General features: G+C 42.2%; 1 pseudogene; it reads left to right on the top strand.

The window, feature by feature from the left end:
• Positions 1–20,134: 20,134 nt before the first annotated feature.
• Positions 20,135–59,102, top strand: LOC115390901 (furin-like; annotated as a pseudogene).
• Positions 59,103–59,760: the final 658 nt, after the last annotated feature.

The raw sequence follows: 59,760 nt of genomic DNA, 5'->3' as shown, positions 1-59,760 counted from the left end.
GAAGCAACTTCCGTGAGAAGTTCTTTTTAATCTAGCTCATAGATTGCTTCGTTCAAAAGATACGGGCGTACTTTAAATTCCTTCCCGACACATTCTTTGGTTTCCTTTCATCGATTTTCAGGCTAATTGTAATTAGACCGTCTCCCCCTGTGGCAGATAAACCAATATCTATAACCAGATACTTCAGTAGATATTAAATGTATAAGTGAAAGACAAATTGACAAGTAATTCTAGAATTTGTAGATCTAAGATATAGCCAAGCTCAAGCTTAAATTAAATTGTCGAAAAAAAGATGAAAGAAAATTCAAATTAGTGTGTAATCTCATTTCTGTAGTTAATGAGATTATGATTGTGCCAGTGATGGCTAAAGCAAATGTAAACAAGCTAAGTCATTACCCTTAGGTTTACGATCATCATAGAAAGGATTTTTTTTAATAACATCAGTAAAATTCATTTTAATCAACAGTCCCCAGTTTTCACTCCCTGCTGAATTAAAAATGTGAAGAGTCACAAAGACGCACAGTGGACGATGCTCATTTTCAAGTCAGGTGCCATCAAATAGTTCTTACATCTTCATTTGAGGGTTTTCTATGCTTTGTTACAATTGTCCAATACTACATTTTGCTCAGAATCTATTGTCCCCTTCTTGCTCTTCGACAGTATTTGGCACATTTGATGGAAACACCTTGAAGCAGCAGCACAGAGAGACATTAGGTAGTGTTCTGCGAAGCGAATCTCATTTGTTGACACAGATTATCTAGATCACTGCAAAACAAACTAAAATTGAACTAAGTCCAGTGATTGAACTGTTACTGCAGAAGCATGTCAACCTAACCCACTTACAATTTAGTCATTTTTATGGCTTCTTTGCAAAAGATGCGTTTTCCCATGTTGGATATTCACAGAGACAATTCTCTCCAAAACAGGATGGTCTTTAAATATTCACTTGTTTTTTTCTCCTCTCCCTTGATCTTTGCGTTCTTTCATTTTTCTCATCATAGTTCCAGACGTCACACCCCTTGGACATGAGTGATTTTTCAAGGTTTTTTTATAACTTGTTATTCTGTGTTGTGAACACTGGATGGTTTTATTGAATTTGTTCAGGTAAATCATGCAGTCTGCATGTGGCGTGTAGAAGCATCTAAATTCGGCTTTGAGTGTCACCGTGCTATTCCACGCTGACTTTTAATATACTCGAGTATTTGAAGGTGTTGCTGTTGAATTTAAGCTGTCAGTGCTTGAAAAACCCAAGTTCATTAATCGCTGTTCTCTGTGCTTTGTCAAAACGTACTAATTGTCGAGGGCCTCACTTTATCTTTGTCGCAATCAGAATGCCATGAAGATTATTCTCTAAACTAAAATACATCAAGTCAAATACTGCTAGATTGTTGCTGTTGCACTCCCTGATCGGGGCTAAGTTATTTATGACCCATCTCTCTGTTACCACTTTACTGCAAGGTACAACTACTCCAAATGAGAAAACATTAGAAATGAAGGACTGCAGGTATGGAGGCTGTAATTGGACTCTGGAGACTTGAAGCAATTAACTGTGAAGAAATTGCGTGCCAGAAAAAAAAGAAAAACTTACTGGAGAGTCCTCTGACGGGATGTGATTGGCTCAGAGATGATGGGAGAAGTTACCCGCTGAGTGTTGAAGATGCTCCTTTGTTTGATATCCTACTAGCCCAGCCAGTGGCGTCATTTTATTTTGGCCCAAAAAAAAAGGAGCGTTTGGACCAAACCCTTTGAGAGAGTTCATTTCACATCTTTGATCTTCAGTAATGTTATGCAATACCCAAACTTCTTATGTAGTCTGGGTAATACTTTCAAAACATGCAATAGCTACTTTTTTATTTTAACCAAATATTTGAGTTTTGCAGGGTGAACTCTGACTTACTCGGAATCCTTCAAAAAGAAATCTGATGAACATTTGGCTTGGGGCTGCGTTTCAGTCCACCAATCTTTTGTTTTATACAACACTCTATCTTAAAATTGTGCATTGTGTTTAATTTTTCATTCTGTTTTGATTTTTTTGAATTATGCATAGATGCTTCTAACTTTCTTTTGCTTTTTCCTATTGTCTTTGTTATTCTACATTTGTTGCTGCTCGTGTTTGCTGATGTGGAGCATTTTGTCTTACTGAAATGTCCCACGCAAGTAAAGTTGCGTTGCCTTTATAGGATCATGGCGTTTCCCCTGATAACCACTACGCTTCAGGGATTTTCATTATTTGCACTTACACTTTCAGTGCGAATGCTGTTGTGGCACCAGGAAGTCAATTGAGGTATCAGAGTGTCACAATTAACCACAGCAAGCGGCAGGATGCTGTTATGAAAGATGTATGTGTTTCACTCCCTTGGTCGCATATTCAATAACCGTGAGAATTTAATCTGGGAATTTGTTATATTTCTGGACTAATCATTTAGGCGTTTTAAAGAAGGAGAGTTTGGGCTGCATTGATCGACATGTAGTCGTTCACAGATGAGTCCTTTTGTATTGATGAAGTTACGACCCTGAAGAAGGAAATGAATAAAAGTCCTTCCAAACTTTGCTCAAAGAAATATGAATCCTTTTATTTCCTGTAGTTGACAAAAATTGAGTTACTGGATAAAATCTGTTCACCTGCCTTTGAATAACGCTCACCAACACCTCTGTAAAGTCCTGTTAGAATGAACTTTGGCCTCTGAGCTCGACTCCTAATCATGATCCTCACACAGTTTATCTCATGCTAAACTGATGCAGTTGTTTGTCAGACCAAGCCTGCTTTCAGATGATTAATAGGGTTTCCTAAACTAAAATGCTGCCATGTCGCGAATATATATATACAGATGACAAATAGAAATGACCTTTCAGGAGTTAATTGATAGTTGGATGGTTTCCATCATTATTAGTAAATTCCTCTGCTGGGAAGGTTAGAATGCTTTGCAACATTCTAATGTAAACACAAAAAGCTAATGCATTTTGAAACATAGCCCATTTAATATCTCTGGCATGTGGTCGACAGATAATTTAAAGTTGGCCTTTGGTGCCGACATCCCTTCCTCATTATGAATATGTCAAATGCGTTTTTCCCATGACAAAATGCACACTTCCTTTATAGAAGAAGACTGGAGCGAGTGAGCTCAAGAGTAGAATATTAATGCTTTTTGGCTTCCTACGTTGACTGTAGTGTTCATATATGCTCTGATGTACAGTCTACACTCAGCACAGGCCTGGGTGGACATCAGCCATTGAAACTGCATCGCTGTTTCTGTTATCTTCGGGATTCTGATTTACCCAGAGGGCTATTTCAAGGTCTTTGAGTCAAACGTGTGGCTCCAACACACCAACTATATAGATTGCCAGTTGTAAATATTTTATTATACTTAAGCATGTTTTGTAAGCTGGTTTACTTGTGCTATATCTTCATTAATCTTTAACACGCCACTTTGTGAACTGTGGCTCTGGCCTACTTTAGCCAGTGTGAGCTGATGGCTCTAATGGAGTGTGCATGCCTATACAGTCAGTGTAGAATGTCCCTTAGAGACGGGCACTGCTTTGAAGTTCAGTAATGAAGGCTGCAAACAGAGTTCATAGTCAGAACTGTTGGATTTGGGCCCTTGTTTCATATGGACCCATTAAGAGGCCAGGCTTTTTATCCAGAGAGGAATGTATGAGTTCTCATCTTGGGACGGTTGATCAGCTGCAGAGTGGTGCATCTCTGCTGTGTCTTTGGTCCCTTTGCCTTTGGTGCTCGTGCGGCTGTCAATGAGAGAGCCTCCCTTTATCCAGGCTCCAGCCTCCCTCTCACTGAGCAGAGCCAGATCTCACTTCATCTCAGAGCAACTACTCTTCTTTGAAATATATTGAACTGCAGAGATGGACATCTTCTCTTTGCTCTTTTGGAGACCTCTGAATCAGAAAGAAGAAACTTGGAGCCAATATACCTTTACAAGTATTGCTTTTTGCTTCTCAAACAATTACGGTCTCCTCACAGCATGAGGATGAGAGTTTGACTCCAGACTGTGGCCTATCTGTGCAAAGTTTTCATGCCCCCCTCGTGCCTGGTTTTCTTAAAATGCTTTGGCTTGTCGGGTTAATTGGTGACTCCAAGCAGTGCGTGAGCGTGCGAGCGTGGGCCCCTTGGTGACAGCACTTTTCATGTGAACTTGGCTGAGTTTTACTCCAGCTCCTCACAAGCCTATCTTGTACCATGATTGGCTGGGTCTTGATCAAGACAAAAAAAATGAACCTGTATTCGATTTTAATTTGGCTGCCATACACTTTGAAGTTTTCTTTTTGTCAAGTTACATCGTGCTCCCAATGATGCCGCTACACCTGGAGTGAGTCGTTCTTCAAGCATGTCGAGCACCATCTGGGATGTGCGCTCGCTCCTCCGCTGTATCGGAATGGCACCTCAGCTTGAACTTCATCTCAGGAGTGAAGTTTCAGCACGCGAGTGTCGGACACTGATTATGTATGTGTGTTGAATCGCTCCCTGTTGGACCACTGTAGGCCGCACATATTCATGATGCCTGCCAAGCATCCTCCATCAGGTATGTTAGAACCTCACTTTAGGGCTTGTGCTCTGGACGGTGAATAAAATGAACATGGTTTTACTTTATACTCTTGGCCTGTGTTTGTCTTGTGTTGTTTTTGGGAGCACAGCCTCAGCCTTTCTAAAGGCTGCTGGTTGTTCTTTGGCTCATATCCATAGACCTCAGTCTACACTGGTGTTCCCATTGGAGATGAAGCCGAGGTTATTTCCTTGTCTTTTCATACCTTGAAATGCGGTAATATAATTTGTACTGGACAGCGAAGACTTTAAGTGAATAAAAAAAATTAACGTGCATTGCAGAAACCTATAACTGCACAGTGTGAGCATATTAACACGCTGCGGTATTTTCAATCACTTACGTTGCTCTCGAAGCACAGGTCATATTTTGGTCATAATCTCCAGAGGTCAAGAGGCTTTTTTGTTAATGGCTTATTTGAAAATGGTTCTAATCACTAAGGAGTTACAGCTTTCAGTGTGGCTAGAAGATAATATATCCAAAGCTGTTGAAAGCAGATATTAATGTGTTCCTAAAAAGTGTCAAATTTTTAAAAGGCATGACTGGATGTGGCTTTTGCAGCCCTTAAAAATATAACCTCCCAAAAAAAAGTGCTCGGTGATCTGTACTTAGTTCACTGTTGAAACTTAATTGATGAGTTCTTGAGACAGAATGTGAGACAGAATGTGATCTGAGAAAAAACATCAAAAAAAGCAACAGGTAACGTTATAAAAGTGTGTGTAAGCAGAGTTTGCGCCAGACTTTTTTGTCCTGCATTGTGACTGAAATGTGTATTACTGTCTACTACATTCGAAAATCAAATATTGAAGTGGATTGACGCATATTATCATGGATATTCTCACTCTGTGTATGTAATGTAATGTATAAACTATTTAATACATCTATAGATCTATTTTAAATTGTCTTCCTCAGATAGTGTAATCTATCAAAATGACATTAGTATTATTTTTCTGTCAGTCTTTTTCCCCCCCCCCCCCATTTGTGACTACGACACCCAGCCGTGATACCATATTATAAAGTCACATTTATCTGTTATTATGCAGATGAGACAAAGTATATTCTTCATATCTCTCTGGTAGCATATTTTTGTATTCATGACACCAATACTATTGCTTATTTGTGCAAATAATTGTCACATTTGAAAAATGTAGTGTTATCCGCAGACATCGCTGTTTTCAGCATTAAGATTCTGTTGCGACTGTGAACGCTGTCTCTTGCCTGGAATAACGGCAACATGAATAGGTCGAGAGATTTTGTGATCCAAGTTGTGTGTGTGTGTGTGTGTGTCGGTGTTTGCTTTATAGCCCAACCACTGATAAGTCTCTGTGGCCTTGTCTGGTTTTATCCTTCTCAGATTAGTTTTTAATGGAAAAGACACTGCGTCGAGTCAAACTCGTAATTGCTGTATTGTCTAAAATTGCCAGTGTTGCGGCCTGTTTTTGGCAGCAGCCGAGGCCGACTGCGGGACGAAAACAGCACATGGATCAGTCTGCAGAAACATACCCTGGGGATGACGTAAAAGACCGGGTGAAACAGCCACTGGCTTTACTCCCACTTTGAAGAAAGTCATCCTGAAGACAAAGATGGGGAAAAAAAAATAACAACCTGGTCAGCAGGAGACCATCTCCAGCCCAGACGGAAAAAAAAAACGAACCACCCATATTGCCGGAGTTCCTGGGAACTGCAGCAGCAAAGGCCCAGCAGCACTCAGTCATTACCGAGCTCTCCCACAGCGGAGCGATGGGGGCTGGGATGCAGCGAAAACCACACACAGGTCACAGAGGCTGTAACAAGACCCAGATGTGCTCAGGGGACATGAAAATATATGGACAGGCACCTCTGTATAGCCTTTAAATAGGAGTATGCCTGCATGTATGCACACCACACACAAACTAACAAGAGGTATTTGAGGAATGTCGGTACTGAAGGGGGAAAAAAAGAATTTTCTTTCATTTATTTTATTCATATGTGATAATAATAGAGGGAATAATAGCAGCAGCCTGTTGTTTTTGTTCCATGTATTTTGCTTCAATTTTTCTTTAAAAAAAAAAAAGTAGGGATACAAAAATTAATTCTTGGTGAAAAACATTGAACAATGCCTTTGCAAACTTCCATTCTCAAACCCTGAAGAGATGTTTGCTCTATTGATCACGATGCTTAGACAAAATGATTAGCAGTTTTTAGGTTTATACTTCTTGCTTTTCTAACTTCTGTTACAAAACAAGACAGATGGAGACGTTCCCTTTGTCTCTGGAAAGCCATAACGGGCAGCGTTTCACAGAAATTAATTTAAAAACGATGAATAATGAGGAATAACGAATAGAAATGTATCAGTCGTGGTCTAAAAGCAGTGACATATGAATTATAAATCGGGTTTTTTTTTTAATCACAGTTGATTATATGTGGTGACGAATGAATCATGACAGTTTACTCATTAAATTCTTATTTCCCACTCAATTACATAAAAATATGTCAACAAAAATTCCTTTTAAACTGACATCTTAAATGTGTTTTTTTTTTGCAAATAGTGTTTGGATGTTTAAACTTTGAGGGATTAAAAGAAGTCTGGAAATCTTTTCTTAGATTGGGAGGCTTTCATAATTTTTATCTAATACCGTCCTTTTCTGTGAATGCACACTAACTACGAGGTGCAGTGCTGGCCCGGACAGATTGTCGTATGTTATTTCCATAACTATCCTCATTTTTTTTTTCCAGTTATATTACTTTCATTAGAGAATTCTAATCATTTAATGTCACAATAACTAGGAAGTGCTGTAAATGTAATTCGAATGACAAGTATGTAGGGAATTCACCAAAATCAATGCCTTTGGTCACTTCTTATTCCCTCCATTAGGATGATATTGATCATCCTACAGAAACAAAGAAGCAGTCCTTTCAATAAAAGGTCACAAGTTTGATCCTTGGGCCATAGATCTCAGTGAGGAAATGAACACGTCACGTTCACACAGGAAGCTAATTCATGGGGCTGTTAAACCATGTACTTACCCATCTGCTCCAGTGACCACAAGATAAGACTGGGAGCGCCGGGCACTAGTGCGAATGTGCTGTTTGTCACTAAAAATCAGTATCCTTGCCAAATGAATTCATGCAGGATTTATTGAGATGAAAAGCAATAAAATGCACTAGGCCCCGGCGGATTCTCGTTATGAAGCACTAACAGATATTCCTCTATTTTTCCCAGTCGAGCACTCAACCAGGACAGTTAAATTAAGTTGCTGGCAGCCGGTATAAGCCACATTGTTCTGCACTTGTGCGAGAGGTAAGCGATACGTCCGTGGAAGCCGTCGGCTTTGGCTCATATCTCATGTCACAGAGGCCACAGCGAGGACGGAGCGCTCCTCAGCAAACAGGCCGGCGCAACCCAGCCTGTCCTCCTCATGTTGAACACATGCAAGCTGACCCGGGAGGTGGGGCAGTCGTTAGGCGCAGCGTAAAGAGGGGGAAGGCTCGATCTGATAAGGCCTTTACAATAAAAACATTGAGGTGACTGTTAAAAACCCCTCTAACAAGGCTGATGGAGGCAGCTGAGTGAGAGGAATGCAGAATTTGGGTGGAGCTTTATTATGACGGCTGTACCAGTTGGTTGTTTTTTTTTTTTTTTCTTCTTCTTTTTCTTTCGCAACCGGAATCCTGCTTAGTTGTTACAGTTCTGAAGTGGTGTTGTGCTGCAGTGTTGCAGAGATGCTGGAGTTAGATTTCAGATCAGGTGTCGCTTTCGCTGATAGAATTAGTGTCGCTTCGCAGGCCAGCCAGCAGCGAAGAAACAGGTTTCTATTGGAAAGGATTTATGTCACAGATAACTGTGGAAAATAATGCGTGAAAGTTGCACTGTTGCCTTTTAGTGATATGCATGCACAGTATATCCTCTCTATCCTCCAGCACAGATAGGCTCTTTTTTTTTTTCTTTTTTTTTTTTTGCAGTGAAATAAGAATAGGGAGCATTTTGTTTGAGGTCGTTTTCATTTTCCGAGCCTAAAAGACCTCAGTATGGTTACTTTCAGTCATGAGCGCAGTCCACCTTGGAAGAAATCTTGTCAAAATACGGCTTGACACAAAACAACAAACACTTCTCTTTTGTTGCACATCATATTCATTTTTCAAAGCTTTTCAGAGCCTCCAATCATGCACCGGGCTGTTCCCCCCCGCGCAGCACCTCTCTCTGAGTAGGCGCTTATTTGTTTTTGAGTGTTTCCAGTAATGTTTTGGTAAGCTGCCAACTTGGCAGGAATCATTTCTAAATGCGCTAGAGGTAGAGTTTATTTTTTCTGATATCCTTTGAAAAAGGAATGTTTGTCCTTCGAGCATGTTATACCTTCCGCTTTATTGAAGTGACAAGCTCGTCAGGTCTCTGCGTTCTCCTCTTCCCATGAAACTCCTTAAAGTTGTCTAGTTTGAGCTCGACAGACGAGTGACACGCGAGCGCGCTCTGAAGCGGGGGACTTCTTTCTAGGTCATCTATCCGCGTTGCAAAGGAAGAAGAATTCACCACATCTGTGTACAGTATCAGTTGTTGGTGTGTGTGTTCAAGTGTCCATGAATATTTTATTGCTGATGTAAGTTATGCATCAGTAAGTTACAGCCCTCCCCCCTACCTCATCAGATGTTTGTGAAATTGAATCCCTGGATGCCTACTATCGAAGACGGCGCTCATCATTTTTATTGTGCATGATGGTTTTGCTGACTGGAGCCACACTCGGAGAATTGGATGTTTTATATGGTTGATATTTAACTGTCGCAGTTGTTTGGTGCTGAGTTGTTTGCTTGGGATAATACTTTAATATCTGTTTTTTGGCCTCTGCGCAGTACGCTGGGGTTTTCTGTCTCACTTGGCACTCAGAGAGCGGCTAAGTAATAATCACTTCCATTTAGATTTAGACCACAATGTCATCGAGTAAGTTTTCCCTGATACTGATTAAGTTTGTGAAATCTGAATAGCTGTTAACAATAATTGTTTTCACTGCTCATCTGTTCAAAGTTTTACATGGCTTTGTTTTAGTCACACAAGGACACAAGGACTAATTCACGTCTTTGTCTTACTTTTTGCCTACAGTGGGCTTGTTGAACGTCTTTAAATGTCATTCTTAACTTCATATAACTCACTTAATTAATGTTGTTCTGAAGGGAGTTTGCATGATTACTGCCCCAATTATTGCGTGTTGCCACCTGAGTTGCCACACTTGTCCAAAAGTGTTCATTCACATACATTTCTTCCAAGGTGAAAAATGACAATTGAAGACAAGATGAAGAAGGTCTATTATCTTGCATTAGGTATTGAGATGGTATTTAGTTTATATAGCATTAGTTGGTAATAGTGATCACCGGCAGATTTAATTACTAATTGTTGCAGAGTCACATCTTAATTTCACAATGAAGCCAGTGCAGTAACAGGGATTCACAATGTAAATATGAAGGTGATCTATAGCAACTGATGTTTGTCTGTCTGTGGATCTCCTAAAATCCCAAGAATGTTCACATGCCTTTCAAATTTACTGCAATATGCAGAAAACCAGCTGCCAAGGGAACACTGAAGATGTTTTTTGTGTGAGAGGTCTACAGCTGTTTGGAAGGGTTTCTTGGACGTCTGCTTCAATTTGGGGAATGTTACCAATGTTTTGGGCAGGATGCTGTGGTGGTTTTAGCCGGCCAGCATCAGTGGTTCGAGGGCAGCAGCCCAGAATGGTCCAGCACTTGTTCCCTTTTGTCTGCGCATACGCTGCCTTCTAAAGTGCAGCGGAGATGCTCCCAGGTTTCCCTGAGAGTCGAGGGGAGAGTCTTACTGATACACAGAACTAAACCAGAAACCGCAATTATGTTGCTTTGGAAATAGAGTCCTACGCCGAGCTTAGCTGTGAGGGAGCTTTCCCAACAAGTGGGTTTACTGTTTAGTCCACAGAAAACTGTCAGCCTCCCCTGCTTTCCAAACCCATAATACTCGCATCATAACCCCCACCTCCACACACACACTTAAACACAGAAGCACCAGCCTTGTACACTGACGTTTCTGCACTGGTTTCATTTATTTTTAACTGCTTGTTTCATCGTCCTGGCTTTACTTTGAGGTTACAGGTCTCATGAATTGTTTTAGCATCTTGGTAAATACAGACACAGTTGATAGTACTGTGAGCTAATTTTTTTTTTTTTTATGTTGCCAACATAACATTTGTTCAGCAGTACACATGAAAACAAGCTACCAACATCTCCTCGTGTGCTAAAGTGAAGTAAAACCGGTCGCATGAGCACATAGATAACACATTGAAGCTACGGCCACGCTGACAGTGTTGTTAAGCTGAAGGAAATGTTTGTGGTCAGCCTTCCTGCCATTGTCCCCGCCGCCATGTAGCACTGTGGTTTGGCGATCCAGAATATCCAGAGAGCTGAATCTCGCGGTTGTGGCTGTCAGCTGGATGGAGTTGGTGAGTTCAGAGTTTATGGCTGCACTGGACTCTCTGAGAAAGGAATGTTCCCCTTTGTGGAGTGCTGTGACCTGACATGCCACCACAGGACACACACACACACACACACACACACCACACACCACACACACACACACACTCCGGACACACGAACACGCACCCAGAGTGCCTGGTAAATAAAATACTTGAGACCTGTTCCGTAGCTGTCAGGTTCCCGCTCTCTTTCCTTTATGTATGACACATTTTAGCACAGTTAGGCGAAGCTTGATAAGGTTACTCTGGCTGGTTGCACCCCGTCGTCCTTAGACTTCGATGGTGCAATGCTATTCTGGAAATCAAACTCATAAACTGAACGGTGATGATGTAAAAAGACCAGTTCTAATAATACCGACAGGAGAGTGAAAGATCCGCTGGTTCTGCACAACTCGTACCCGCGAACATCTACCTGTGAGGAGGAGGTCTTCTCAGGCAACAAATAAAAGCATGTGTGAGTTCGATGTATTATGAGTGTGGAGGGATATTTAAGAGGAGCCCTGACATAGATACCTGCATTGTAAATTTGGATTTCACCCACTGGTATTTCCACAGCGATGCTAAACACAAGCACATGCCGGGAACCACAGTCTGTAATTAAAGCCCCCCACCAGCTTGTGTTCTTTCATTTTTGACGTGGACTGATTTTCAGCTACATCTGGATAGCCTCTCCTGTTAACTAAATGGGAGACATCTGCTGTGAAGTATTTATAACTGTTCATTTACTGTAATGTGATTTATCCCCCTTTTCATTTTACTTTATGTTGTTTTAATTTCACAATATTCTCAGAAAGCTTTGGAGAAAACACAGGTGGAATTCAAATGGCCGTTTCCGTAAGCTCCAGTCGGTGACTCTGCCAGCAATGTAACTCACGTAATTACATGTTTTGAGGGTTTGTTTGCCAACTCCATGCAGGCTAAAGCGTCAACTACAGCAACTGCCTCTGTCACAATTTTATTTTCAGAATGCATGCCATGAAATTTTCAGTTCTGGAAGATATACCATGAATTGCAAAAAAAAGTGAAGTTTTGATCTCGATTTACTTCATTTTATTGATCATTATCTGTGCCTTAACAAGCAAAAAAAATCCCTCAGGGATGAGTAGAACGTCCACACTGTGAATCCATGCCTCTGTAAGGTCACTGCCGGTATCCAGCCATTGTGTTATGCTCGGCTCTGTTGTTTTCACTCTCGCCTGCTGTGAGTGAGATTGAGGAGGAGGTGGAGCCGGGGGAAGAGAATGGCTCGGCGTCTGTGTACTCTGACGACGTGGAGCACATCCTGTTTCCACGAGGGCCCATCCAACAGCACTGTAGTCTGCCATGCTGTTTAATGGCCATCTTTACCAGTGTCCCATTTACACCAGTGCCAAACACGTTCAAAGCCTTTTTCATTCAGTTTTTTTTTTGGAAAAGACTTTTGTCCTTCAAGCCTTACTAGTTCGCAAACAGCCAAGTGACGAGTACAGAAGAAAAAAAGAACATGAGGATGGATAAAGTTGCCAGAACTTCGCCGTGGCAGCATGCTGTTTGAAACTGTCCCAGTCATGCTTTAATTTACAGAACAAAGTCTGTGTAAAGCGCTGAGAGACTGAACATCTGTACGCTTTAATTGATCACGGTAAGTCAAGCTTGCAGCCTCTCCCAAACTGTAATATTTCATTGTTTTTGCAGTTTTATGAGAAATTGAATACTTCGAAACAGCTGGCCGTAGAGTGTTTGACTGAAATACGTATAAATAAGTCACTATTGCTTCATAAAAAGCCAGTTTCCAAAGTGCACACTTATCATGTCCTGTTGAGAGGGCATTTTGTCTGACATTGAAGTTATTCAGTGAGCCAGCAAGATGTGCTCGTAATTAGTTTTGGTCATTCATCTTGTGCAAACACAGCTTTCCCCCCTCATGTTGCGTTACTTAAGTTGTATTGATGTCGGTCTTGATTGTGATGTTTTCGTTGCCAGGATCACATATAATATGCAAAGCAACGCACTGCTTAATGTCTCCACACTCGCCACTTTCTGGAACGAGGCTGTGATTGATATTATTTTTATGCCGGGCCAAGTGCAGCTTTACTTGACAGGGTGCTGAAATAAAGGCAGCCATGTCATATCAGTTTAATGTTCCTCGACAAGGCAGTGACTGCTCTTCATTCTCATAATGTAGATGAGACCCGAGTTGTTTTGCGCTGCGCTGCTGCCTCCTGAGAATAATTGTATATAGAAACTGCATTCAACATGTCTTCCCCCGGTTGCTGCTGAATTACTTGGTTGGAAGAGCTTATTTCGACGAGGGAATGGGAATTATGAATAATTTTGTTGATCGACATTCTTTCTCATAAATGAACAAATCAATTTCATATCAGGAGATGCAGCAGCCATCACGAGACGGCAGCAGTGGACACAGTAATAATGTGACTTATATGTCGTTATCCCATCAGATTAAAGAGCGATGAAGCAAAGTGAACTGCAGCGGGGCAATTTATCAGACGGAGTCGGTGCCTGTCACTAATTGTCTTTCTAAATAAATGCTAATGACTGTACATTAACTGAGCATTACTGTAAATAAGAGACATAAGGATCACCATCGGCTCATTTTTCTTAAGATCTTGATATTCATCGCACACCACAGAGTTTTAGTTCAAACTGTGAAGACAAACCATTTTTCATAATTAGTTGTAATGCTGCGTCCTAATTGCAGACGATAACATGAAAGTGCCCTGTGTTTTGCTTTGACTTGCAATAATTTTTTTTTCCCTAAACAGTTATAATGTTCCCTCACATTAGTACACTGCACCAGTTGTTTTCCCTGCCTAGGAGCAGGTTTTTACTGGCAGCGGATTTGTTTACACACTGAAAGCCATGGATCAGTGGGCAACGCATCGCAACTCCTGCATACATTAAAGAAACACTATGGTGTGGAAACCCATACTGAAGCGCAGCATGTGTGTCCTTCTACTTGTAGCTCTTTTCTTTTTCTCTTTTGTTACTTTGTCTTATTACTGTATCTGGTCACTTCCATGGGCAAACTACTAAAATCATATGTGACTAATAGCGTTGAGTACTTTTCAGGAATTTAATAAAAAATCATGTTTCTTGATATTTCCCTTACTTACTTTTATGTCTCTTGATTAGAAGTGGTCATATTGGAACCAGTACTGACAGTATAAAAAATATAATAAGTCAAAATGAAAAATGTGTCGGAGTTTGTAACTGAATGCATCGGCCTGTCATAATTCATACATATATGGAGTTATCTCACTGTCTTCAGCTGTGGTCGTTAATCTTGATTTGACTGTGACTCTGGCAGGAATTGCACAAACTCCTGATCAGATTCAGCCAGCCATTTTGCTCTGTGAATTTACACAAGACTTGGGTGTGACATGCTTTGCTTGTAAAAATCGACTTGAAAGATGGCGGAGATATTCAAGGAAATGATCCTTTACTTGCAGGATGTTCTTTGGTTTATTCCAGCAGATAAATATCAAAAGTGCTCTCAGAAACGTCCAGGGTAGTTTCCTGGTACTGTTCAGTTGCATATACAGTAATTTATGGGAAACTTTGATGTCGGTGCGCCATAAAGCTGGGAAACGGGTGTACTCATTATGTGCACTTATGCTTCACTGATGCTGTGTCTATCTGTGCAGCTAACATTATGTACACTTTTGCCAGTTTTTGACAGCCTGGTATAATGAAATTGTAGGAAAATACATGAAATTCACAATCTATCTGTGGTTCCAGTCTTTTTTGAATATGAGTAGTCACAGGATCAATTTCTTGCAGTCTGCTGCATATTCATCTGTGAAATTGATGTTGAAACAGATTGAAGCAAATCAAACAAGTGTGTGTGTGTGTTTGCAGTGATCCGTAGGGCACCAGGTACCCACTGCCGGATCAAATTCAGTGTGTGTACCAAATGGCAAGAAGATTTCTTCAAAATTAGCATCTTGGTGATAACAGAGAAGCACAAAGCAGCAGCTTGTACTCTGCCCTAAGGCAAGTCAATAGCTGCCTTGATAAGCAGTGACTGATGAGATCGTCCGTTATTCAGCCCGATTATTGCAATCGAGAAGGTGTGCAGTGCACGTGATTCAGATTCTACATCAGTTATGTCTAGTGGGTGTCATGTTTTAAAAAGGCCAGTGGCACTGAACAAGAGTACGGCGCATAACAACATTTGTTTTGCATTCCAATGGAAAAATCTGATACCAGCCTCCCTCCGTATCATTCACATGCTTTGATAAATAAACCACTCGGTTGTTATGCTCACACTGAAGAAAATGCCTTAATTTTACATACTTCACATTACTCCGCCCAAAAGAAGCCCTCCTCGTTATCAAAACTGAACCGAGTTCCATGGAAACGGCCGTAACAAACAGTCTCGGAGGGCCTCCCGTCCTCGTCTGTGTGGCGGCGCTTGTGTCGAGATCTCTCACTGCCTTTCACCCCAATTCACCTGCAGAGCAGAGAGGAGCTGTAAAATGAGGCAGATGCCTTCTGTAGAGTGAGGGGGGAATCACACAAAGCCATGCTTCTAGCCTGAAGCGTTGGCAGCACCGCTCAAGGTCGCGCCTCGCTATCATGTTAGTGATGTGCAGCGTGACTCCCCGAAATAACCTCATTGGTAATATTAGGAAATTAATGGTAAATTATAGCGTTTTAGGTTGTACGAAGTTCTGAATTGGCTGTTCTGAAACACAGTGCTGTAACTGTCTCTTCTCGTAAACCCAGTGTTAATCATGATAATGTTGAGCTCAGGGATTTGTGGGTTTTCTTACCGTAACCTTCAGAACTCTGTTATGTTTAAGGAACTCCCTAATAAACACTGGCCGTGTGTTTGGGTTTGTTTTCCCCTGCTTCAGAATAAATCCAAAGCTCATCAGATACATTCCTGCCGTACATCAAATAGAGAAACCGTGATGTTGCTGTTGCAAAAAAAAAAAACGTTTTATACTCAGATAAAGTAATTCTTGGAAAGATGAAAAAATGATATGTCATGTTTTACCCTCTGAACCCTCTCCCTGCACATGTTAGTTTCTTGTAGTGTCAGAATTAGCTACCATCAAAACTATGTGTAGTGCTGAAAGCCTCTCTATGAATCTTTGGGATGCTGGAGCAGGAGACCGACTGATGCCTGGAGCTGGGGGAAGTTAAGGGTTTATGACTTATTCAGAATTAACTGTCCTGACATCCTGGCATTTTTCATTAAAAAAGCTGGAATTTGCCGCTATACAATAAATAAAACTGAAGCAAGACATCCTTTTCACCTTTTGGCCAAAGTCACTCTGAAAACTCCTCCGCCGTGCGCCTCGGGGAGACCTTCATGACAGCCTATTAAATCGAAGTGCAGGGTTTGGTTACCTGTGGTGGGTAAGCAGTCAAAAGCAGCCAGGTGGCTGCAGAGGAAGACGACAGCGATGGAAGTGCTTCAGATGGAGGGTTAGACCGAAATTAAGAGAGCGCAGGTCCTCAAATAGCCCCAGCGGCCCTCCGATGGCAGGAACCTGCTTGGTATTTCTGTCCAGCAGCAGTGCACTATCTTTGCAGTAAGACTAAAAAGGGTAGATGGAATTAGACGCCACAGTTAAATCTTATTAGCTCCTCTCCCACTGGCAGTCACCTTTCGCACTACCTTCATTGTCTGTGTGTGCGTGTGTGTACATCACGGCATGCACGTGTCAGTGCAATTAAAAGGGAAAGGCAAGGGAAAGATGCAACAGTCTATTGATGGTATTATTTTTTTAAATGAAGCCTTTTACATTTACGCGTGTCCTTGTTCCCTCGGCATTATACAGCCAGCGCACTCCTTTGCCAGTTTTGACGCACTGTTAACTTCATCATAAAAGCTTCAGATCCAGCTGTCAACCTCACTGTCAAGGACAACTCTGCATATACTTTGTAAACTGACCTTAAAATTCTCCTTAGCAAACCTTTCAAGTGCACAAGTCTTGGTTCAGAGAACAGAAATTAAATGTGACTGGAAGTTTCAGACTCATCGCTATTTGTGACTCACCGTTGTATTAATATCACTCTTCATGCTTATTCATCAGTTCGCAATGATTTTGTCCAACTCAGGATTATATGCAGCATGCTTTCATGTCTACTTATATAATGATATTAATTCCAGCGCTCCTGGCAGGGGACCTTGAGGCTAAGAGGCAAACGGCGTCTGATGAAACGCCGTTCAATTCACGACAAAACTGTTTGTCTCCATCATCGTCACATTTCACTCTGCTCGGCATTGTGTGGGGAAAATGCTTCACTTATGGTATGCGTCAGTGTGAGACACTCTCTTCTCTTTCTGGGATGCTTTTTATTGAAAGCATTATCGTTATGAGCTTGTTGTTTGTGTTTATTCCCTGCAATTTTACAGACTTGCTGTAATATTAAAATAATGCAAAATTAACTGTTGGCACCTTGTGTTACAAATGCAACACACTGGCGAATCTGGATGGATTGTGAAACTACTATCTGCTTTCTGACAGTTTAGGTTTTTTTTTTTGTAGAACAGTCTAGGAGTTGAGGTTATCAGGGGAAAAACAATACCCTGTGAAAGACAGGATATAAAAAAAACAGATTTTAAGGAATCAAGGAAGTTGCCTTGGCAACTCGTGGTGACATGGTGGTCTGACTTCTGCCAAATATTGATTGCGTCGATGGGGATATTCTTGAATCCATGGCTTGTTAAATGTGCAAACTAAGAATTTGCTGGAACAATAATGATACCACTTGTGGGAAGTACATTAAAATTAGTTGGCAGAATGAGAACCCGCTTACAATATTTTGATTTGATGAATGTGGCAAAGTAAAAAAAAAAAAAAAAAAAAATGAACCTGCAAATCCAGAGGTGCAGAAGGGCTCCTCAGTATTGTCAGTTTTGAAGTGTTTTTGATGAGCAGCTTGAATTCTTGGCACATAAAACTAGTGTCCTTGCAGTTATCATGTTGTCACTTGACACTTGAGACTTCAGTAAAATGCAGAAATATGCTGTAGACTGTGCTTCCTCGGTGAGATCCGTGGATGTTTTTAATTCTGAGTCATATAGAATGGTCAATACATACAAATATATATTTTTTAAAACAGTGTTTTTAAGCTGCTGAGTCTTGAAGGCTGATCATCTTGTTCCACCTGAAAACAAACAGCCAGATAGCTGAGTAGTTGGAGTTTACACCATATTCTTGTGAATTGAATAATGAGACCCTCATTTAAATCCCGTTTTCAGCGGTTTTGTTATCTGACACATCTTTAAAGCTCCATCGGAACAACAATTACTCACAGCTCCTGTTGGCAGCTTTCTTTTGTTGCCGCAATAAACTGCACCTTACATTTTGGTACTTTTTTTTTAAAGCTTATTTTTGCCAGTGTTTCGATCCTTTTGCACATTCACCGGTCAGTGTTACTGTAACATTTAATACAGGTTCAAAGCTCAGATTAGATTTAGTATTCCCCTACAGTGTCAGAAGCAATCATCCAGTCTCCTCACCCGGTGATAGAACTCCCTCCCTCGAGATGAAACCTGCTTCCTCCTTGTCCCTCTCCAATTTCCTCCATCTCAGTTTAGCTGTCTCTCCTTTCCCCCCTCTCCACCCCCCCCCCCACCCCCTCCTCTGTCTCTCTTTCTCTCAAGCTTGCATGCGCTCATGCTCGCACACGGTAGCCAGTGATGGATGCGGTCCTCTAATGAGGATGAACTCATCAAGGCATCTGCATGAGATTCCCCGACATGTTGGGAGAGATCACCTCTCAGCTGTTGATGTGACTCTAATGGGGCAACCTTTGATTTCCAGCAGACTGATCATGAAAAGTTGTTTGCTTCCGGCTGTCAGAAAAATCACACGAGTGCAATTAGAGATTCCTCGAGCTGGAAGTTCGGTGGCACCGGCCACACAAAGCTGAGCGTTTGGATTCTTTGTGAAAGTTCATGTGATAGAAACCTCAAAAAAAAAACCTTGTGAGAGCTCACCCGATTTGCATAAGAAAATTACTGCAGGTCTTAACTTTCTGTGCAAAGACATGTAAAGAAAACAACAGCGACTGGAGTCATCCTATAACTTGGTTTATGACTCTTTGTTGTCGGTGAAACTGGAGGCGTGTGGTTCGGATCCTTGCTGTGTGCAAGATAAGAAAATCCTTTTTGCAAACTGCACAGCCGACACATCTTTTCATCAGTTTTACCAGATGGACACACTCATGATTGTGCAGAATCGTTTGAAGAAGTTTTGAAATTTTAGTTCCAAAAAAGCATTTGCTAAAAAGTATATAAACTTAATGCTTTAATTAAAGGAACTTTTTCTTTCACCACTTGTTTAAATTGACCCGTTCTTTTTCAATTAGTTCATTAAAACCACTTTTAATATTATTTTGTTTGAATTCCATTTAATTCCTTTCCATTTAAGACAAAATTCCACTTAATTTACACTTTGACGTGTTAATGCATCTGCTCCCTCTAGAAGGCCACACAAGGTGTAATATCTGTGATTTTCTGAGCAGGTTCGGCCTGAAGACTTTTGTTGCCGAAGGAAATTGTTTTGGAATAATGCAGCGCTTCGTGTGTGTGTATACAGGCAGCGCAGCGACCTGGGAGGTGTTTACTGAAAATTAAATAAACTGAGGTAAATTATTAATAAGAATAAGATGTTGGCGGTGGAGTAATGAATGACACTATAGTTCTGCCGCTTTATTACTTTTTTTTTTTTACTGTATGCAGGAAGTGCAGTGAATGTTTAACCCTGTAGTCTTAGCTTGTTACCCCTGACTGTATCCACAGTTTTTTTTTTTTTTGTTGGCACTTTCTTCATATTTATATTTACAACTGACATGAATTTAACACCAGGATGTTCCTCAAGTAATAAACGAATCCAGTTAACCACTTCACTCAGCGTCTGACTTACTCCAACTTAGTAACGTCCAACATCTTGGGCAGACTTGAAGAGTAGATTGATTTTTATTTTTGCAGAAGCCCTGCTGGTCGCCTCTTGTTCAAAGGGGCACGCTCTGTTCCCGGAGAATATTTTCAAAAATACTTTTCAGACTGAGGTCAGAAGGACTCTGCTCGAAACCTTTTCCTGGGAGCACCTGCTGCTTGTAGCTCCGCTCTGGATGAACAAATTCTTTGAGATGACATCTGACTCCATCAAGAGGCCAAAGTTCACATCTCACACCATGAGCTCCTCCAGCTCGGTGTGGAACAAAGTATTGTGTGTCTTTGGACTGTTCTTTCCTTTCACCATGTCAATATGTTTTGGTTTTCTTTCTTGCATATAAGTATGGAGAAAAAAATATTTGATCACTGTTGAGTTTTTTCATAGCCGGAGGGTAGAATCCTTCAGTTAGCGCATCAGGATTTTTTTATTTTTGCAGTGTTGTCTTTCTGTAACACACAACACAACCATACAGACTGATTATCGCTCTGCTTCTCATGCGTATTGACTTTTCTATAATTGATTATGATGCTCCCGTGACCTCTGTACAGCTGAGGCTTTGTTGTTAGTTGTTCAACTTGTGCAAGCTAACCGCCCTGCAGCTGTTCTGCACTTTTCACGTGTTCATCTTCTCCATAAAGTCACAATATGCTGCATTGCAGAAGTTACTGCACTTCTCATTTATTAATGCAAAAATCCAGAAGAGATGGGAGTAGATAATATGCTGCAAGACATTTGTTTTTATGAGTAACTGAAAAGCCAGACATTACAGATGAACTCTTGTGTGTTTTATTATTCCTCCATCAAATTCTTATGAGCAAGTCATACATCACCGCCGTTAATGTAATTACATCGGCACATTGAGTGTTCATTTCATTCTCGATACATCTCCGACATTTACAATGTCCTTGATGGTAAATAAGTAGGAAGACTGCATCATATCAGTGTTATGTTGTCAGTGTTAGCCGCTAGTTTTTTTTTTTTTTTTAAGCAATTCAGGTGCCATTTCACTGCCGAATAACAAGAAGTGAAAGGCTCATCAGATTGGCTGACAGTGAAGAAGAACGATGAAAAAAAATGTGTTACCTTCATCTCATGACTCAGCTTCCCATGACCTGAACTTATCGATACTCTGAGAGTGCTTGCATTTGTCTTCTCCCCTGATCTTGACTGTTTTATTGCGGAATATCTGCACAAAGTGCATGAAACTGGGGGAAAAAAAAAAAAAAGTGATAAATCAGTGTTTGGAGTGACACGCCTTTGTCTTTAAAAGAACTTGGATTCTCCTTGGTATGCTTGTGTTCTTCAGCGGGCAGGCAGGTTGTTGGGAGGGTTACAGAATGGCTTCTTCTGTGGTTTTCAGTCGTCTCGGTGTCTTCGAACTCCATGTTGACAGAAGGACCCACAGTCATTCTCCAGAACACAGTTTGGCTCATCAGGCGTCCCCCTGAACTTTTAGCACCAAAGATTTTCTGTAGTGTGAGGTACAAGCATGTACCTGAAATCATTCCTTTTTAGCACAGCAGTGTGTATTTCCACATCATGAAGGGTTTTAAAGAGAGCAGTAATTTGAGTTACAACATGCAATGCATTTGTCACCAGAGGAACACCGGCTAGGTTCAAGAAAACCTGTAGCCCTCGGGTAACAAACAAATGTATCCGCCCAAGTGATTTCCCAGTCTTCCATGACTGGAGAGAACTCAGAAGGTTAATAATTCCCAGAGCTACAAATCATGTTGTTTTTTTTTTTTTTTTGTTTTTTTTGCACAGCAGCCCAGAGGCTGCCACAGAACTTGGCATCCTCTGTTTTATCAGAGCTTGAAGTCGTACTTTCTTTATGAATTTCAAACAAAACGTCATCTCTCAAAAACCCTTGTAAGTAATGGACTTATTTGTTGTCCCTGCCTGTCATCGCAACTCAGATGTCCCATATTTCATCATCCTTTTTAATCTGCTTGTTTTTGTCAACACCATTAGATGAATTAATGTAACTTTTTTAGAACAATCGAGGTGAGCGATGGACTGTGCCAAGAATGATAATCTGTATTTACTGTATAAACAGCCGAGGAATGGGACCGGGAGCTTGTTGAGAGGGAATAGCGTGTTGATAAATAGAGAAGCTTAAGTTTGCCTTTTAAGGCTTTGTAACCTAATCATATATTTCAAGTTGCGTTTCAGTATATTCTCTCGGCCAGATCACCGACGTGTGTCCATGAACGAAAAACAGACTCGGCTTGCTTCAAAGTTAAAACAATTAAATGTTGATTTAAACTCAGTTTCTATCCACTGTGACATCGATATCAGATGAAAGCACAGGTTAATGGGTGCTGTGAGACAGAATGCCTGCCAGGCCAAATAATACTGTGTAATGACTAAGTGTAGTTTAGCAGAAAGGCAGACCAGCTGAGCAAACCCATTTTCAGGTGTGTGCAAGGCGGCTCCGGCTGCTCCGCCATGTTTTAAGTGGAACTGCTTGTTATGTCCAGCTGCCACTGTGCCGCCCGCTGCCCCTGTCCTGCCCTTTCGCCACGGTGAATAATTAGACTCCTGCCTCATCACATAAACAAGTTGCCCGACTATTTCAGGAGTCTGTATCACGTCTCGTTTTTCTTCAATTAATCTAAACTCAGTGAACCAAAACAGGCGGTGTACCAGGATGCTCTATAGTCAAATCTAGTAACCCGCCACCCCCCCAGAAAAAAAAAAAAAAATCAAACTGATGTTGACATGAATTGCTCAAGTGAAATTTTTAAAGCCCAGTGGCTCACCTAACGGACGAGGCTATGTATGGAAAACAACCTCCTATCTTTGTGTTGCAGTCTTAAACCTCTTTCCCAATCTGTCTCCAGACATTGTTTGTCTCTTTGTAAAACATAATTGTGTCAACAATCACTCGAAAGGAGACACCAGACCTTTTGATAAGTGCTTCCCCACAAGGTAAATTTAGCAGGCGGACGGTGCGGGGGGGGGGGGCAACACACAAACAAACCTGCAGACAGTAATTTTCCACTGTCTGTTACCGTGCATTTTAATGAGTTTGATGGATTAATGCTTCACTTCAGTAACAGGCCACTCGGTGAGCACCGGTTAAGCCTGTTCTGCTCCAACGGCGCCCGGCTTATAATCACCTGTAATGGTCACTCGAAAGGCCCGATCCGTGCATTTCCACATCATTTTCCCACCTAAACGTCTCGTTGGCGAATGGCTTTTTTTTTTTTTCCCCCAGTGGAAAGCAGTTAAAACCCACTGAAACAATGTGGTCTTCAGATTAGATTGTGGAAAACATACGCTCTTAAGTGCCGCCGCTGATTGTGAGACGATGATTAAGCTGCAGGGTACATGTTCAGCGGGACTGAAATGGGCGTCGTTCTGTTGAGTGAAGTTAAGTGTGTGTGTTGGCGCATGTTTTCGCAACACTCGAGCAGTTTTTAGGGGAGGTGACCTGTGAGTGTATGCACACACAGATTTATTGATGTTGTGCAAGGGTGTTTTTGTCTTTTAGCGGATCTCTATTTCTATGTCTCGTCATCACTCTTTCAAAGGAGCACACCGTAACGTTTTTATCTACTTAAAACTATACCGATACACTTTTTGAGATAATATTTCTGTCTGTGCTCATCAACACAGTTTGTGAAATGTCTTGCTAATCCAAAAAAATGGAAGAAGCCTAACCGGCAGTGTGCTGTTGTAACTGTGATGGATCATCTTTAAAGCAGTGTCTGAATGGCCTCATTGACCGTCGATGCCCTGTTTTAAGTGAATCTTTTCACCTGTGCTGGTGTTATTCAATGATCCTGTCGGCCTCCTCCCATGTCTTTGATCATTGTCCAGCCTTCCAGGCTGTTATCTGGGCTGACACAATGGGCCCACGTCCCGCTTTTATACTTCTCTCATTCAGAGAAGGGTCTGTTGGTTCAGCTAATGCCTTTGGATATCGGTGTTTTATCCCCTTTTTATTTCCAGCATTTTTTTCTTCGGCCCCGTTCTTTAATGATTTTGCACACTCACTCGCACAGACACACAGAGGCTGGTGGTTTTGGTAGTACCACCTCTGAGCTCCATGTCACTGTAAAGTGTGCCCTCCTTCTTGGTTATTGCCTCCCTATTGTCGGCCGTCTGTGTGTGCAGAGGCTTTTTGTGTCAGCCCGGCTGGAGTCGTCCTGTTTACTGGGAATAAATGGGAGCAAAAGGGGTTCGCGGGGACTGAGCTGTGCCTCTTAGAGTGAAGGAATGTTGCAGTACAAACTGGAGCACCTGGGCTATTGATCAGCCTGTGTTGAGACATAAAACACTCCTGTCTGATTTTAAAAAGTGTTTAGATTCTTTCTCGTCTTTGAACATCTTCACATTAGTTTATGCAGCTGATCATTATGCCAGTTTTGTGTTGTGGTAATCTCCTTAATGACTGTCTTATTGTTTTTTTCACTATTTTCTTTTCTGTGAAATAATGAACAATTCTGAGCATCTGGAGTTGTAACAGAAATTTGAATAAGTTTGATTTCTTGTTGCATTTATTTTTTTAATCCCCAAATGAAACAAAAAATTTAGGATTTCATCTCTAAGTATGCCTTTATTCCTAAAAATCTGAGGTGAATTTGTGGAAAAAAAGTCTTAACTAGCCTGACAGTAACATGCAGAAGTCAGCCACAGTTGAAATATTAAAATATAACTGGACTCTGTCAGTCTGTTAATAGTTTTAACACCCATGTAAATTCACACCATCAAATATTAGTCGCGTCGCAACTGCTCTGCTGGGCCACGAAAGCCTCATTTTCTCAGTCAACATACTCTCTTAAGTGTGTCACTGCTTGATATTAATGGCCTCAATTATACTCTATTAAGTGACTGAGCGCTGTGGATTATGGGTCACGTATAGGATTTCCCACAGGGCGATGTGTAAGTTGAGCTGCTGGTGCCGTAAGGGAGGCAGTTGGAGGGTGAGCCGAGTTCACCGCATTAAATATGGACATGACTTTATCTTAATGAGATGCAGTGCTTCTAAATGGTTTATACTTCCCATTGGCATGACTTGACGTCACGCTGCAGAATGCAAACACTTGTAGTTTGCAGATGCAAAACTAGTTGGGACTTTTAAAATGGAATATATGTAATTTTTAAACAGAGAAAAGCAGAAGTAAAGGGGAAAATATTGATCCTGATCCCGATTAATACTGATCCTAAACGTATTTGAGTTTTTTGCATATATCTTGTTTGTTCCATTTACGCTTCATGCTTATGTTTATTCATTAATGTTTTAATAAGTGGTGTGAAGGTCAGACGTCTACATCAGTGCTCTTGTAAGGTCACGTCAGCATGATTTCCTAATCAACATGTGTTATTTGTTCCTGCAGCTGTGTCGTTCTCTGTTTCCTGCTCACCCCTCCCCTGTTACCCTATCTGCAATGCTTCAGTAATTTTGATAGAAACTGTGCTTCACTGGTAGAGAAAAGTACAACTAGCGTGACCAGAGTCATTTCACCCTTCATTGCAGCTATTATCTTATGTGGAGGTTTTACCAGATTTTTGTGAGAACACATTTTTCACAAACCTGTTGTGACGATGGATCGTATTCCTTTTCGTCTTTCTAGGTATTCGGCGACTATTATCACTTCCGGCATCGCACGGTGGCGAAGCGGTCGCTGTCTACACACAGGGGTACACACGTCCGTCTGCTCAAAGATCCCAAGGTAAGAACGTTGTTTTAGGAGCTGCATTTATCAACTGATGAAGCTGTGGATGGGCTTGTTTCTTGCAGTTTGGAAGAATGTTTGCATTGCATGTATTTACTCAAGATGGATTAAATCCTGCTTCTGAGGCTCTATGGAGTTTTTCGTTTGACGCCTTCATAAAAGAAGAAAATATCGGCTTTTAAAGACGTGCTGTGTTCAGAGATGTCAGAAACTGTTTAAACATGCTCCTGATGAGCCACAAAATACCAGCATCATTCATCCATAGCTGTTGAGAAATGCCATAAAATATAAAAGTTTATGTTTTGTTTTTAAAATACATTAAGTTGTCAAATGTTTTCTCAGTCTTTTGAACACAGCTGATAATTTCAGTTTGTTTACTCACTCAGTTTTACTCACCAACTGACCAGCGGGATAAAAGGCTATATGAAAAACAAATGAGAGCCGTGGCCGCGAGGCAGAAGGTCGAACCCTTCGCCCTCATCTGTCACCTTCTTGTAATTGCTGCATCAGACGAGCCACATTTACCGTTTTCTCATTTTTCCGAGTACTGCAAGGGTGAACTGTTGCTTCTCTGGAGATCCCCAGACACATGTTGCCCCTCTGTGGAGCTAATTCTTCCTCCTTGACTGATCTAATTTAAAATTTCACATTTTGCGACTATTTTGCAATAGAGTTTGAGGTTAGTGTGAAAATGAGTCTGTGTCCTGCCCCACTGGGAAGGACAAAGGAAAGAGTGTGAAATTAACATTCATAGCTGTGGGAATGAGAGAGAGTGCAGCGGAGGACGAGGGTGTATCAATACATTTTTTAAGAGTAGCCTCTTTCATTAAACCACTGAAAGTTTTTAAAAACACTTTTTTGAAGCCACACAAACAGAAAAACCTTGAACAAAAAGATATTATGAATGTAACATTTTTTTTGCAGTATGATTAACAAACAACCGAAAGCAGAAAAGTAGCTCTTAGCATCAAATCAGATGCTCCTGAAATATCAGTATTTTCAAATTCACAAAAACATTCTAAAGGAAAAATGTTTTTTCATATAAAAGATTTTGGAGAGTGTACCAAAACCTGCCAACGTATTTGATCTGTTTGTGTTCCCACCTAGAGCAAGATGTGTGTGTGTGTTTCCCTATAGGACTGTAAGTGCGGTGAGCGCAGTTCAGATGATGCCATCGTTTGCAAGCTCCCGTGACCGCTGGAATTCCTCCTGATTCATTGGAATATATGTAGGAGAAGGCAAAATTATGCCGCGTGTACTCTCAACGGAAGAAACGCACAAACCTCACATCCAGTCGCGCAGAAGAAAGCCAGAGCAAAGCAGCAATGTTTTAAATGCGAGGAGTTCAAATGAGCCATCCTTACCAGAAAAACATTTTTTTCTCAACAATGTTAAACATTTACAGTTTGGTTCCTCTCTTGCGTGTATACACAGACATATATGGACACACGCACGCGTGCAGACACGCAACAGGTGGCCCATGCAAAGTGCTGACCTTCCAGTCACAAGCGATTTGTTCTTCATCGTCAGGAAAAATCAGAAATGAACCGTTGAACCTGTAATTAGTGAGCAACTGGCTTCATCCCCCCTGGAGTTTCACTTAATCCTTAAAGTGACTAGTGATTACAGCTTTAAAGAATAAAAAAAAAAGCTAAAGCTGAATTATCTACTTTCCCTAAGTCCTTTTTTTTAATTTCTGTTATGATAAAAGAGTTTGAACTAAATTCAGCTGATTTATTTTTATTCACAACAAAAGTTGCATTGAGGTTTTCAGGTGACAGCAGCGTTTTAGAGCAGCCATTTGTCTGCTGAAATATCCTATAATAAATAAAAACAAATTTATTTCCTAAAAATTCAGAGCAGTCTGTTTCGTTTCCCTCCCCGACATGAGCTATCAATGTAAAAAGAATTATTTGTAAGCGTTGGCTGCGGTTTACTTGCGCTCCTCTATAGGTCACTGCCTCCCAGCGCTGTGGCGTCAGGAAGACATTCACACAAAGTGCTAAACGACTGTGCTGCGTTTGACAGGGAGCAGAGCCAGAGCTGTGAGAAACAGGTCTGAAATAACTGTGGCTTCATCGCTGCCTCTGTGGGACTCGGTCAAGCTCTTTTACTCTGCAGTGAAGTCACTTTTCTTCTCCGCACTTGGACTAAATCATTCGATGTGTTTCACACTATTCTCGGTGTTTTCTCTCTCGGTAGTTTTTGTGGATGATTTCGGCATATTCACACTGACTGTGAAACGTCTGAAGTCAAGTTAAAACAGTGACCGAGGCAGCGCACATTTCAGAATTTAGATGCATTTGCATTTAAAGTCACACACGTATTTTTGCAGAAACAGACATCAAAACTAAAAGTTGATGCCTTATCTTATCACCGGCCATGAGCACGGCACAGGTGCACACTGGGAATAGAGCAACTTCTGTGGGGTTTGTTTGCGTACATGCTAGAACGGGTCCACCTCCCACTTTGGGATTTCCTTTAACACTGCGGTTCTATTTCCTGTTGTTGAATTCCTTTTTTCCCCCAGCACCTCAGAGAAAGTGGAGCGTTACAGTTTCAGGTCCTCCTGCATGTCTGAGAAGAGTCGGGGCGGCCGGTCGGCGGTTTACCACATTTTGTTTTTGCTATTTGTCTCATCAAGGGAACGTTGTAATCTCTGCAGGAGCTTGCAGATCTCTGAAATCACCTTTTTTTTTTCCCCTCTGTCATGCTCACATCTACATATTTTTGTAACTGTTGTGCAATTACCAGCCTTATCCAAGTGTTTCCCATATAATCGGATTCACTTAAGCTATCAGTTTTCTTCTTTTTTTTTTTTAAATGAAAATATTTTGAAAAAAAAAGAGGAAATTCAAGCCATGCAAAGACTGTCCGCAGCTTTTAAACTTATTGAGATGAATCCTGAACAAAAGACTGGGCAAACCTTTTTTTGAAGCGCTTCTAATTACTTACAAAAGCCCCTGGAGCGGTGCCAGATCTCACAGACTGACGACAGAGCCCCGTTAATAGGGTCTGCTGAAGATTTAAAGCTTAGGTCTATCTGCTTCCTCCATGCCACTGTTTTGTTCCAGTTTTCAGTTTTATATGCCGTTGATGCCGTTTGTTGTTGTAGGGACTTTACTTCAGTGGTTTTGTCTGGTTAGTTGAACAGTAAAGAGAAAAAGACGCAGCACGGCACTGGGTGGCTCCAGAAATGGTGAATTTCGCAGCTCGACTGTCATCCGGTTGACAGTATCAGGTTTAATCACTGCGGGCCGTAATGGAAGCTGCTGTAACATTAAAACAAGTCTGAGGAGAAATAGAAATGGCATTGCTGTTGAACTGTGCTCAATTGGTAATGTATTCTTATATGTTAATGATCCTTTATTTGGTTTTAAAGAGAGGAGGCTATGTTTGTATATTGAAGTAGGACAAAGCAGTAGGTGGGCAAAAAAGGTGGGGTGGGAACTCAATGCTTCAAGCAGATGGGACTCTCATCTAGCTAAACTGAGCCAAAGCAGGCGGTTTTTGAACATTAGCTGTGCTGCGGTTCAGCCTGGGTGTAGGAGATAGACACACTTCTTGATTTTCAAAGCACATTTATAATTAAAAAAAAAAAAGCTGTTTGCCAACGTTTGGAATCTTCTGTACTTTTCACAGATTATTAAAGATTTTTAAAAAAAAAGACTCTTCACACAAATCTTTCAAAGCAGATATAGCAAATGTTTGTTGTTTTCACACCTACACTAAAACTGGAAATCTATTTTTCTGCTATATTATAAGTTTGGATACCACTTTCTTTGTTGTGTCTGTTTACTGTGAGCATAAAGAAGTTTCTTTTCCACATTAGCCCTGGCATGCTGTATTAAAAATGATGATGGTTGAAAAAGAAAAAGTAAGGTGCCAAGGATATTTTTTGTAACTCTGTCTTCACAACAGCTTGTTGTGTGAGTAGTTTAAAAACACACCTAGACCGTGTGATCTGTGCCATCATTTCCACTTCACTGGAGCTAAAGCAATCTTTAATACAATAATTAGTGGAAAATACCATCTTTGCTCCGTTCTGATTGACATTTCTAAGAACTGTACGTGACATTAAGATGACTGGCTGCACAAATTAGTGGGAAATAAGTAGTGTTGCTGAAACGCCTGCAGCTGAAGGCTGCTGAAGTTGTGGCTCGTGCTCTGAAGCTAATCTGTTTGCTGGATGTCGGAGCTTTGATTGAGCAGTCGTCTTATTACAGTGCAGTTAGATGGGTTTTGACTTTAATGGGCGAAGAGATGAGTGGAGAGATTTCGATTATATAAGGCAAACAGGCCTTTTAAATCCACCTGTTAGCCGCCACTTCACGGCTGCACATTAATCCAGCGATCAGCGCTCCCCTCTCCCAGACTCCAGTCTTTTCTGTCTGGAGTTTGCATGTTCCCCTCTTGCATGGGTTTTCTTCAGCTACAGCGATGAATGCAGTTGTGAGACTTGCTATTCTAGTTTGCTTTGTTAGACGTGGGAACATTTCTAGAATATACCAATCAAAGCGAGTGACAGGAAGCCATCGTGTTGTCAAAAGAGGAGCGTACATGATCATTGTCACTGGGGTTGTGTGGCTCTTTGAGCTTGGTGCAGTGCCACAAACAGCAGCTTAAAAGTTACATCATGTTCTTTGGTGATAACAAGATGGCTTAAGACGTTGATCTGATGCACGGCAAACTCCGTGCATCACGCAGGTGCAGTAACCTTTTCCCACATACACATCCTGTGTGGCTGCAAATAGAAAGATTGTGCGTGATTGTATCTCTTGAGAATTTTAACCCATCAATAGAGTTGGCATGGAAGTGAAAGAGAACATAGATTTCCCCCGACGTATGTGTGAAACCAAGATTTGCTGTGTGATTGAAAAGCAGATGAGGACGTAAGAGAGGGGAAATCACACATCATATGATGACGCTAAAGAAAACCTTTTCCTCCTGACTGAAACACGGACTGACAGGATATTTGGATAGTTTGCACAACTTTATTCGTCTTACGGCTAAAACTATAAGCTTCAGTGCCTGGGAAAGTGTCTATGCTTCAGTGTTGGGGAAAGTATCCATAATAATATTTTACTACAACATTATTTAACATCTTTTATTTATTTTTTTTCAGTGTAGCTTCCAGCAGAGTTTGGCAGAATTAAATGGGCTGGCATTGAGAAGCAGATTTCCCATATGCAGGAGATAAGATTCCCTATCTGTCTTGAAAAGTAAACAAAAACAAAAAAATGCTGCACAGAAAAAAGTTTATATTGCCACTTTTTATTCTCTTCGACATATTCCAATTTTTTTTTTTTTTTGAGCACATACACAAAGGAGACTGTCAGATTTAAAATGGCGTGAAAGTGGGTTTTTGTTTTGTTCGTCTGTGCTGCAATCTCTTGGCTGCAAATACAGATAACGTGCTTGTTATTCTGCAGCAATGACAGAATACACATGAATGTTGATGACCAGCTGAAGGCTGAAAATAATATGGGCAACTTTTTGTTGAAAAAAAAAAAAAAACAACAACAACTTTTGTTACCATATTTTCTGTTTCTTTGACAACGGCAGTTTTTGTGTGAACTGAAAGTGCCTGCCTGTGCCTTAAACTGTCTTCCTCTTTGGTCGATTGTTTTGATCAAATTTGCCTACAAACCCCATGGTTCATTCAAGCAAACTTCTTCCATTGTTATTTCTATGTTCACAAGTGTTGAACTGACTCCACTTCAGTGTATCGTGCGGCGCGTCCTTCGTTACTTGTCTTAGTCCTCTCCCCCTGTGTCTCCGGTGATCTGCAGAGGCGGGGAGAGAGGTGCACCATCATTTAGATGTCCTTCACATCAGGCGCTCCGTCCTTGCAGCAGGCAGTTCTCTATCTTCCTTCTCAAAACAGTTTTCCTGTGCTCACCTGCCTGGGCTGATTTGCTTTACACCAGGCGCAGTCCTGCAGCGGGAGGGGGACGCGTGCTTATTTTCACTCTGTGCGTTCTGCTTCTGTCGACACTTTCTGCAGTCGCTCCCACATAACGAAAGCCTGACGCAGACGCTTATTAGACGAGCGCTGAAATAATACCTCGGCGTCGTGTGTCGTTAGTTTGCATACATGTACCTGTAAGCATGAATGGATTCCCGATGCATGGCATTTTACACCGAGCAGAAATTTTAATTAGTCTCGGGCTGCTGGGGAATTCATCAGCGAGTCTCATTAGCGAGGAGTCCACCATGCCCCTGCGCCTCTAATCTCACTCTGTCTGCTGCCATCCTGCTGAGAATTGGGATCTCTATTAATGCATCTGACACGGCGACACTCACAGTCGGTTCAATTATTCCGTGTGGTAGTTTTATTGAGTTTATGTGTTAATCTTTGACATTTGAATGTACGGATGTACTCCCTTTGTTTTGGCTTAAGCACTGCTTCACTTCTTGGTCCGTGTGTTTATTCTTTGCTTTGTTTGTGCTTGTTCGTCCAGGTGAGCTGGGCAGAGCAGCAGCTGGTGAAACGGAGGAAAAAGAGGGACGTTTTCGTGGAGCCGCGGGATCCCAAGTACAGAGACCAGTGGTACCTGGTGAGTATGATCGTTATTGAGGAGGAACTTTTCGCAACAATATTCCATGCATGAAACTCAGCTGTGCAGCGTGGTAAAGCATTTCGTCTGTGTAAGTCAATACAGGCGATTAAAGCTGGAGCCACGATGTTTCAGCTAATCCTGGAAGAATTAAAACTCAGATAAACTATCTGGTTTTCATGTAACTATGAATGCACAGTGCTATTTGTTTGAACAGACCTTTCAGTCACATGTTCCAACGATAAAAAAAAAAAAAAAAAAGAGTGGATTCAGACAAAATACCGTATCTTCTGAGCTCTGTATCAGATCCAGATCTCCTGGGAATAAAAACAAAGATGCTGCGGTTTGGTCTCATATTGATTTTGTCGATGGCAAACCCAAATGTTTTTAGTCCAGAGCAAACAGAGAGGGATTGTCCTCACTGTTGCAATACTTCTGGATGGGAGCGTACGGATCACCTTTGAATGCTGAGCAGCAAGCTTGTAGAAATGGATGGTTTGCTTCACTCCATAAACAGCACAGCAACAGAGATGGAACGCAGAGGCGATTCATCTCGAAAGTGCACTTGTTTTTAGTTGATTGATTTTCACATTTGACTCAAAGAATGTCACTGATACATTGGCCTGTTAAAAGCGGCAGTAACGGCTCCGGAGGTTTTTCCACTCAGCTTTTTTCTTCCTTCAATTACGACAAGGTTGCTTCAGGCAGATGAAGATTCATGGCATTACAAAACAGATTTGCATCACGACTTGTTCAAAATGGCTGTAGTTCAAGGAGCTGCGTTCCGCCGCTGTTGGTTGGATCTTGATAAGCAAGTGAAAGGCTTTTAAACTCTCTGTGAAATGTTTTTTTGTTTTTTTTTTTAAATATATATTTTGTGGAATTCAACTTTGATATTGTTTTAATGCCAATTTTTAATTTGATAGCCAGTTTAAATATAGTTTAGAATTTACCAGTCTTTTCATGCTTTTGGCCATTGTTCAGCCTGTTTTTTTTCCTCTTCTTTGTAAGTTAGAACCGTGCTTTTTAATATTTTTTTTTTGACAAGGTGGGCTCATCAGAAGCGATTCCTTTTGGCCTGATTTTTACCTGTGCATATGCTGCAGTAGGCAAACAGGCATATTGAACATGAGGATGGGAGACTTTGTTACCAGGCAACATGCAGACACTCATTTGGGCAGAATCCTATTTGCAGAAAAGTGTCTAAAAATGTGGAAGGGAAAAAAAATCACTTGTGTAATGTTTTTGCAATGTGTTGATAATATTTCTGTTTTATGCTTTGTAAATACCACGGGGCCCTTCTGGATGAAATTGTACCGATTGTTGTCGTGCATTGTTGGATGATTGGAAATTTACCAGTTAGTTAAAGCAGCATGTGATTATAGACATGTTTATTGTGTGATATTTGGTCATTCTTATCATGGGCTGCATTGTTAATTTGTAGATTTATTTGTGATTATTTAGTCTCTAAAGTGTGGGATGGCAAAAAGAAAGCACCACGCAGATGTCCAGAGCCTCAAATGATGTCCACTTGTTCTAAATAGAATCATTAATACTAGAACACTTTCTTTTATAAAATTGTTACGTTCTGGATTTGAGCTGTTTTTACTTGACCACGCCGACCCCCTGAGGACCACGAGGATTCAGAAAAGCACAGCTTTCGTTATTGAGATGCATTTTGTGTACTAGTGGCTGCAGTAGTATATATTCATGAGTTAGGGTGAGGGTTGTGGGTTGCTGTAATATTCCGCTGCTCTTTCCCTGCACTAAATAAGTTCAAGCCTCATTAAAAACTGAACCTGGCTGGCCAGAGGAGAGTGTGGGCGGGCCTGTTGGTAGGGTGCTCTTGATGGACAGATGCTAATGGTCAGCATCTGCCGGTGCAATGAATGTTTAATGTTGATATTTATCCCATTGATGAGACGGATCTTTTCTCCATTGATAAATTATGGGCGAGTCTGAAGGAAGAGATCTTCAGCTGCACATCCTCGAGACGTCAGTGTGCCTGACATTAAAGGGGAAGGAAACGGAGCGACTTTGTGAGCAATATTGGGAATGAAACCTTGTACATGCCTCTCAGATTTGTTATTCACTCAGTGTGTCAGCGACATAAGAGCTTTTTCAATCTGATTCAGCATCGCAGATCACAACTTTTAGTTGTAATTGATTTTCGTCTTGATGGTTTTGAGTATCAATGACGTTACAAGGTTGAGGAACAAACTAAAATCCGGTCTGAACTGCACTCACGAGGGCCTGAAATCTGAGAGGAAAAACAATGAATGGTACATCAGACACATTAGATTTTAATGGTGCACTTTGAAAAGGAAGGCTTTGAAGTTAAAAGAAAGACATGGCTTTTGACAAAAGGTCAACTTGAATGTCAAATCCAATCAAAAGGAATTCAGAATGATTGCTGTGTGCCGTCATCGTCTTCATCATTGCTGTGCTTTGTATGGTATTAATAATAAATGCAGGCTTGCTGACGGTGCTTTCAAAATAACTCCACTCTTTGACACTTTGAAGTAATTACACCTAATTTTTCACTATTGAATAATGACTGAAATCTGATAAGCTGCACTTTTTCGATGAAGCCTTTGTCAAGTGTCTTCGTTTAATTGTCACAAATGACCTTTTGAAGTAAGCCCGTCCCAATGTAGCTGAAGCAACGTTCTTAAAAAACACACACACACACGCACACAAAGATGCTTCTTATATAACTGAATTGAATCTAACTCACTGCCTTTCTTCATCTTTAGTACAATGGCGACCATCGTGACTTGAATGCCAAAGCCGCCTGGCAGTTGGGCTACACAGGTAAAGGCGTCGTGGTGTCCATACTGGACGACGGAATAGAGAAGAACCATCCGGACCTGAGTGACAACTACGTGAGTATCAGTCTGCTTTATGACATTTTCCACAGCTGTGCAAGCAAAATAATAATTTCCATGATAATAAATTTCGCTCTTCAGAGTTTACTTAGTCCTTTTTTTCTTCTTTTTTTTTTAAGGATCCGGGTGCCAGTTATGATGTAAATGACGGCGATCCAGATCCTCAGCCTCGATACACACAACTTAATGACAACAGGTAGGCGTGAATGTTCCTCCCTGTATATCTGTGCATTTTCCTTTTTCTGTGATAGTGGGAGCTTCAACATCTTTGCCCGCTATCCCACGGGGACTTGGGCTCCCGGAAGGCATGAAGACATAATGTGGTTGTCTGGAGGGGGTGAAAGTTGGAGAAGACACATCTGGGGAAAAAAAATTAATTTTTTCCACTAATTAATCCCTGTCACTGTCTGATAGCAGACGACTAACATTTCCATTGGACGATGGCTGTTTCCTTTCCACAATTCAGTCTAGCTGCTCCAGTTATGACAACAAAATTATGAAATGTCACGAAACATAATTAATTGTCACGTTTTTATTTTCTTATTGTCCATTAGTTCAACATTTTCTGCCATTTTTGTTCTTTTAGTATGATTTGATTTGGCCTGTGAAAACACAGAGCGGCCTGCGGGACATCTTCTTACTGTGGCCGAATAAAGAAAGCCGACACCAGGATTGAGGTGGGGTGTGAAGAAAACGGCTTTGTTGCGGGGGCATCTGCTGATGGCATTAGGAGTTGTTTACCACCGGAGTGATGTCATGCAGAGAATTGATTGAATTATCTTCATCAGCATTAATGAAAGAGCAAATCTTTTGGCTCGGAATGGCCCACCGCTTGTCTTCCTTCAATCTCGCCGCCTGTCTCCCCTCGGAATTTAATTCCTGACTTGCTGTAATCTGCTGTTTGTGGGGCCACGGGCTTGGAAGGCTTCTTTAACTCGAGACTCATCCTGATTACTGGTGATGGACAGAGAAGATTATAGTTAGGCGTGAATGAAAATCAAATGCTCCAACTGAGACAGTCGCCTGGGGCGGACAGAATCAATACGGAGGCCAGAGGGCTACAGTGAGCGCTTCAGATAGACCCAAACACATTCTGAATATGCTAATGCCCAATCGCTGCTTTAGAGTCTTTGTAAAACACACACAGGGTGGAGGCTGGTGGCGGAAGGTCTGCAACACAACCCTAAAAATAGAGTTTACTCGTTTGGGTCTGAACCACACACACAATTGCGAGTAAAAAGTTTTTTTGATAAACAATGGAAACAGTGCTAACTCTTTGTCACTGCTCTTTAATTCAGCCCAGTCGTGTGCGAGTGCCAGAAAATGTTTTCGCCACCGTCAGTAAAGCCCTAAATGGTGGAATTTCATGTGGAAAATGTGGGAGAACATCCCTCCGGTGCAGCTCCACATATCCAAAAATCTTTGCCAAGGCACACTTAAGCTCTTCTCGCAGCTCGCAGTGGCCCACAGCCCAGCTGAGACACTTACTATTGATGTTTCCTTCAGTTTGGCTGCTCTTCTTTCCAACCCTCGCTCACCTCAGCCCTTATCTCTCGCCACCCAGCTCTCTCTCTCTCTCTCTTGTGGCTGGACCAGTTGAGGGGGAGAATATCGGCGTGCGTGCGTGCGTACGTGTGTGTGTGTGTGTGTTGGTCTGTTTCGCTTGCTTTACAGTGGGGTTTTTGCAGATGTATGTGTAAACAACCTGTGGGCGGGAATGAAACTGCGTCAGGTCGCGTAAGACTGAAAGTGCCTGTTCCCTGCAAAAAGCCCGGCTCTGTTCACTTCCATGAAGCTGCCTTTCTTTCCTAGCAGTGAGGACCATTCACCCTCATGTTTATCTAAAACAGCATGTGATCTGATGTTTCTTTTTCCAGGGTTTCTCTGACTCCTATCAGGATGGTTTCCAAGTGTGCATTTCCTTCAGCAAACCTGGTTGAACAGGAATAGTGTTTTAGAGAAATCGTCTGTCCTTGGTATCTATGTTGAGTGGATGGTTAGGCATGGTTTCTATAAGTACAGAATTAACAATTAATAAGATAATATTGGAGCACTTTAGAAGACAATGCATAATGCATAATAAACTCTTGAACTATTCAACTCTTAACAGTGAATAAAGGACTTGGTGAATAAAAGTACTGCAAACAGTAATCTGATTAATCATTTTCTTTCCGCGCATTAATCTCTCTCCAGATTTTTTTTTTCTTTTTTTGTAGTCCTCTCTTTTTTGTGCTCTATAAAAATAACTGGACTTTTTGTCCTGGAGGCCAGCTCATTAGTAAACTGGCAGGCCCATTAACAGACTTAAGAATGAGCACAGCAAAACACTTGTCCAGATTTACCTTTGAGGTTCAGCGCAGCCCAGAGACTAATGAACAGCAAGTGCCTCAATCCGCAATCTCAAGAACCGCAACGATTTTTTAAAAGTAATTAAGCTAATGCAAGATAAAGAAAGCAAGTGAGTGAATGATATTTTGTGCCACGCTTTGTCTACCGGTCACCACTGAGACTGCTGGGATAAAAACGATCACATTGCTGGTTAAGCACAGCACATATTTATAATAATACATTGCATTGGTATTTGTCGCTTACATGCATACTTTGTAAATGCTTTCACTTGAGGTCATGTACAGTTGGACTGCTGGTGCTTGGATGGTGAAAGGTTGAATGATTGCGATTGGTTTTAGATGAATCTTGACGAGCAGAAACATTTTCAGAGCCTTGTTTTAAATATCTATTGCGTGGACATTGGACCCTGGAGGACTGACAGATGTTTATGATGCACATCTATTTCTGCTATATCTTTGGATGATGGTTTAATAATCAACAAAGGTTTGGATGATTTTTTTTTTTTTTTTTTAATCTTTGATCTTGTTTCCACACAAAGAGATGAGATACATCTGAATGACAATAGCATGTCTCTTCAGCAGGTCTCCAGGGAGGGGCGGTTTAGGTTTTGTACCGTGATGATGGTTCTGCCAGCTGTGGGTATGAATACTGATCACTCCGTTGGCCCGCAGCCAACTGTAGTTGCAGTAACCTGAGTTAGTCTCTGCGCCTTGAGTCTGCCATGGGGCTTGTTCTCGCTGTAATCGGAACAAGGCTCCGTTGAAATTGCTCTTTGTTCACCATAATTTACTGTTATTGCCATAATGTCTGATGCAAGAATCCTCTGTTTTTGTACATCACACATGAAAGGTGTTTTGAAGTCTCTACGAAGACGATCCTTTCATTTCTTTTTTTTTTTCCAAGGAGTCGGTCTGTTTCCAGTTGTGATTCTGTTAAGACTGACAAGTTGAGGGCATGAAAGCGTTTTCCATAGAAGCACATGTTTTTCATACTGTGTTGGTTTTTCATCAGTGTGGCGAGAAACGCTTTGCTGCTATAGGCAGTGCCTGGATGTACGCCGTAGTCATATGGTTTGTGTAACCATAACCCCGCTCTAATTGTCTGTTGTGCTTCACTGGGTTCGTTCTTCCCTCTTATCAAAGGTAATCGGAATGTGAGCGCTGTGGTGTTTATCACGCTGACGTTCAGCCTGTCACCACATGAGTGAATGAGGAGAACAGTTTTATGAGTTGTTGACAGCATGATGATTTTGTGTGTTTACCAGCTTCTCTCCAGTGTTGCCAATAAAAAACATCATTTTGCTTGAAAGATTACAATTTTCTCTGTGTGTGCACAGTTTGCACAAGTATATCTGGGAGGGCATTGCAAAAATGAAATTAAACAAATGTAATATAGATAATGTAAATAATTTATCAGCGTAAAAAGTCAGCTCGGAGAACTTTACAGCACATTATGTGTGTAAAACTTGCTGGAGTGGAGCTACTCCACTGTTCTTGACCTCTGACATTGCAACGAATTATTGTTTTATTCTTTTTTGAATAAGTGAGCTCATTTGAGTGTTAACTGGCAATTAGTAACACAAAAGTGCGTCGACGTGTCGGAGAATAAATCAAGCTGATGTTGCAGCGCTGATAATTAATCCGTGTGACTTGTTAACAAGTGAGTGAACACTGCAGCACTCGTGATGACAGACAGCTGCAGACAGTCTCTCCGAGTTGTTTCTCGGAGCTCTTCGTTTGAGGGTGTCCTGCACTGCATTGAACTCACCTCTCTGGCTTTCGCTCGCTCAATCCCGTCCTTGTGGCGTTGTCCATGTTTGTTTTCATGTCCGGACATTCTCTTCCTAACTTAAGAGCAATGGAAATGGGGACGGTCTCAGAGCCAGCATCCGTCCTGACTGTCACGTTTTGGTGTTCGGTGTCAGAGGATTGTAAACCCCCCGGGGCTTAATCCTCTTGACTGATGATGATGATAGAGTCAGTTTTGAGTAAAATATAAGATCAGTCTGCCTTTGAGAACAAAGTATTTAGCATTAGGTAGGTTGTCTAATTTTTTAAATTAAAACAATGAGTTTTAAGCTTTGACCTTGAACGTCGATAAATGATCCGTGCATTTCTTAATTGAATACAGAGACTTGTAGTCACATCCTGAGTATTAACACAAAACAAGATCGTTTTTTAAATACATACTCACTGAAGTCAGACTACAGAAATACAAGGGCACGAGCTGCTTTCACACGGAAAATTTACAAGTGTTTGACCCTCAGACCTTCTTCCCACTCTAACTGACCTTAGAAGTGAGTGGGAGCAGGGAAACAATATTTTCCTCTGACTATTTTATCACTCCTCAGAAGCCTGGATTATACATATAGTTCCCGTATGAAGAGGTTCAGGAACTGAGGGCTTCACCTCAGTAACGTTTGTAATCCCATGAATAGGTCTGGCACCAATCTGATTGTGATGAATCTATCGGAGAGGCTGAGATGAGCGCTGGAGGGACAGGTATGTGCACGTCTGGCGTCTCACTGCAGACACCTAAGCTGCTCTTATCGTCATCTAATGCTGTGCGAGAACAGCCGAGCCCTGCCAGGAATTTGTCCGGGTTCTCTGGAGGTGTTGCGCTGAAGACATTTGTAGTTTCCTGCTTTGTGCGCGCTCACTCTGGTGACTATCAGGATGTTTTGATCGCTCAGCAGCCCCTCCTCTCTCGGCACGCTGAAGCAGGGTCACCGTTTCTGTCTCCTGATGTCCTGCGACACGTGAGAGACGTGAGGCCGGTGTTGACGGTGACATCGACATTAACCTTTGCCCCCACAGCTCATCACAGTGTCTAATGGGAACTGGAGAGCACAGCGAAGAATTACAATACTGTGACCTTCTGTCTTTGTGTCCATGTTTTAATGACACAGAACCTCGCAGGCAGATTTGAATTTGTTGTGTCAGAAGGGATTCAGTCATGGCGCTTGTGACATCCGACCTCCGTGTCTGAGTTTAAAATGGGTCCAAATTATTTATAAGATGAAGTATCTCTTTGGTTTGGTAAAGAATACACCGATCTGTACTGACGTCAAATCCAGTCTGCTTTTATCAGTTGGCTGATACACGCTTTGATTAGTTGGTCTTTGCTTTGGCTGATTGTCCGGAGAGCAGTAATGGAAGCCTGCTGGCCGAGACCGTTTCTCCAGTGGCGAATGTTCTCCGTCGCTGCCGTTTCCTGATGTAGCACAGCGTTGCCCGGGATCCAGCATTCCTGTCTGGGAATGGCTGCAATTCAAGCAGGGATTGCACCACAGTTTGGAGGGCATTAAGAGTGCATATCCATCTGGCAGACCAGAGGGATGCACCTGACTGGAATGTGATCACCTCGCCTCTGTGGCAGCCTTGTTTATCTCTGCACCGCGATGCTCCGTTTGACTACAGGAGTTCAGACTCAATGAAAGACTGATTGGGAAAATACAATTCACATTTTCTCCTCATGTGTGATGGGAGTGTGTCCTCTTATTCCTGATTTTAGTCCACTGCAGGTACTACCAAATTCCACAGATCACTGATTGGACGTTTTCTTTCATTTCCAAATCCAAATTCAGATTTGTTGAAAGAGGTCTGGGCCAACAGTCCTTCTCAGTGATTGATGCTCAATCACAGGGTAATGTGAAGCACATCATTTTACAAGTAACCTTTGTTTGATGTGTACGTTGGAAAATGTTGTGTCCACGACCGGAATGACCCCGCAAGGATAATCAGTTCTCCTCTCACCTTTTTTTTCCCCCCTTTCTGTCTCTCTCCTCTGCAGGCATGGGACACGGTGTGCAGGAGAAGTGGCAGCCGTAGCAAACAACGGCGTGTGTGGAGTCGGAGTGGCCTACAATGCAAAGATTGGAGGTGCAGTGTGAATGATTGATTTGATCTCAGCGAGGCAAACCGTAGTTTCATATCTTATCGCTTCTTTTTTTTTTTTTTTTACAGCCGAACAGGTGAAAGGCTTGTTCTGGGGCGCCTGTTTTATTTTCGGTCCATTTCCCGAGCGCAGCATGGCCCTGAATCTTTTTCAGCGTCACTGCAGGTGTTATGTGGGTTCGCCAGTATGCTGTGTGTGTGTGTTTTGGTTTTGCTTGTCGTTAGAGTCCAGACCGTGTTTCAGCGATGGCACAATCCTGTGGCCCCATGTCTGTTTGTGAACACATGAAAAGAAAAGCAAGGCTGATGTAACGCTCAAACGTTGGGCCACTTCATTCAGGAGGCCAGTATAAGTACCTTTTCAATGCCACAGGGAACACGCACGAAATTATCAGCTTAGTTAATACCTCTCTGACATTGTGTCAGCAAAAGTCAACCTCATAAGGAAAGGGTTTATGACAGAGTTGTTGTGCTGGATTGTCTTAAATTGCACAGAGTAAAACTGCAGAATCAGTGTTTTTACAGGCGTCTGGTGGGGCTGGTGCTGTTGGAAAAAAAGGGAATAAAAGGGGCCCCAAAGTTTAAATGTTGTATAGCAAACTTGGAAATGCTGTGTTTATAGTTTGGTTGAAGGCAGTGCGTCAGCTGTAGATTTTTCTGCAGCTTTGTCACAGATGGGATGGATTTGAACAGCCCTTGTTTGCCAGGGTCTTTTTTTAAATCCTGCTCTGATCTTGCCGTTTTAATTGATGAATCCTTCATGTATACAGTACGTATGTGAAATACACGATATACTGAAATGTTACCATCACTTAAACATATATGCAGTTTCATCATCCCTCGTTTGCACCCCATGTATTAGAAGCCAGAAAAACAAAAACGTTTAAAAAGTTTTGTTCTCCAGGTTGCTAATTTATCCTCCTCTGGTCCCAAAGTATTCCATTTATTTATTTTTTTTTAATTCACATTGCATCAAGAAAGCAAATAACCTGGCGCTTAATTCCTGCAGCTGATGGAGATGAAACAGTTCAGCCAAAAGTAAATTAATCACAGCTGTTTCAAGAACTTATTAATATTTAGGGATTTTTCATTTTCGTTGAAAAAAAAAAGGCAATCAATGGTTATTGCTGTCTTTGTCAGTTTTTTTTTAACTGTTAAATTAATCAGACTTATAAATTACACATATACCTTCATTATTTATAGATATATGATTAATTGGTCGGTCCAAAAGCTTGATGGCGTATTGATTGATAGTGAAAACAGTGAATGTCGTGTGTGAGGTAAAGTGTTTCCCCAGCAGATAGTTTCAGTGATGTGTGCCATAAATACACACCATATCAAGTCCTGCTGGGGTGTCTGACTTGAAGAGTAAAAGTTCAAAAACACTGCTTTAAACGGTATCACAACATTTGCAGTGAAACTCAGTGTGATTTAGATTTTTTTTTTTGTTTTCATGTCAGCCAGTCACAAAAACAAAGCAGAATTAGTTCCACTTCGAAGGAGCGTTGAAAAATATTGTAAAACCTTAATTTGTGTGTTCTGAAGTCTGTAATGGGTTGTTTTGTGTGTGCCTGCAGTGAGAGAACAGCTTCGATAATTTGAGTTTGCGTTCTTCAAAAGATGTAACTATCATGTTTGAAAACACAGTGAAGTTGATTTGTATAGCCTTTTAATTGGAAATATTTCTTTTCTCGCAGCTTAATTTTGTTGTTTTTCTTTAAGTGGGGATGAGATTCTAGCAACATCAAATCGACTTTCAGAAATAAAGCAACCCATCATCACAGGCGAATTACCAATGCACATTTTGTATTGAGTGTTTCTTTTTTCTGTGCTGACGATGTGTCACACTGTCACGCTAACTTCAGGATTTTTGCATAAAAATGTTTAGTTCTTTCAACTACAGGAGCTGATTTGTCTCAGTGCGTGCTCCGTCTCGTCCTAAAAGCATTTCCTGCTGTGATCAGATTTGGGTCCAGACAATGTGCTGTAACTGTAGCCCCTAATATTCTTACAGATGGCAAATGCTAATATACCACATGGTGTTCAGCTCTTCCAACAAATTGTTTATACGTGGTGGTGCAGGTGAAACAGAAGGCAGACTCCTTGGTACATCTAGAAAAATTGGCTTTTATTTGCAACCTTCACCGTCGGTGCGTTGGGAAAGTAGAACTAAAGTACAGTAACAATAAAAGCTTGAAGAATGTACTCTGTTCCACATCAGCGCCACAAGAATAGCGCTTTCTCTGGTTTAAAAGTATGTCTCATGGCACCGCTCGCTTCAAAATTACAGCAGAATGAACATTTTATTCAGAATATATTTTATTGCAGGGTGTTAGGCTTAAGAATATAAATTCTATTCCGGTACAACGGCAGACCGACTCACCCGAAATTCACTGGTCGCTGAGCTGCTCTGTAATACAGAAAAGTCCAGATAGCGCAAACGCTGCCGTCGGTCCAAACTGTCGGATGACTGAGTATTACTGTTCCCCACAAAATTTTAAACAAAAGGCAGGAATCCCAACATTCATTTTTAAATTACCTGGACGGGTTTGATAGTTCAGCTAACTGCAAAGACCATGTCCAGGGGGGGAAGAAAAAAAGAGCTTTTTGGGTCCACTGCACTGGATCAACAACCCTAATGGTCACCTGCCGAATCGGAGTACAGAATTCAGCTGGGAGACTTTCCTGTGAAGTATTTTCACGGTTGAGTCACAGAGACAAGCTGCTTTGTAGCCTATCCGCTGAATTGTCTCACATCCGAGGATGTTCACCTTCAAGTCGACATGTTTGAGCTGAAACAAAACCTGGAGCGGATGGACCAGAGATCGTTCCAGCTATTTTAAACAGATAGGGAAGCTGGTTGAAGTGCTGAGTTGATACAACACCAGGGAGTTTTAGCGCTGTCAAGTCATATACTCCCACACTTAGTCCACTTGGTGCTAAGGAGAGCTGAGAGGCACAGAAATCCTTCCCCTGCTCCGACCCAAAGAGATGCTGCGTCTCCTCTCCTGAGGGTTTTGACCCAACCTCAAGGCCACGGCCGCGTTGGACGTGTCTGATAGGCTGCAAGCGGAAACCGTTTCAACTGACTCGTCTCAGTATCGAGCAGCAGTGGCTTTTCTTTGAATTCTACGTGCTTCTCAAAGCTCATGCAACAAGAACGGTTTCCTGTCTCAAAGGAGTAACCTCACCACCTTGAGAGAAACAACAAAAATAGTACGTTGTAATCTCATTCTCTCGTAATTCAAAGTTGACTTCATACGGCGAGGTTGGGCTTGTAGATTTACTGATAATTAGTGTTTCTCCTCATAATCTCAGCTCCTGTTTCACCACGACTGTCTGGAAACTGCATGTCTGCTGCTGCATGTCTCAACACGAACACTTGATGTGTCCAACACTGCGCCTTGTATATGGACAAAAAATTGGGCTCGACCTTGATGTTCAATCAGTGTTGGTCCCAGGTTTTTTGGGAGAGGTGTTATTTCGAAGAAATATTGGAAATACGCGAGTCTCCGGTGTGAATCACACATTATTTTCACCAAAGTGCAGGCTGCCATGGAAACACAGGCAGCTCAGCCTGTTTGATGCTTTGGAGAACTTCAAAGGGCTTCGGCTCGGTTGCTTCAGCCTATACACGACATCGCGGAGTAACCCGACCCTGCGACGCATCAAAGGAGGAAGCCCGTTGTTTGGGAGAGCGAGTTCGATCTCTGACCGCTCTCGCTGAATAGAGCATGATTGAGACAAAGAAAGTGTTGGACTTGAAGCAGAAAGAATCTGTTTAGACAACCTCTTCCCTCCTGTGTGTTCTCCTCGTGCACTGTTAGCCTGTGTGCGTTTAGAATCTTGCGATCACTTTCAGTTTACATTACAAATGAGCCTGACTTGAAGCCTGTCATTAGGCGCTGGCAAGTTGTTTACCGTCCCCTAAAATAAGAACAAGTCTGTTCCAATTACACTCTGACAGATGTACTAATTTTACCCTGCACAAAGAGGAAGACGTCTTATGGTTCTGTCATCTTTTAATTTAAGTCTTCAGCTTCAAAACTCCTGCTTTACGCTTGAGTAGCTCCTTCACGGTAAACGCATCGGATCTCATTTCATTAGCTTTTTTTTTCAGGCCATCTCAAGCACCAGAGGAAAATCGATGGAGATTGTTCTGGATTAACATCGTGGGGTTCATAAGGACCACGGGTACAAATAAGCACCCAGAGCACGTCCCTCCACGGACCACCGCTTAGATTTATAGATGCAGATGTGTTTGTGCGGCTTGACAGACAAATGTGAAAATATGTGTCTGCAGACGGCACGGCGGCGGGGCTTCGTCCCCTCACCTTGCTGAGCAGGCGGCGAGGGAAAACCTCAGAGCTACTGTACCCTGACACACTGAGCCGCAGACTGAAATATCACTGCTATCATTCACGGCCGTCATCTTCTGTCTCACTGTTTTTATTGCACCCAAAAACTTCCAGTTTAGGGTTAACTGAAACTTTTTGGATTTAATCATCGGAAATCATTAAATGTTCTTTCCCTGGATTGCTCTTGTTTATCACAATTTGATCAGGGAATCAGGTTTGGCAGTTGTTCAGTTATCTCAACACCCTGAAATATTTTTATTGTACTTTCATACTTGGGAAGAACAGCCTCAGACTGAAGCCACAGATATTTTTAACTTGCAAAAGTGAAAGGTGATGGAGCTCCTGAAGTAGAAATACAGCAGTGTCAGATTCAAACCACTTCAACATGTTTATTGTTGTACTGAACACGCTACTGAAGATTTTAAATATCCATAGGAAATATTTGAATAAAATATGCACTGTTTAACCTGCCAACATGGCTTTTATCAGTGTTGTTTCCAAATTAGAGCTTAACTTTGCTATCAAATTTATGTTTTGATTTCATAAGATGAATTTCTGTGTATAATGCTAAAGCACTGAGAAGCATTTCTTCTTTCTGTGTGTGTGTGTGTGTTGGTGCCATGGCTGCAGGTGTGCGTATGTTGGACGGCGAAGTGACAGATATGGTGGAAGCCCAGTCTCTCAGTCTGAATCCTCAGCACATCGACGTCTACAGTGCCAGCTGGGGCCCGGAGGACGACGGCAAAACAGTCGATGACCTGCCAAGCTCGCCAAAGAAGCCTTTCTGCGTGGAGTTACAGAGGTGTGTGTGTGTGTGAGCGTGTGTAGTATCTGTGTGTGTGCGTTGTGTGTGTATGGCAGAAATTATTTGCTGCCTGTGTTTGCTTCCTTTCAGCAGTCAGTAATTGGAGAGTTCAAGCATGAGAGGACACAAGCAAGAAGAACAAAGCCGTTTTTGACCCTGACAATTATGAATGGAAAGGAATGTCCTCTAAAAGCCACCAGGGATGGAAAAATCTTGAAAAATGAATCAATGTGCACTGAGAGAAATTGAGTTTTCCATCCCCCTTCAATATTTCTTCTGAGTGAAAGGGCACTTTCATAAACTACTGGGTCATCTTTTATCTTCCCATGCTTCAGTCAGTCAGCATGCTGTTTCTTCAAGTATGAATTATTTTGGGGAAAAAAAAAACAAAAAAAAAATCAAGGTTGCTTTGAAAAAAACCCAATTAAACAGTTACTGGAGCTTTAAATTACTTGACAAGAATTTTCTATTAAAAGCCTCCAAAGGCCCGACGATCTATTTGCATATACATGCAGAGAGATTTTAAAAAGGGTAATTCAGAGAACTAGTTTGTCAGCAACTAACAACAATGCGCTGAATGTTAAACAAACACAGCCATCAGTCCTGTTGCTGTGCATCAGCTCTTGTTTTCATGCATCAGGCTGGCGTCATGTATTCTGAAGCAACGAGTTAGCAGATTAATAAATATACACATCACACCCCAGATCCTCACATCTGCTCTGCTCGGATAAACACATCTATCCCGCCAACACCGAGTCTTGTTCTGGAGCGGGAGGATTCAAGGCGTGTGCCATAAAGCTCATTGGAACCGCTGACACTGACTACTAAGATAATTGCCTCGGTGACAGTGCTGTCAGATGGCGGTGTGGGTGGCGCATAGCTGGGATTGATCAATGTAGAGAGACAGCGCCACTCAATACAATAAAGCCGCTCTCAGATGGAAATTAGTGCACTTCAAAGGCTGAGAGGTTCTGTGATTTATTAAGACGAGCTGTTGTCATGTAGTGCCTTTTGTATTGCATCGCTGTCCTAAGATATTTAGGCAGCGTGTAATTTACTGAGTGGCCCCCCCCTGGGCTCTGAGATATACGCCGAGTTTCAAACGGGTTGATCTGAAATGAGCCCTTGAATTGATTTACTCTCCTATTATTGAAATCCAAAGATTGAATGAGATGTTGCCCAGGTAATAGCGCACATGAATCATATCACGTGTGGCTCCTTTTGTCGCTCAGGGCCGTGGCGGCTTGGGCTCTATCTTTGTTTGGGCTTCGGGCAACGGCGGAAGGGAGAAGGACAGCTGCAACTGCGACGGCTACACCAACAGCATCTACACCCTCTCCATCAGCAGCTCCACTCAGAACGGCAACGTGCCCTGGTACAGCGAGGCGTGCTCCTCCACCCTCGCCACCACCTACAGCTCCGGGAACCTCAACGAGAAGCAGATAGTAAGCCGCTGCAGTGTTCAGTATCCGCCATCGCTCATCGCTTCTGCTTTTTTTTTTTTTTTTTCACCCACACAGACCTTTAGCACAGAAGCTATCGTGCCAAGTTTCTGCCCGTTTGTCTCCAGTAAGCTATTTCATCATCATCATCATGATGGCAGCGTTTATTTCCATAGTTCATCAGATCCACAATCTGCCCACCAGCAGCTGCTGAGATGTTTTATACAAAGTCTGGTAATTAAAGAGGTCATAACAATAAAGGAGGTTTTTGTTAAGTGTTCAGCAAATTATAAAGCCGTGTTAGGTAAAAAAAAACAAAACAAACATCTGCGCCACTGTTAACACTGATATTGAAACAAAGGCTCCGTCTCGCACATAAAGTGCAGTACAAGTATGTAAGTGTTGACTTAAATAGGCGTTTGTGCTTTGGGAGAGGTGGGCTGGAAATGAGGCGTCGTCAGGCGCATTAGTGGAGCATTACATACACTGGAATGAGATTGCACTATTAGCCAAATAATAATGAGATTTAAGTCAGAGATTAATTGCTTTTTAAGTCTTAGATTGGAATGGAAATAGCAATTATCATTTTTGACATTAGATCAGCAGTTTTTTGGGTTTTTTTTTTTTTTTTTTTCTCCGTACCTGCTTTCAGAATCACTGCAGGACTGTACATCCGTTGTCTCCATTCATACAGTCTTGGCCCATTAACATGATTATGAATAGAGACCATCTGAAACTCCATCTGGCTTTTCTGTTGCTGCTTAACATTCTGCTCACAAACTTAAGATCTCTGTCACAGATGCGTGCACGCATCGCCGCGCACGCTTTCTTCCTATAATGTGGCGTCTCGCTGTCACCCCATTGGGACGGACAGCTTATGACATCCCCATGACATGTGGCTGCTCCCTTAATGCCGCGCTGATGTACTCATTTATTGTACTGTCACTCATGAACCTGAGAATGGAGAATTGGAGTAAAAGGGAGATGGTGAGACCTCTGGGGAGCAAATACCTGCCTGTCTGTTTAGGGTGATCCTTTTTTTTTTTTGAAATCACACATATCTATTTCAATTTTAAGTAAGAAGGATATGCTGCTGAAGGTCCTGAATACATAATGCCCAGCAAAAGTCATCCAAGCAGTGCATTTATTATTCTGTTTAAAGCTGGGTTTCAGTATGCCCTGCAGAGGTCAGCACTTTAAGCAGATGTGTGATCTTAACTATTTTTTTTGTACGTGTCTCATTCAGTAGCGTAGAATGATTTCCTCTCCTCCGGAGTACAATGGGTGAATGACACTGTTCACAAGTCCGTGCCTTGTAACCTTCACCCTTACAGAGGTGGATTTTGCTCTGGACAAACACTCTGGTTCTGCACGATCTTGCTTTGTATTCATGCAGCTGCAGACATTCACACCTGGGAGCTGCCCAGTACAGCCACGGTCAGGGAGGGAGTCTCTGCAGGAGCTGTTTGGTCTTAAAGGAGTATCTATCAGCTTTGTCATTTGGTTTGATTCTGCTGCTGACTACGCTTCACTCTTAAGTTCATGCAATATCTGCCTCCAGTAAATACCAATGGGAACGTGTGTGAAGCAGTGGTGAGACTAAAGGCTTTTACTTTCCTCAAAGAGACAGGTTTTAGCTGTATTACACTAATATGGGGATTTACCCAAGTAATAAAAGTGAATAAGTAAAGGAGTTGTTTTTTTTAGCCAAGTGAAATAGAAGCTGAGCGTTGGGTTATTTTTACTTTCAGACTAATTGAAGAATTTTGCAGCGGTGAAAGGATTTTATCTTTTTAAGCCTCCTGTGTTCATCTTCTTTAGGTGACGACAGACCTCAATCCAATGCACAGACTCCCACACAGGCACCTCTGCCTCTGCCCCGCTGGCTGCTGGGATCATTGCTCTCGCCCTTGAGGCCAAGTAAGTGCTTATCACAAATTTTCTGTATGTCTGACCAAGCTTTGCAATTCTTTTTGACTCCACAGCTTCACTTCAGGCTCCTGTCTGCTCAGTTCCCTTACTTTGGTTTATTACAGTCAGTCCATCCTGTGGAAGAGGAAACACGGTGCTTTACAGAACAAACCTCATTACAGGGTGTAGAAATTATTCAGTGGAAAAGTCAGTATTAAACACAACTTTTAAACTTTTAAGAACATAAATAAATTCTCCCACTGAAAATAGAGTCATCTTTGAGAATATTTTTTGTACCAGGTCTGGTCTGTTTCTGCTGGTTACCATGTGTTTGTTTAGTCTTTCTGCTTGATTATACCATTTTATAAATTGCCTTTTAACCCCTCTTCCACAACATCCGACTGTACGTTTACAAACTGCAATTTGGCTGCGAGTATTAATCATTCTTATCTAGTCACGCAGTGCTAATGGAGGAACAAACATGGTCATCAGAACAGCACAGAAAATGAGTAATTAGTCTTGTGACAAAAACAGAATGAGGTGATAAAAAGAGACCGCGAATTTCATGAGAAAATGACTGAGCAAAGTTTTTAGATAAAGCGCTGTTAGTTCTACATTCACAACAGCAATTAAGGGTTTAAAGCCTGTATGTACTCAGTCACAGTAGAGTAGAAACCCAGCTGTGACCTGATGTTACCCCAATTTCATTTCTGCTCCATTCAAACCCGCATAACTACTGGAAGAAGAGGGAGAATAGTGATTTCTCAGGTTTACTCTTCACAAGACATTTTGCCAGAGGGCAGGAATTGAGTTCAAACCTGTGTTGACTGAAGATTTGATGTTAAGCATGGAAAATACAACTGGTAATTCACTGTATTGTTCTGTGTTTAATCAGCCGTGCACGCAGGTGCCGGTTGTGGGATGCGTTGTCACCGGCGTGCATTTGATGTGCCTCCGTGCTTGATTTGTTAGCCGGAGTCTTACTGTGTGGCTGTGCTTGTTGTGCATCTGCTTGCACGGACACGTGTTGCAGTAAAAACCTGACCTGGAGGGATATGCAACATCTGGTTGTGAGGACGTCCCACCCGGCCCACCTGCTCGCGGACGACTGGCGGACCAATGGGGTCGGACGCAAAGGTACAGCAGCCTCTCCCAAGTCCTCTCCGCAGTTTGAGAGTCCTCTGAGGCTCACCGACTTAATGTGCGTGTCCCAAATCAAAGCGTCGTCAGAAATGCGAGGCGCTGGAGCTGGACACAGAGGTTTAGTGAGATTTTAAAATGCGACCCTCGCAGTATAATATCCTTGTGAGGTGAGGATACGACATTCTGCTGGCTGACATTCTCGTCTCTCCTCCTTTCTCCCCCCCTCTCCTAATTCCTGCAGTTAGCCACTCATATGGATACGGTCTACTTGATGCCAGTGAAATTGTGAAGTTGGCAGAGACGTGGACCAATGTGGGACCGCAGCGAAAATGTGTGATCGCCATGGTCAATGAGCCAAAGTGAGTAAACCGCTCTCTCACACACACACACACACACACACACACACACCACACACACACACAGCAGCTCATCGAAATTACTTCATTGAAGAGAGTCATCACATCAAAATAAAGACATCTTACTCCTCATTTGAATTAATTTGAAAACAATTAACAAAATCCCGCTTGTGGTGAAATGATAATCATATTTAAAGAGCCTTAGACAGTTAATGATTCACCATTTTAAAAAGCAATTTGACTTGTTTCTGTTCTTCTTGATTTCTTTCAACATTGAAGTTTAACACAATTCTAAGCTTTTCCATCTTTTTGTATTTTTTCATTTCAAATGATTGACACGGTTTCATCAGTTCATTTGAAATCTTTGGTCACACATTTCAGGACGCCAATAACTCCGATTTTTAAATTGTTTTTGTTTGCATTGATCACAAGATGGACAACAAAAGGTTGCAGGCGAGCACAAGCATCATATCAGCTCCCTATAACGTCAAGAAAGCTGGAATTGTTCTTTTTTTTTTAGCATTTTGGAGCTGACTCTAGCATTATGCTCAGATCTACATGGAAAAACAAATTATAAATAAATGAACCATACGCTGCAGGAAGTGCAGTCTCATTCAGAACATATTGAGAATGATACTACATGAAAAAATGGCATCCTGCTGTGGAGGACGTCCAGTACAGTTGCAGTTTGATAGTTGCCCTTGTGCTGTTTAACTCCGGTTGAAAAAGTGATTCAGAAATATGATGAGATGATCTCGATGTTTCCACAACCAAGAGGGGTTCATGTATGGAGCGGCGCCGTCACGTTTTGCCGCGGTGACATGTCTTCATCTGCAGCGTGGCTCTGGGCTCCCGCTGCAGCGCCTGTCGCCGTGCGTGGATGAGGGCGCTTGGCACAGCTTGAGAGAAAATTTGGGGGAAATTGAAATAATCATTTGTAAATTCATGTGCTCCTTTTGACTGTTGAATCTCTCTATTCCTTCTTTCCTGGAGTCACAGTCTAAACCCAGCCTGACATCTCCTCTTCATTATGCGCTCTCTGTCACTTCTCTTCCAACTTTTGAGGCTTCTCTCTCTTTTACCGCGGCGAGGAGACGCTCGCAGCAGATGGCTGGGAGCGTCTGGGAACAGCAGTCAGCGCAGGTTATTCAATTTACAGTTTTAGGTGTTTAGCTAAAGCACTTATTGAGACTGACATGCAGGAAGCTGGTCTCTTTCACGAGCAGATATAAAGCCATAAAAAGAAGATTAAAAAGAACAATTTTAACAATTAAATACTGACACTGCTGCCCAATCAACTTCATCAGAACAAGTGAATCTGTGTGGTTGTGAACGAGCGCTAAAGTTTGTTTGAGATGCCGTTACGATGAAATGTTATGACAGCAGTTACAATGACATCCGGTCATTTACTGATGCAGTAAAATGATGAATGCACTTTAGATGATATCAAATAACTCGTTCATTATCTTGACTGACAGGAGATTGTGCCTCTGTGGTTTGAATCCAGATGACTCTTGTGTTTATGTTTTTGTGTCAAAGCAGGGGGTCTTGGCAGAAATGCATCACTGAGCACATTTCTGAGGCAGAGTAGCAGGATACAGGCTTGGTTTCAAAGCGGCGTCGCCAACAATTCCCGTCTTCAGTATGAATGTTGAACGTGACACAAATGCTCGTGTGTGCGCGCGCATTTTTCTCAAGATGTATCAGTAAAACGTGGAGCTTGAGCTGTGTGAAAAGCTCCAATTCAGCTTGTTAAATAGTGATTTTTATGAGTGAGGAACACCCTCGTGAATCGTCCGTGCTGCTCCGCCAAATGCATAGCAGTGTTTAACGGTTTGGTGTTTCTCAAAATAGCCTTGTTTATTCAGAAAAGCCACATAAACAGTGATTTAAAAGAAAACATGTTTTTGTTGAATCAGTGGTTGTCTAAGATGTGAACGGGCGTTTCTCCTATTCCTTAGGTATGTGCAAATCAGGCATTGCTCAAAAGCACACTGGCTGTTTTCTTCTCCTTGAACAGCAAGAGATCTGTGAATCTAACAACTCACTTTTTGTAAAATGTATCATCTCAAACATGCCATGAATCATGAATCGTTTATATCTGCATTTTCCAAATATGCAACTTTAAAAAAAAAACATTGCATGTAAGTATTTATGGCAGCTTTTACATGTGTGATACTCCTGCTTGTCTTCACACTCACTCAGGCGTTGAATCAAAACGTGGAAGCAAAACATATATTGAATAGTTGCTCTGACATGTATTCTTAAACGTAGCCAGTGTTCGATGCAGGCTTGAATTAAACGCGTGTGGTGTTATTGTGGCGGCAGCTCACCTTCTGTCTACATAATTTATGATCTACTGCAAGGATACTGCTTCCCTGAAGCCCGTCGCCACCGTTTTATCCATTCAGAGCCCTTTGTGCTCCTGCTGCAACCTTAAATGTTCTCCCTTTGTGGTTTTTCATACACATTGTTTTTCACACATAATTAGAAAAAAATATTATTAAAATATATTTTCCCAGGTTTTTCTTCTTTTTTTTTCCAACTTCAGGTCCAAAGTGAAACTAATTTTCACCGTCACTTTCAGGATTTTAGCCCATTAAATACCAATTTTCTCTCAAAATGTCAGTGACATTTTAAAGAACAAACACAAAATTAATGTAAGATATTATATGCAAATGCACTATTGTTTATTCCGTAAAGAATATCACCTGTTGGCATTTTTCTTAATTAATCCTAACACCTTTCAAATTGTTTATGGTCTAGCAGCTTGTTACCTTCTTTTGCTTTAGACGATCAAGCAAAAAAAAAAATACAAGTTTAAAAGTTGAAGAACTTGGACAAGAACAAAAAGATCATTCCTGTGCGTCTTCCTGTTCTCGTTCAAGTTTAACAATTTGAACATGAACAAAGAGAACATTTATCTACAACAGAACACAAATATTCTCTCTTTGTCTCTCTCTGCGTTGAAAGAGAGAGATGTGAAAATCTTTGATGTTTGGACATTTTCAATCCTTATCAGGGGAATTACTGTCTCTCTCGTGTGTTTTAGCTTCTCTGCTCGAACACACCAAAAGTACCAGCTATTGGTATTTTAAGGTTTTTTTTTTTTTATTTCCATCATTACAGGCTTTATTAGTCTGGCAAGCGAGGCAACGTTGCACAGAAAAAAAATAAAAACAACTTTTTTTTAATGTTTTTTTGAGGGATAGAAAATATGTGATTCCAGTGGAAGCGACTAGACTCAAGTGTGTGTCGAGGGAATATTTTGATTATGCACTCCATTTTTCATCTTTTATAATGGCTGAGAGTGAAATGTACCTAAAAATGACACATTCTCTCCAAGTTTGAGCTCGTATGCATAAACAAACAAAATTAGCTGTAAATTAAAATGCAAAACCTCAATTGTAGTGTGAGAGGATGCAGTAACTGGCTTGATGCAGGAGTTAGAATGACCGTCTCATATAAATCACACCAACACAGCGACCATGTTAAGGCTCATTTAAATAGAAACAAGGCTGATATGAGTGAACACACTATAAAAACTTCTTGTTCTCTCATGTTCTTTGGAAAAAAATGTGAAAAGAAAAATTGTAGACTTGCAGGACCTCAAGTTGTAGCTCTGTGATTAATTTCTTCTTGCTGCTTGTCGGTTGTTTGCTGTGTATTGCTGCCTCTGTCTTTCCTTGAGTGTGTTTGTAAGAACAGAGGACAAGCTGGCACTCCAGCCTCAAAGTTCTCCAAGAGGTTAAATCGCAGCAGCTTTAGAAGCACCGCTCAGCTTTTTCCACTGCTGCTGATGTCGATAAAGACTTTCATGTGACCGATTCACACTTTCCTCAGAGAAGGATCAAACCAACTATATTAGAGTTTGTTTAAATAGAACCAAGCCAGATGTGTGTGAACACACTGAAAGAATGTTTAAGAAAACAAACGTTGGTGTGGTTTTATGGGACAAATGTCAGGAAATAAATAGTTGTAGGAAAATGAAAAGGCACAACTGAATTTCCTTGATTCTTCGCCCTCAGTTTCTTGTTTCTGCCCTCTTTGTGTGTGTTCGTGAAGACGGAGGGCGAGCTCACATCATAGTCACAAATGATGCTTTCTCGAGAGGTTAAATCGCTGCCGTCGTTCTGCACTGGTCAGCTCGTAGCAATAAATCATCTTCAGAGGAGCTCTGAATTCTGAATATTCACAAGTGGAAGGATGGCTGAGCTGTCAATTTGGGCTCTTTCAGCAATAATGGTAAAGATGGCTTTTCCCTGTGACTCATTGACGGGTAATTTACTGCACTTTTCAGATGTCAGATTAATTTTCCCTCGTCAGCCTGCGTCAGCGGCGTTCCTCCTGCATGTGGACCTTCAATGCTTCCTGAAAAATGTGAATTGGGCCGAACCAGGAGGGACTCCTCGAGCAGCCGTACATTTTAATGACCCCACCACATCTTGTCTATAATTTGGGCACATCTGTGTCGCTAACGCGCCACGTCTCCCTCCTCCGAATTGTTGTGGATGCGAGTAATCTTCTTAGCGGATTTGAGGGTTGGGGAGGCTGATAGAGGTGGGTGCTTTTCTTCCACAGAGAACAGTGACGCTACAGGTTGTGATACACTAATCCTGTTCAAGGCCACAAACTTCACCCTTTGCCGGCTTTCGCAGCAGCTCAGGGAAAAAAAAAAAAAAAAAAGAAAAAGAAAACCTATCAGTTACGTTTGCCTGGATGGATTGCTGCTTCGCCAGTTCAAGTGGTACGCGGCCTTCGAGTTGCGCCGATCCCCGACTCAGTGTGTCTTCTGCATGTTTGTTTTGTCTCTTTTCGTAGGAACATCGGCAGCCATTTATCTATAAACAAGACTGTGGACGCCTGCATCGGCTCAGACAGTCACGTGAGCTCGTTAGAGCACGTCCAGGCCCGGCTCACCCTGTCCTACAACCGGAGGGGAAACCTGGCCATCCACCTCATCAGTCCTGCTGGCACGCGATCCACGCTGCTCCACCCACGGTACGGACACACAGCAGCACAAACAAACGGCCTCTTGAATTGTTCTGCACTCATTATCATCGTTGGACCGCAGGCCTCATGACTACTCGTCCGAGGGTTTTAACGACTGGGCCTTCATGACCACCCACTCCTGGGACGAGAAACCCACCGGGGCGTGGACGCTGGAGATCGAGAACGTGGCGGGCGCAAGTGACTACGGTAAAGCAGCGATCTGGATAAATAAGCAAGGCACATGTCCGGGTTGTCCTGACGGCGTTAAAGCTAGAAGATAACTCCGGATTTCTTCCAGGAGGCCGTCAAGGAAAGCGTTGAATAACCCGCTTTGACTGTTACTTAACCTACGATAATCTGCTGCGTCTACAGTTGGGCTTATAGGTCAGCGTCAGGACAGCAGAGATCAAGAGGCGCCTCCGAGTGCCTTCGCTCTCTTCTTCATCTCCGCAACAATCCTTCTGTTTATTGTGGGAAACGTGACGAAGCAGTGAAAAGAAAGCTTCATTCTTTCTGTTTGCCCTTGGATCATCCACCAATAGCCATTTATATGTGGACATAGTCGCTTCATCCATAACAGCGACGCTCAGATAGAGAATACTGAAAGCAGCTTGAGATCAATGGCTCACACCTCCACCCACAGTGAGGTGTGATTTACTAAAGTGGAATCTCTCCCAAGGCCTTAAGCTTGAATGATTTGTGTGAGACGCGTACTTCATAACTCTTGTTAAGTAGAGAGTGTCTTTAAATTTGCAGCTCATATCAAGGAGTCATTTCCTGGCACTTGATGATCAAAATTTACTAGACTAGAATGATAGGAAGATACTTTTTAAAGAAAAAAAAAAATCCTCCCTCTCTGGAGAGTGGGAGCCGCTCTCTTTTAGACAGGCCTACTTTTCCCCGGTTAATTTCATTATTTCCTCCATCTGTGTTGCTCCGCTCAGGCACTCTGACCCAGTTCGTCCTGGTGCTGTACGGAACCAGCTCAGCATCTTCCAGCTCCTCCAGCAAGCCTCAGCCCGCCAATGACAGCTGCAAGACCTTGGATCTGAGGCAGATATGCATCGGTGAGGCTGCTGCTTTGTGTGTATTTAATATTGTGAAGTGTTATCTTGTGTGTGTTCAGCTGAGTCTGCTCATATTGTGTGTCTACACCGTGAGCTTCATGGCGCCGTCCCAGATAAAAAAGTCCCAGATAGAAATATCGAAAGAAGATCAAAGTTTAAATGAGATCAAAGTGTTTTTATAAGGACACTCTTTTTTTTTTTTTAATAACTTAATTTAAGCTTAGTGGTGTTCTACTGCTGCCTCCCACTGAATAGAAATACAGCTTGAGGCAAGGTCTGAGGATGCCTCTCAGTACCAACTCACTTAAGTTCAACTTCCAGCCTGAAACAGTGACATTCTGACCCCTACAGGCCGTCAGCGGTACTGGCATGCAGAGGCACCATTAATTTGATACAATAATCATGCGTTCTGTGTCCCGCCGTGTGTTATCATACATCCTGTTTCACACGGTACCTTGATTAGGACTCACAACATCCACTCATCTCACTTCTGGGGTGATTTGACAAGACGCTGCAGTAAATGAGATTTCTCTCCTTCTGTCGAGTCTCCTGTTTTCAGCTCTGTTAGCCACGGCGCCCACAGTCTGCTAATTGTCATTGTGGGCAATGGTCCGCATCTGGATCTGCTGCATATAGAAATAAGTCTGCCGGTTTAAACACGCTGAACTCAGCATATACAGACATGCAAACATTTTTTTGTGGGGACAAGTACGAGAAGCCAGAAACACAAGTTTCCTTTAAACTTTGTCTCTCACTTCCAATCAAGCAGCACTGAGTGAAATGAGAAGTGTGAGACGACATGTCTCTGTGCTCTCGGACTGCTGACTGGCTGAGCAGGACTGCTGGTTCTGTGTTTTTGCGACGCCTCGCTTGTTGCAGGATGTGTACAGCTGCTCTCATTTCTTTCTGTGTCACACAGAATGCAACGCTGGCTACTACCTCTTCCAGCTGGGCTGCGTCAAACAGTGTCCGGCAGGCTACTCGGTGGGCTCCAAGCCCCTCAACTACACCGTGGGGAACTTTATATCACCGGCGTCCGTCCCGGCCTGCCTGCCCTGCCCGCCGCCCTGCCTGACCTGCAGCAGCCTCAGCCCCCAGTCCTGCCTGTCCTGCCCTCCGCACAGCTCCCTGGACCCCGTCTCCGGCACCTGCCTGCACCTCAACCAGTACATGCGCGAGTCGCCCGGCAGCTTCATGGTGGGCCCGGGCAACACCAAGACGCAGCTCCAGCTCGGCTCCCGGCTGCCCATCACCATCGCCGTGCTCAGCTGCATGGCCATCATCGCCACCTTCGCCGGCATCTTCCTGCTGCTGCAGCTGCGCTCCGGCGCGCTCATCAAGCTGCCCTCCCTGGAGGCGGGCGGCGGCCTCGGCGGCCTCGGGGGCAGCTTCAACCTCGGAGGGAACAGGGTGGTGTCGTACCGGGGCATCCCGACGGTGTGGGGGGACGATGGGGCGAACACAGACTCCGACAACGAAGATTTTGACGTCCAAAATGAGAGGACTGCCTTTATCAAAACACAAAGTGCTCTTTAATGCCTCCTGCACATCCCTCCTCCTCTCCTGCTTTTAAACTCTCCCCATCTCCATTTGTCTGAGAAGTCAGGGCTGTGCTAACTGTCCATTCACAGTCCTCTCTGGTTTTATCTTTTATCCCCTTTCTTCTTCTTCTTTTCTTCTTCGGTCTTATCAGATTCCCATCCGAGTCCCGTTTAGATCCGAGCTTCCACTCTGCTGTGGGGGACCTGATGGGAAGCTGCTGTCTCTCAAAGCTCGGGATGGACAGAGCTTTGCTCTGTTCACACTCGGGTGCATTTCTATTAAACTGACTCACTCCCTCCTCTTGCCCTCAATCACTAACAGTGTCTGTCTGTGAAGAGTCCATTTCCCCCTCCAGCTCCAGCCCCTTTTTGTTACAGTAAACAAATGATTATTATTTGCTTCCTTCCTCTTTTCTCCTCTCTTTCCATTAGTCTCAGTGCAGTAGCCAGACGAGATTGTTGAATGTGAGTGCTGGGCGCGTGTGTGTGTTCATGTGAATGTGTGTGCGTGTGTGTGTGTGTGTGAGTCTGATGAGCTGAGTCGTGCCCTTTATAGAGAGGCTAATGCGGGTCCTGTCATATTTAGTATTTTAACTGAAACCGATGACAAAAAAATTGTATTAGGAGACATAAAATCCCATTTGGAACCATTTGTTCTCTTTAAAAGTGTTGAGAGACGTCGGCTTTTAAAGTCTGTTCAGAAAAGCACCACTTATCTGGATGATTTACATATTTAAAGTGCATTATAAAAAATGCGCAAATCAAATGCATGATGGCTGAGAAGGAACGACGCAGACTGGAGTTTAATGCCACCAGCCAGACAA

This window comes from Salarias fasciatus, chromosome 1 (genome assembly GCF_902148845.1).
Source record: "Salarias fasciatus chromosome 1, fSalaFa1.1, whole genome shotgun sequence".
NCBI classification, from domain to species: domain Eukaryota; kingdom Metazoa; phylum Chordata; class Actinopteri; order Blenniiformes; family Blenniidae; genus Salarias; species Salarias fasciatus.
This window is presented reverse-complemented; position numbering and strand designations above follow the sequence as displayed.